The sequence below is a fragment of the Homalodisca vitripennis genome, unplaced genomic scaffold (genome assembly GCF_021130785.1).
Source record: "Homalodisca vitripennis isolate AUS2020 unplaced genomic scaffold, UT_GWSS_2.1 ScUCBcl_1787;HRSCAF=5849, whole genome shotgun sequence".
Classification (NCBI taxonomy): Eukaryota; Metazoa; Arthropoda; class Insecta; order Hemiptera; family Cicadellidae; genus Homalodisca; species Homalodisca vitripennis.
This window is the reverse complement of record NW_025777913.1, coordinates 10519-82607: the sequence shown is the minus strand read 5'-3', so window position 1 is coordinate 82607 and position 72089 is coordinate 10519. Positions and strand designations below refer to the sequence as shown.

General features: G+C 32.8%; 1 protein-coding gene across 2 annotated transcripts; it reads left to right on the top strand.

The window, feature by feature from the left end:
• The first annotated feature begins 12236 nt into the window (after window positions 1–12236).
• Window positions 12237–54858, top strand: LOC124371662. Of its 2 annotated transcripts, XM_046830000.1 has the most exons (3): window positions 12237–12535; window positions 13874–13956; window positions 48440–54858. In XM_046830000.1, exon 3 carries the CDS (start codon window positions 48452–48454, stop codon window positions 50690–50692), a length of 2241 nt encoding a protein of 746 aa, XP_046685956.1. In that variant the 5' UTR covers window positions 12237–12535; window positions 13874–13956; window positions 48440–48451; the 3' UTR covers window positions 50693–54858. The 2 variants fall into 2 exon arrangements, with proteins under 2 accessions (XP_046685956.1, XP_046685955.1); XM_046829999.1 differs by lacking the exon at window positions 13874–13956 and having other exon boundaries at window positions 12238–12535.
• The last annotated feature ends 17231 nt before the right edge of the window (window positions 54859–72089 follow it).

The window sequence follows — 72089 nt, the reverse complement described above, 5'->3', positions numbered from 1 at the left end:
AAATATGGAATCACATTTAAAATATTCATCCTGAAAATTTTTAAATTGTGATAATTTCTTTAAACGGCCTGAGATGAAAATAACAGGGAATGGATTCAATTTCAGAACCGAGATCTCAATTTTGGTACCGGCATCGGAATATCATAACTCTTTTGTTTAGTTTTTACACGGAAGAAATTGTAATTTTGCACAATTTTCTCAAATATTGGAATCAATAAATGTGCTTCAGGACAGTTTTTCGGATTGGCCCTTGGCAAGAACCATCAAGGAGTTCTTATAATTCCGAACACCATGCTAGATTTTGTTGTATTAATCTCGCACTTACTACACTTTGTATCCACTACTGGGAGGAGGGGCCGTGATAATGGTTTACTGTGGATGATTCTTACATCAAACGTCTCATATGATTGATTAAAAAATGGTTATAATCACACAAGTGCGAGTATTTAGCAGCCTTAATTTGTTAAATAAATAAAAAATTGTAAACAAGGTATACATGTAATTTTATCCAGAATCTCATAGAACAGCAGCTTTTAAAATATCAGGAAGGTAATCCAATAATAATTTCATTGAACTACCCTTTGTAATCTCTGTTACTGATCCATATAGATTTGTGATTACTGACCAATGCAAGAATTTCTGTAATCGCAAAGTTATTTTATTGGCTGAGTGTTATAAAAAAAATATTGGGGCTGAAAGTTCATTTCTGTTTGGTTTTCCAAATAATATCTCGAAAACAACCCAACCGAGACTTGAAATTTCTATACAGACAATACTGAGTTCGATGATGGTGCGTGTCACTCCATTTGGCTGAGCGGCATATCACTAAATAGGCTGATACAATTTATTTTTTGTCTGCCGAAGGGATATAAGAATTTCTACTCTACTCTATCAATCCCCAGAACATCTCGATAATGAAATGAGTTATAGATTTGAAATTTTACATGCAGCCTCAGCAACCTGTTGCATGACAAGTGGTGTGGGCGTACTTCTATCTTGTATTTACTTACTTATAATACCTTCAAACACGCTCACTTCAAGAGTCTTAACTTAATGTAAAATTAAACCTTCTAACTCAAACCCTTTATGTAAATTTAATCAAAACATTAACTTTAATGTACAAACGGAACAAGTTTTCATGATGGGACAGATTTTTTAGCTCAGCATTAGTATATGAACATAAACAATAAATTTACCGTAAGCAAAGTAAGTTTAACGTCTATATCTTGTGGGGTTCTCTATAAACTAATCAGCAACTTACAGTGTCGATTAATCCAACTTTGTCGTGAATACGGAAAAGTTTGTCGCACAGGCAAGAGAAGTTCTCTAAACTTCTCAAAAGCGTATAAAGCAAGTTTCTGCGCGAAATTAACCTTCAGCTGAACATGACTCAAAATTAAGTGATAATTATTCAGATGTGAACGAAATTAAATACAAATGTAATTGAAGAAATTAATTGCAAATTTAGTTATGGCTGAGCGTTAGCGAGGACTCGGCGGGTGGGAAAACATTGAATTTCTGTTTGTCTGTATGCCTGTGTGTTTGTCTGTCAGCACGATATCTCGGAAACTAACTGACCGTATGCTTGAAATGTTTAATGAAGCTTAACTTTTATTTAGGTAACACTGAGTTGAATGATGACGCATGTTATTCCTTGGGATTTGGCTAACCGTTAGTAAATTATTTGTACACTGATCTTAGTGCAACCATGATGGCAAAGAGAAAATATCAGAATAAGAGAGGGCACAGGAGAGTTTAAAATTTACACATTACTACAGGACTGCGTAACTCGCTGGATTCTTCATCTGCCACACAGCATGGTACTAGAGTTTCTACATCCCAAAAATATGTTGTCACAGGGTCTATAAAATGTCTGGCCACTTGACAACAATCACAATTCTGAAAACTTAGAACCACTTAGCACCTACATAAATGAACTGTTATTGAAAACACTTATGTACTAAAATCTGGTAATATGTGTTTTATAAACCTTTCATATAGATTCATGTTAAGCAAACAGGAATGTTCCGGATATTTGCCATCGTTCAGTGATAAAATAAAACAGTAATACTACTTTTCGAGATCTCCAATATGACTCTTCTTCAGGAGAATAACTATCCAAACCACAACCATCATGTATGGTTTGTTTATTTCAATCTAGATTTTAGTTATGCGTTAGGATATTTATTCTCTTAAGGAAGAGATCAGATTGCAGATCTCGAAAAGTAGTGTTAATCTTTTATTGTATCACTGAACGTTGGCAAATATCCGGAACATTCCTGTTTTCTTCACAATTTTTCCATCGTCTAAAACAAAGTTTAAATAAAGAAATCCATGTTGTTATAAATAGTAGTTATATTATCACTTATTATATTTTAGCTTTCCCACAATATTACAAGCAAAATAGTTATATCTTTTTCCCCTTAATATTTTAACACAATTTTTCCCAACTTAACCTTTTGGCCTGTTGATTTCATCTCTATATTCTGCTATTTAATATAACTGATAATTTTCAGTATTTGAGAAATAGCTCGATAACATTTATCAGTTGGTATTAGAGAAACCACTATCTTATTATTTTGTGGTAATATGGCTTTTGAAATTATATTGTATCATTTATATACTTCATTTTCAGGTGGTATCGGAATTAGGTAATTGATTTAATCTTAGTTGTATTGGTTAATTTAATTTTTTTTAATGTTTTATATTTGTACAATTGATGTTTGTAAAATCAGTATTATTAGGGATAAGGTGTGCCCCAAATTTAATACTTACAGGTTAATGAACTCTACCAATTTAATCATTAAAACATTTCCATTTTTTCCAATAACGAATATAAAACAAAGGATAAGTGAATGATAGATCCATCTTGATAAAGTGTAGGTACTGAAGTGAAGCAGTAGTCATTGAATACAAAATACAATGATGTACAGTAAGCTCGAAAATATAATTTTCTTTGATTGAGATTTTTTGCTCCTTAATAAGAACGATGTGCATTAAAATCGCCTCAAATTATGGTGTAGCTCTCATCTACATGTAAATATGATCCAAAATTTGTTTTAAATTTGGTATGTGGTTTACACTGAACAGGGTATTTACGAGCTCTTTGGTAATATTTGGGGGATTTGTTATTCGTTTACACATATTATATAAGTAGAATATGATATGGGGCTCTTAGACAAATTACTGTCCAAAAACACCAAAACAACTATACAGAACATTTCAAATGGACATTAACAATTTTACATCTCAAATACATAAAAAACAATACACTGACGGTTTTTATTATACTAATAAGCAAACTTTTTCAGAGGTAGCCAATATTTAATATAATCGATCCGTCAATGTTTTAATAATATCAGAGAGTAGAGTTTTTCGCAGATGATGTCAGAATATTGCAGAAAACGTTGATAAAATAACTGCATCCTTCCTAATTGGTATAACATAATAAAACCCTCGTACAAAATGTTAAAATGTGCTCAAAAAACTGTCAGTTGCTGTGAGAATCTTTTTCCTTTTTTTCAAAAATGCAAACTCGCAGCTATTACAAAATTCATCTAACAAAAATTGTATTAATTAACGGTGAAATTTCGTATAAAGTAATTATTTAAAATTAGTATTACAATTTTTAATTTTCTTCAATAAATAGAACAGTTTCACAACATTACATAGCGAGAAGAACTTTGAAATTCGGCAGAAAGAAGACATCAAAATTCCATCAATAATCCGTCACGTTATTATGAAGAATAATGAACATTAGAGAAATATTTATTCATATTGAAAGGATAGTTGATACAAACAACAATCCAGAGTTTTCTTCTAACATTTACGAACTCAGTAATACTAGAAAATGTAATTGGTTAGTAAAATATGACAAAACGGGTTAATTATCATTTAATACGAACATAACATAATAACATAATAATATAATAATTATTAAAAGTGGTTACCAAAAGTTGACAATATGTGTACAATGAGTCCCGATAACTATAGGCACGTCTTTGTAATGTATTTGTGACAATAAAAACTATGTTATGGAAATTTCGTAAATGAGTACTAAATAATAATTAGTTGGTATTAATTGGAGTTGGATAACATTTAGATTTTCAATGTAAAACATTAGGCACTTGTGATAAAACCATGATGTAGCTTAAGTTTAGTTTCGGTACTCAAATTACAATAAGAATATAACATTTTAAACATACCTTGTATCGCATCCCGGACGTCCCCCCCTCTCTCTCTCTCTCTCTCTCTCTCTCTCTCTCTCTCTCTCTCTCTCTCTCTCTCTCTCTCTCTCTCTCTCTCTCTCTCTCTCTCTCTCTCTCTCTCTCTCTCTCTCTCTCTCTCTCTCTCTCTCTCTCTCTCTCTCTCTCTCTCTCTCTCTCTCTCTCTCTCTCTCTCTCTCTCTCTCTCCTCTCTCTTCTCTCTCTCTCTCTCTCTCTCTCTCTCTCTCTCTCTCTCTCTCTCTCCTCTCTCTCTCTCTCTCTCTCTCTCTCTCTCTCTCTCTCTCTCTCTTCTCTCTCTCTCTCTCTCTCTCTCTCTCTCTCTCTCTTGCGAAGCCGATTGGATAGTGTTATAGATAAACCGCTCGCAAGAAAACCCGCTCAGAAACAAATATGTCATATCATCCATCATCTATATCATTAATTTTATCTATCCATTCTTCCATTCTTCTCAAACATCTTTTTACAAGCGTATCCTTTCGTTCACTCGGTCATTCCTTGGTCTTTCATTTTGTTCGGTCAACTTTACGACCGGTAAAACACGCTCTAGCGAGAAGGCTCGGCAACTCTGTACTGACCGGTTCAACTGAACGAATTGCTGAACGAGCCGGATCAGTCAGATGATCCGATGAAGCGAGTGCCGAGCAGTGGTGGGGTGACTGGGAAATGGCGGCATCACATCGGTGGAGTGGTAATTACCTCACCCTTCGTAAACTCAACTCACCTAGAGTCTTTTTTTAGGTGGTTTACCTATAATAGCTGGTAAAAGCTACATCCGTAACTCAAATGAAAATAATGTATTTAGAAGATACAACAACTTAATTGAAAAACTACCAGCAATATTATAGTCACAACCCCTTATCTGTTCGATATGCACGACTCACATAAAGTAAATGACAAAACTTTTCTTGTAAATTGGCTTCTAAAGCAACTTGAAGAGGAATTCCCTAAAATGGAAATTGTTGACACAGAGTCCATGGGTCATAAATATTTTACACGCCTAGACTTCACTTCAGAGAATAGGGAAAGGCTGCTCTGTCTCGGCTCATTACTGACTATTTCATAAGATGTCATTGCTACACGTTCGGATAAGCGGATTTTGGGTATTAAGGAAATAGCTGTCGCTATTCCATAACTAGTCCATATACACGACGTATAGAGCCTTATGTTCTTTCTCCCACTGCAGCCAATGAAGGAATTGCGTCGGAGTTGATAGAAGAGCAAAATACACCATCGTGCAGTCTCGTCAGTGCTACGTATGCTGACACCATGAAGGGCAACGCCTCTCAATCTCCAACTAAACGGTCATTTGAAGCCTACAAAGCTTCTTCAGAAACATTTGTCATCCCAATCAACTCGACAGCTGCACTCCCCCACGATATAACTAACCCTCTAGAAGCATTTCAAAAAATAGTGACAATCAATGTAAAAAGGGCTGTTTTAGTTGTAATTCATTTTTTTACATGTAAATATTAGAAATATTGTAAGTAAGTTCAAGGAAGTCCAAGCAAGATTGCAGTTTTTAAATAAGAACATAGATTTGTATGCATTTCTGAACATTGGCTTCTATCTGGAAGCAGAAATGTGATGGAACAATTAGTTGGTTTTTATACCATTTCCAGTTGAACCCACTACTGGGCACAGCAAAAACCGATGTGTCACTTAAATCTGGGCAACCTTATGGATGTCCAGGAGCAGCACATCACTAACCGCAAATGTCGAGATTCTGGGGTTCATGGGTAATTCGATAAGTCTAGTCTACTGCGGGAGATGACTGTTGGAGTTGGTGGGGTTCGTCCCCTAGGGATCAAAGTTTCTTGACAGCCTAGACATAAGGGCGTGCCACCCCCTGCCTTCTCTGACTGATGAGAAGGTTCTGACCTGGCTTCTTTTTCTGAGCGAACATGATTTGAGATTATAGTGCCCATCATTTTTCCTCGTGGATCTCGGCAGAAGGCGGCCCCTACCCCCACCCTTACCTATCCAGAATATTCTGTCACTCCAGAAGCAACGCTAAGGTTCTTATAGTACTAAGTGCAATTCTCCAAGCTTATTGTCCTAAGAGAAGAAAAAAGGTTTTGAAGTCTACAAAACTATAAAAATTTAACTTGTTTTTGCAACAGATTTATAACTTAAAATTCAATTTAGAAAAACACACTTGTTTTTGTTTTTCAATATTACATAAATTTAGAAACTTAAGGTTATCGTTTTTCATAAGTATCATAAAACACGGATGCAATATTTATTTTGAGTTTGGTCAAGTAGAAAACCACATTATAAAAGAGGCTTTAAAGATTCTTTAAATTACAGAGGATCTTTTAAATACCAAAAACTATGGGGTCAAAAATGACCTCACAATAGAAGTCAATACATAATTTACATTTCAATTAATTTGTAATTGTGCACCTACACAGGTTTCCACAGTAATCATGAACATTTCAATGATAAGAAGTGGTGTTTGGTAGAATAAAAATTAATTGTACGAGATAATTTAATTACCACTTCCAGATAACCTGCAGTTTTGATGAAGATTCACGCTTCCACCCCGACCACCGACGTGTCGCGGTTCTTGGCCAATCGCAACCCTTTCAAGTAGAAGAAACAGGATTTTACGGAAAATGCCACAACGCTCTGGTATGATTTGTTTACTATCTATTTTTTAATTATATGTTAGGTTTGTTATTTACCTGAAGAATAATTGAACCATTATATAAGAAAGGTTCGCAGGAGGACATTAATAGCTATCGTCCCATAGCTTTGGTTTCAGTTTATTATAAAGTGTATGAAAAGGTTTTCTTATCCCGTTGAAATCTCATCTAGTGACCAATAACATAATTTCTTTAAATCAACATGGCTTCCAAAAAGGAAAGGGTACACTATCAACCCTGAATCGATTCTCAAATGATGTTCTATGGTATTCATATAAATGATGATTTTTCTAGGGTATTCGACTGTGTGTCATGAAGTTCTACTAAATAAGCTGTATCATTATGGTGTCAGAGGTGTAGCACTGAGCTGGTTCAGGTCATTTCTGTATGGAAGACAACATAGTGTATCTCTGGACAGTACACATGATAAGTATTCATCGTCTTGGAGTGGGGTCAGTATCGGCTTGCCTTAGGGTTGCGTCTTATCGCTGTTATTTTTCTTACTTGATATTAATGATTTAGACTGTACAGTTCAGAAAGCTAAAATCACAATGTTTTCAGATGACGTACCCCTGCTCCTCACCGGTAGAGACGCTGTCGCTGTAAAGAGTAATATGAACATCGATTTCTCAGCTTTGATATTGATTTCAGGCAAATGGATTACTTATGAATAGATCGAAGATCAGTGCAATACGGTTTCAAATCTGTGGGCAATCGGCTGACAGGACCGAGGGGATAGATCATCTTGCTGATATCACCTTTAGTAAGTCCTCGAAGTTTCTGGGATTGACTATGGATACAAATTTAAAGTGGGAACCTCATACAGGCGAACTGTTGAAACGCTTGAGCTCTGCAACCTTTGCAATACGATTTTTAAAGCCATCTTGTAGCATAGATGTTCTCATAGACATAGACGTTTACCGAGGATACTGTGAAAGTCTATTACGCTACGGTATACCGGTTTAGGGTAATCCTTCTTCTTTAGACAGGCTGTTAAGATCCCAGAAGTCTGTTCTGAGAATAATTGTTAACAACCGTAAATCCGATTCTCGCAAAGAATATTTTTAAATTTTCAATATCTTTACAGCACATTCATTATATATATATATATATATATATATATATATATATATATATATATATATATATATATGAAGTTCTCATTCTTACTTATAAAAATCTTGATGAAATTCCTAAACAACTGACTTCCATGATTTTAATACAAGAAATAAAACTAAACTATGCTTTCCACAGCACAGAAAGGCCAAGTTTGAGAAGAGTCCGTTTTACTTTGGTATTCGGCTGTTCAATAAGTTACTGGATCGAATAAGAGCAGAAACCCTCTTTTCTGGGTTCAAGAGATCGCTAAGGAACCTCCTAAAAAATTCAGTGTTTTATTCTCTTAAGGAGTTTCTCGAGTTTAATTTTTTACTTGTAAAGTTCCTTTCAATTATTTACTTAGAAAGTTTAGATATCTTGTTCTCGCATTTCCTTGCATTGTTTATACTTCACTCTATTGTGTTACTTGACAAAACACAATATGTGTATAGTTTTGTAAAATTGTACAAATCATATGACTGTGTGAATAAAGAATTTAACTGAATTCTTATATCAATAATCGCATCGGTGCAGTCGGCTTAGCGGCAATAAATCATGTTAAAACAACTAAACAAAAGGTAAAGGTTGGGGTGGTTAAAATGGATTAAGATTAATACATTTATGTAGTAGTTATGCTTGGAAAAAGTAAGTGTGGTCGGCAGAGTGCATAAGAACTTAGTAGGTATTTAATAATACATTTTTCATTTTAAAATGATTACATGTATAGCCATGCGTTTTGAAAAGAATAAAACCTCAGCTCTGGTTCTTGTAAGGTTTAATTTTAACAGTTATGCTATCAAAATGTTTTTTTACAGCCACAGTAGTTCTTAAAATTACAGAGATTTGGAACTTTAATAACATCTTATAAGTTTTTATGATAATATTTTATCGTTAACTTTTTTCCTTAATAATATTATGTTAAAAAGCCTCTTAATATAACGGACAACTCTTTTTATATACTAAAATACTAAATATATATATAAAATAGTATTTTAGTATATACATATAATATATTCTCTGGAGGAGTAAATAACTAACACGAACCGTAATACGGAACGAAATGGTTACTTTATAAGAACCATTAGAAATGCCGAAAGCGGTCGGCTGTGTTCAGCAAAGCTTTAACTCAGTGAATCCCAGATACGATATTTTCACTAAACGATTGCACAACAAAGTGTGCCAAAGTCTGTCTAGTTGTGGAACCTTTGTTATTAACTCGTGACACTTTTGAAGCCGTTGTAACAGTCTGTTGTAACAGTGACTTATGTTCTTTTCGCAATCCAACGCTTCATCGCAAATTAATTAACCTATTTTTTATGATCCAAATGGAGGTAGAAATGTCTTTTTTAAGTATCTTTGTTACGGTCAAGGTTTTTGTTTTTTTAGCATTCCAATTCCAAACAGAACGTCCTACAAAGTACTTAATAATAACGGCACTAACGTTTTTTTTTTCTACAACCGACTAGACTAGTCGACTATTTTCAAATACCGATTAAGACTTGGCGTACAAAAGTTAGTCTAATAATTTTTATGTTTTGCTATGGAGTGTTCTTAAATAAGTCATAAGATATACCAGTCGTCGAGTCTTTATTTCTTTATTACCAACAGACATACATCCAATTTTACAGTATTTATAGCTGACTTGCAGCAATGCACAAGTACCAAATTAAAGCTAAATAATAACTATTCAATTAAACAATGATGGATAACAATAAGTCTTCAATCGGTTCTGTGTATATATTTTATCCCATTGAGGAATATGTAATTCGTACTTTAATTCGTAAACTATTTTTTATATTATAGTTCTCATTTTTTTTATAACAATTGTGTGTGTGTGTGTGTGTGTGTGTGTGTGTGTGTGTGTGTGTGTGTGATTTTTTTAAATTGATAATTGTTTATATTTTTTGTTTGACGATGGAAGGATTGTGAGGATAAAATCTTATATATATATTATGTTGTGCAGTATCTATTTAAGTATCGTACCGTATATTACAAAACAAGTAAGGAAATACTATAATAAATTATTATCCGACTATTAAAATATAGCTACTTCAAATAAGATCAAATTAGTGCATTAAAAAGCCTGAAATATAGTTGTTAGTGTATAACCTAGAAATGCCTAAAGTACGATTGACAGATGGGGGAAATAAGAACATTAATGGTAGAATGTGTAAAAAGACTAACGCATTCTTATATTTTTTTACACCATAACATTTAAACAACACAAGCAAATCGAGTATGCATCTTGCAGTATTTTATGGTCAGTGCTTACAGAGTAGAAAGTCAAAACTAAAATTATTCAATATTCTGCAACTATCGAGGTTGTACCTGCCCTCAATCTCACTCACTACTCACAGAGAATAAACAAGTTACCAATCATTACATCTTCAATTTATGATTATGTGACAATTAACATTTACAAGAAGTCTCTACTTTTGTTTTTGCGCTACTTTTGAAACTGAAAATCACTTATATTAACTACTAACTTTTTTGCTACGACTAGTCCACCAACCATCTAATCCAACATTTAGAGCAATCATAAATCGACTTTTAAGAATGGATAACCCTATGTTACTACACAATGGTAGGTGCAGACAAGTTGTTGCTTTGTTGGAATATGGAAGAGATAGTTCGATCTCAAAGGGAACTATGACAGTTAAACAGTCTACTCTCTTGCTCAAATAATTCCATGTTAGATCACTTTATTATTAAGTACATGTACGTGTACAATGGCTATAAACATACACTTTTGGCAGATTTTCTTGATAGTGTCAACAAGTAAACTCTACATCGGCGTTGACAATATAATTCACTTGAACCAGAAGTGCTCATACACGAGCAAAGCTTACAAAAAGCGTGCGAAGCCGCGGGGAACAGCTAGTACGTTATATACTGGCACCGCTCATCTCTATCATGTTATAATAGTTTAATGCGCTAAGGATGGTGATGTTGTTTTCCCGAAACAGTTTACGCTTCGCATCAGTTTAATTTAAATTAATGTGTTGCAACAGTTAAGACTAATGGTTTATAGAATACTAGATGCAACAATGCTGTTTTAAAAGTCCCTTGCTGTTTCTGTTGCATCAAAATAGATAATAAACTATCTCTGTTTTAACTAATGTGATTCAGATCACCGTTTTAGTGGAATAAAATACTCCAAAATGTTTTTTTTTTTTTTTCATTAAATAATTTATTTTTTATAAACTATTATTACCACTTTGATTTTATTCTTATATTAAATCTACTGATTGAAACGTATGTTGAAATAAATGTAAACAAATTTAAGATAGTACGAATAATAATTATATATATATATTTGTATTTATTTATTTAATATTAGGATACCGCAACATAAGACTAACTAGTACTGTGTTTAGGACACACAAAACACATTGTAGTTAACTAAACTAGTAAACTACAGTACAAGCGCCTGCAACTAATCAACTGCAACCAGCAGTGCATGGGCAACGGCACGTCTAGCTCTCATCATGTTAAGCAAAACTTAAATATTTTCCTGAGCCATTATTTGACTGGTACAAAAATAAAAATTGGTGGTACAAAATTGTACAAAAAAGTACAAAATTCTCATATAGTTTTTAAAATGATCCGTGATGGTCGGCTCACAGATCTGTACAGCTTGCAGAGCTTGATGTACTTACCACACTGTCACTTGCAGTTTAAGGTGATTCATTTTATTTTGTTTGTACGTGAACAATACTCTGCCATGCCGGGTTGTGTAATATAAAGAACTAAACGTTTCAAGAAAATTGTGAAGTACAACAGTGGCTAGCTGTCTATAAGCAGTTAAACCATTTTTGTTGGAAAGTTCTTATGATTTATTTTGCACTTAACAGAAGACTGCTTTGTAATTCACTAAAACACTCTATTTTTAATTACGCCCCAAAATATTATACAATCCTTGAACAAGATGTAGTCCGTACTAAAAGAGCATTTTTACGTCTTTTTTTCAAAATATTTTACCTTGACATATGTTTTATAACACTATAGAAACTCATTTACCTGGTAATAAACCAATATTCAATAGAAACGTGATGTAAACTAAAATCAAAAGCTAGTAAAACTTCAATGTAATAAAAAAATTAAAAACCAGATATATTTCAGAAAGTTAGTCTGTTGAAGACATATTAGTCATTAAGCTCATAATAAGTTATAACATACGTAATTGTGTATAAATAAAAAAATATTATAACAGCTCTGCAATATAAATGGTCCTTACCTGTTGCAACTGCCATCATCGCGCAACAGTTTCACTGCCGAAACTGTTTCGAATAAACAGTTACAATTTCATTTGGCCACCCCTAATTAGGAGTAATAAAATTTAAGGTGTGTTCTTGTGTTGTAAATGGTATTAGTTCACGAGCAAATATTCTGAAAAAGAGAACGATTTTATATTTTGTTTATTATTGTTTTGTCGCTATGAAGAAGACGCTGTGAGAGAGTCCAAATTATAAATAGCAAAATGAATAGTAGTATATTAATAGAAGTGGAGTCCTCGTTCTAATGGAATGCTATGAGTTTTTATAAACGTTTGCCTGCTAATGTTTGGTAAGTGTCAAAAACAACTAGTTTCATACCAAACTTAATAGGTGATATAGTATCAATTAATGTTAAGATGAAGTACATTGCGTTTTCCTTATACCAGGAATATGACTAAATGACATGATAAATAAGTTTATGGTAGATGAGGGCATTTTTAGTATGGGTCCATACTTTTATTAAATGTGAACTCAATCACACTGCTTATTGTTTGGCTGGAATGGACAGGGTACCCTAAATGATGCAGTCTAATTGGTTAACCAATTTCAGTTCCTACTTTTTATGATATAACATAAATGTTACCTTCACTAAAATTGTTAGAGATCACATAAAATGTTACTTTTACTAAAATTGTTGGATAGTGTTTATTTTTAAAAAGATCTAAATTCACTGCAAAAAATGTTAGGCAGTCAGCAGTTGGTCATATAGGCCTATTGCACAAAAATGATTGAAATTTTTAATGGGGTATGGTATAATAAGCGGACCCGGATTTTTATATCGAAAAATGTAATCATGGTTACCTAATATTCGCATCTCAAATCCTAGACTATCAATCGCTATAAAAGTATCTATAGTCCTCAATAACAATCATATGTTTTAAATGAAAATATGGATTTAATATTTACAGTGATGAAACAAACAATTATTATATAAGCAAAATTAGGAAAACTGAAGACGACCATATTTGCTCCTCTCACAGTTACAGTAAGTTGTTTCTTTCCCACAAATTTCATATAATGGATTTTTCAGTACGAGTCCAACATGATGAAGCCACGTAAAACATGTCTTATTATCTTTCAAAGCAATGTCGTGTAGTTTTCTAAAATATTGACTCCCATTTTTTATAATCAAATGTTACTTCTATGTAAATTTGAAATATTACCTTACGTATATTATTTGAAAGTGTTTACAGCTGTTGATATAGATTATTTAAGTTATTTGTTCAAGATAATTTATCATTATCTATTAATTATATTGGTGGTTATGATTAAGTAATATTGTTTGCCAATTTCGATATAAAAAACTGGGTCTGCTTATCGTACCCTACCCTTTTAATGTTATATTGTATCTTTATTTGTCTATTAATTGAGGGGACCTTGAAGACTCTAGTTTTCCGAGTAGGAGAGAATAACAAACTAAGGAAAGGTAGGTTTAAGAGGAGGACATTGTGTTGTTTACTTTTACTTTATAATGTGAATTAAAATTTATTGTGCACTTCTAACTTACCATAGTGGTTAGCTGTTATCCTCAGCTATTGCCCTGCTGTGTAGAATAACAATTAAATTTGTAATATTTTTAGTTCTCACACATTTGTGATCAGGCCTTTGGAATTTTATATTTTTACAGATAAGTACTGTCTTGAGGGATGTTTTTCATTGATCGCCATCGGTATGGAGCAGCACTTAAGTAGCCTGTGCAGATGGCCAGAGGTATTAGGCCTACTGATCAACTACTATTTCTATAAATGATTACAAGTTCTACTTTGCAAGATTTGTTGATTTTTGTAATGGAAAGTACTACAAATATTGTTAAGGATACCAAAAGTTATGAAAGTGAGAAAAAACCTAATAAGAAATATTCCCATATGAGAAAGTCAATTCCTCAGTGTAGAGAAAACTTAATTTCCCTAACTTAAAGCTAACATACTTATATTTTAACCAAAAATTGTACCAGGAATCGTTCCATGTCAAATTAACGAATATAAATAATAGTTTTCAACTTGACCATTTCATATTTAGCTGAAACTTGGTTTATTTATACTTTCTGAGATCTTGAACTAAAAAATAAATTTAAAAAAGTCTATCCCTCGTAATATTTTAGTTCCAAATTTTCAAATATTACAAAATGTAGTGTTTTTAAAGTGCAATTTAATCTAAAATCTGCTTTGGCCTAACTAGTTCTATAAATGCAGACAGCTGAGAAAGGGTTTTATGGGCTTTAATTTAGTCCTTTCCTCACTTTTATTTTATTGCTATCCAAGTCATTTATTAAACACTTTCTATTTATAATTTTACATAAAACACAAAGTGAGTCTTCAAAACTAGTACATTTTATTACAAAATATTTGGTATTTCAACAATGGAAAATTATACCAGAAAATGGTCATTTTAGGACCTCTTACAGCAGTTCATTTAGGTAATTTTCTATGACTCTTAACAAGTTTTGGGGGTCATCTGGGCTGTACTTTGGCCTGTACTTGCTTTCAGTTGCTCCTATGTTGTTTGTTACCATATAATATATAACTTAAGTGTTATTGGCATTACCGTGATATGAAATAATGCAACCTCTGAACATGGTCTCAACACATCCAAAGTTGCATGTGATAGCACTGTCTTGTTAAAAGCTCATATTTTTCACATCAATATCTTTAATTACATTCCAAAAGTACTTAGTCATCATGTGGCTGCAGTACTCACCATTGACTGATCCTACCTGGACTTCATTGTTTTCAAAAATGAGGATCTAACCATTAGTGCCCACCAGACAGTTTCTTTTTTTTAATGCAATGGTATCACATTTGAGAATTTTCATCCCTAATAATGGCAATTCTGTTTATTTATATACCCAGAGAGATTGAAAAGTGTCTCACTAGAGAAGAATTTTTTGTTAAAACTCAGCATCAACTTCCTGCTGCTCAAACTCCCCTGTGGGTCTTTAGTTAACACTATCATTCACAGGAGCAATATTATGGCTGATCGTATTCTATGATGATGCAAGAGCCTTACTCTATATTCAGTGTTTCCAGTTTCATCAAATTTATCCACTTTGTTGTGAATTGTTTGGGCAGTTAAACTGACCATAATCATCCCATAATTTTCAATTCACAGTTTGTTTCGCTATTACTGGACAACAATTAAATACTTTAACATGTTAAGTGGTGTTTAAAACAATCCATTTCATAATTGTGTTATCTTAAACTGGCACATCAGTTGACATCTGTTAATTGTCAGTGTTACCAATATAGGAAACTAAAAATGGGTCACCCTTTATTTCATTATAATTCTGGCTAACCTTTATCCTTTAAATCTATAATCCAAAAATTCACATTTATGATGAAGTGTTTGAATATAGTGGCCTCTAAGAGAGAAATGCTATAACTTCTTAAGAAGACATGTTTATGTGTCAAACCCAAAAGGATTTATTTAATATACCCAACAATCTAAGCTTTAATAATCATCAAAAACTTGTATGTGGGGTAATTAAAAGTAGTCCTACCAGGCAAGAAAATCTAATTTTGACCACAATGCCTCTGGCCATTAGTGCATCCTGTGATCTTTAATACTGCCCCATGGCATAATAATTTCAGACGCTATGTTACACATTAAGATTTGCTATTCAAAGGAAAACATTGAAAGGGTAATCTAAATCTTCTTGTATTTTGGCAATCATTTTATAATTATTATTCCTTATATTAAGATAAAAAATTAGTACTTAAATTAGCTTTCACATTAAATCTTTGATGCTAATTAAAGTTTATATCATCAGAAATGTAGTTGGTTTTAGATTGTTATCAGTAAAGTCTACAAACCCAATATTTTTAATTAGTTTCTCACAGTATTTCTAATTTTAATAAATACATAAAAGCATGCATTATATATTAAGTCTCTCCTGCATTTAACCCTTCCCACGCTGTAGACGGATATATTAGAATGGTAGACTTTGACCAAAATGCCAAATACAGTTATATCTGATATTATAGATTATGTCTCTTGGAGAGTTTTTTTAGTTCACAAAAGACCTTCAAAATGTCGGTGCACTCTTCCGGTTGCTATGGAAGTATTTATAAACGACCTTCACCCTGTGGCAGGGCAAGGGTAGTGCCCTTTGTCTAACTCTGACCAACTGCTTGTCAGTTTTGCATCTCCTACAAAGCCATAACCAAACATATCCATGGCTTTCTTGGTTGTCACGAGTGTGCATATATGTTGTTATTATTCTTTATCGTGTAGTAGGTAGTCTTGTGATTAAAAAATATACTAATAAATATATTAACTAGTAGTTTATAAAACTTTTCAGTTTAATTACATTTTACAATGAAATTTAAATTTATTTGAAATAAATAGTTTTGTAAATAGTGCTTTTTTAAAATTTTTATCAATAAATACGCTAATTTTTAGTAAAATACCCTGTTTTATTTATATTTTTTGTGCTGTTACCTTTTATAATTTCGTTATAATAAAAATTAGCTGTGAACTTAAAGAAAAAGAATTTTTTACTTGTCTTGACAATATTGGAAAATTAATGGATTGATTAGTGATGTGCGAAGGATTAAACTGAGTTGGTGAGCTATAAGAAAGTCTATAATTTTTGTGCACATGCTGTAACATAGGACTACAGTACTACAAACTCAGCATGAAAAGTTATATTCAATTTCGTATACATGCATGTATAAAAGCATGCAACGTGAGAAAAAAAATAAACTTAAAATTTAGACAATAGTTTTAGATTGTGTGAGTATTATACTAACCTATTTGATAGAAAAATAATCCTACATGCATGCAGATTAAATATATTATTGAATAATAACAATTGAAAGAAAATTTAATAAATAACAAATTTTCAAACCAATGTAATTAATTACCAAAGTTGGCTATTATATCAATATAAAGGGTGATCAACTTACCTATGAGAAACTGCCAATGGATTCCATTTGTGGATTCGATTTCAGTTTCCTCTCACTACCCCATCATACTTCATAGTCAGGACCAACCTAAGTGAGGGGAGAAAATGGTGAACGGCAGTCACTGAAACCTAACCTATAAACTTACAAATAAAATCTGATCGCTAAATAAAAACAATCTAACGGATGGAACATTACATAAACATGTATTGTTTATAATTACATTGTCAGCAGCTGAAAAGCAGATTTGAAAATCATAACAAAGATTCACGGATTTGCAAGTAGATGGTCTGAAGCTGACTTTTTCATAAAAAATACAAAAGGGTTTCAGCAAGATACGTATAACACGTAAAGTACGTAGTATACACTAAAAATACGTAAAATACATTTGGTTGGTTGTATGTGCTGAGAAAAGTTTTATCGAGCTACCAATGAGTTTGTATTCTTAGATTTGCATGTAGACAGTCCGAAATTTATGTTATTCTCCAAAATACAAAACGGTTCCAGGATGACACATATACCAAGTGAAAGTTCACAATATACACTATATTATGACATATAATACATCTAGTGTTATGCATTAAGAACCTATGTATTGGAATGAGTTCAAAATCGTAAATTTGCACTTAGTCGATCCGAAATTCATGTTATACTCCAAAATACAAAATGGCTCCAGGATGACACATATACGATGTGAAAGAAGGCAATATACTCTACATTATTACATATAATACATCTGGTTTTAAGTGCTGAGAAAGTTTGTATTAGGCTACCAATGAGTTTGAAATCTTCAAGTTTTGCAGGTGGGCGGTCCAAAATTTATGTTGTTCTAAAAAATACAAAACGGCTCCAGGTAGCCTTATTACAAAAATTTCAGCGCATAAACCATATGAATCATATGTCGTAATATAGTGTATATTGCATAAAAAATGAGGTAAAGTTCCCAGTTTTAAAGTTTACTGAAAAATTAATATTTTTCAAGAGATCCAAATGGTGGCTACCTTTACTTGATCACCCATATACAGTATCTTAAAATTATAAATATCATAAAGTACATATATGAAATATTTTAAACATTAATCATCATCAATATAAAGTCACCATCTTAAACATATAATTCTGTGCATATCCATCATGAGCACCATAACATACGTGAATCTTGATAATATGTGCATACACACATCCTTACGTACACCCACAGGCTACATCCTAATATAATATTATAAATGCGAAAGTGCCTTTGTGTGTTCGGTTTGATTTCACGCAGAAACTATTCAACCGATTGTTCTGAAATTTTACAATGACATTCTTACAGTCACTGTGATGAATATAGGCATATTCTTATTTCAAAAATTTCTCCGGGATACACCTTATTGGTCTCTAAAGTTGTGAAAAATCCCATCTAGGTCTCTGGAGTTGCTAATATTGATTAAAAGAACATGTCTAATGTAATTACTTGTTCTTGCGTAAACAGTGTTTATTATCTTCAATTTGTTTACATTTATTATGAGTACATCCTCTAAGGAATAACAAACATGGTTATCGCAATTTTAGATTTCAGTTATTAGGAAAGTACTCATCTATCTTACAAAATGCCTTAAAACATAAGATGGTCAGAATCACCAAAGTCTCCCATTGAAGCAGTCGGTAAGAACTGTGCTAGATGAAAATTTTCCAATAATGTTCCAATTCCAGCTCTAAATGTTCTAAAATATTAGTAATATTTTTTAGTTTATAAAGAAACAAATAAGTGTCATTGTTTACTAATAACAACTTTACTTATAAGAACTTTTAACTGTAAATTTGTATTAAATATTAAGTACAGTATTAGATCTAAATGGCAATGTTATTAATTGTTACAATAAATTTGGACTAATATAAAACCTATCTTAGTCCACTTTTGACAAAAGAAGGCTTCTCTGATCGGTAAACAAGGCAAAATCAAGACGTATGGAACAAAAGAAGAAGGAAAACAAACAAAATGGAAATACTAAGAACAAAGTAAATTATAATGGCCTAAATTTAACATTTTTGATTTATTTTCTTGATTCTTGACAAATAGGCAAACTCAACATTGGCGTCGGATATTTAATTCACTTGAACAGCACTAATCATACACGTGCAACGCCTACTAAATTGCATGCAAAGAATCGGGTAACAGCTAGAAGTGGAGCAATATAGTCTAACTTTACATTTAAAGACTGTTATGAAACTTAAATTAGTTGTCTTTTGATAAAAGCAGGCTTCTCAGAACTGTGTATGTATGTATATTTTCTTGATCAGGAAAGAGGCAAAATCAGCTATAGAACAACAAATATTGACATCAAAGTAAAGTACTATGACCATAAATATACACTTTTTAACACATTTTCTTGATTGTGGGAAGAAAGCAAACACAACATTGTCATTGGAAATATAATTCACTTGAACCAAAACAACTGCAGAACCTACGAAATTGCGTGTAAAGCCGCAGGTAACTGCTAGTATATATAAATCTAAAATAAATAAGCGTTTGAAACTTATTTCTATGCTAAAACCGCTCTGTTGCTCTCAGTGCCATAGCCAAAAACTAACTCCTCTGTGATCCTCTTCCAGAGGTGTAAAATATGATATCCAGGGGCTCTCAGCTTACTGGGCAAGCAGTTACAATTCATGCCATGTAGGAGGCGTGTGTGCAGCTCAATGACCGGTCAGTCTGTGGTATCTGTACATTATCAGCTATCTTACTCTTGTGCAGTTGTGGTCGCATAGGCATATCTAGATTGTGCTCCTTTCTTGTGCAATCGTGATGGAGGGTCTTAGTTGTTACAGTTTTGAATTGATTGAGATGATCACAAACCACTCATGTTAACTTCTGATGAACTAATTATATTTATTTCGTTCAGCACTAATTCTTTATATTTCACAGAAACATGCACACAGTATTACTACAGTAATACATTTATCTAGTACAGGTTGTTTTATATACTTGTCTCATTTTCATGTGATATAATATGTTATATCAGCATTTCTAAAGTTCATTCCTACCCGTGTAAATGGTGTACCATTCATTGGTGTGTCACAAGCTTCTTTGTTTATTAAGTAAAATACAGAATTCAGTAGGTAGTTACAGTTGGTCTCAACTTCATCATATTTAGTTCAAAGTAAAGTGTGACATACCGTATGCATATGATGCCAGCCAATGCCAAACATAATACAGTGTATTGAATTCTGAATTACTCTGATCCTGTTCGTAGCCGCCATAGCTGCACTACCCCAGCTATAGCATTGGCTGTATTAGGCCTAGTACATTTCACAATATCTTTGTTATCAAACGAGTTTCCTCCAGTTTCTAAAAGTGTTCTATATGACTTTTTATAAACATTTTTGTTGTATGACTGTTTCTTCATACACATGCAGGAAAACAAACTCAAGATATCATCATAGCATTTTTTAACAATTTGTTAATTCCCCAAACAGCCCCAATTTTATCACCCAGTGACTATCATTTGTTCTTTCATGAAAGGAAGCATCTTGAAGGTTAGTGTCTCAATGACAACAATAGTGTCAAAATGATTGTATTGGATCAGGCCATGAAAGTTTGTTTTTTAGATATGATAAGTACGTTTATATTGATGGCAATTCTGTAGAAAGTACATAAAAGTGTGGACTCTTATATAAAAATAAAATTGTTACAAAAAGTTTATTGATTTCTATATATTAAAACGGAATTTACTTAAAAAGACATGCTTTGTGTTTGTTATTTATTTCTAAAATACTTTTCTTGTTTTTATAATCTATTAATTTAATTAAAATATTTAGTGGTCAGCTATACTTTAGGAAGCTATGGTTGGTTGTTAGGTTTAAAAATGACAGCTGAGTTATGACTTACTTACTGTGTTACAAACTGTTGTATGTGTTGTGTGTTGTAATTGCTGTTACTACTAGTCAAGGAGGATAAAGGATAAAAGAGATAATAAAAGCATACACTCTTTGTGTTTACCAACTCACATAGTCTATTGCAAATATTTAAGATAAGAATTGACGTAATTGAAACCATAACGAGAAAGGTATGTAGGCTTCTCATTTTTGCTAAAAATTAATTATTCCATCTTTTTTTTCAATTTTTCTTTGTATACCTTCTAAAAAGGTACATAAAAAGTTAATTTGCCTTAAAAATTAAGCAATCGTGCACCCAACAGAGTACACGATAGTCTGAGGTATTTATTTAAGCACTAGATCAAATTTTAAAAACCACCAGACAGACAAACAATGAAAGCATAATAATTAAATACATAGCAACGTGTACTCCATCCGGCACATGACACACTTTACAAAAGCCTGGTATGTACCCAATGAGGTACATGACACACTTTACAAAAGCCTGGTGTGTACCCAATGAGGTACATGACAGCAGTTGTGAAAGACTGCGTATGTCCGAATGGGTACAAGTAATCCTGAATGTGTTAAATAAAATATGTTCTCATGTATGCATTTTTTATGTACCTTAAGATTGAATAAACACAAAATAAAAACTCCAAAACTTGTAACCATAAGTTTGATGTGGTTACAGATGTGGAAAGAGGAGATTCTATTAAAATAACAAATTACCTTATTTTGCTCATAAAATACCTAATTTTTATATCTGAAAAAATTTGTTCAGAAAAAATTAGTCACTGATATGTTAATACACATTAATTCTTTTGAATAAGCCTTGTATTCACTTATTCCAAGTTATAAATTTGTTTTAATTATGTAGACTGTTTTGTTATATTTGTTTTTTATTTAATTGAACGTAACACTTTATTTTTTTATATTGAATGATTGTTTTGTATTAGAATACCTTATGAAAAATATAATAAACTAAACAGAATAAACACACTTGTATAACATTTTTTTTAAACTTATGTGTTTAGAAAGTTGCTAAATTTGTAACCTAAATAATATAAACATTCAAACAGAAAGTATAATTATTTATAGTTTTAAAAATGTGTTACATTAATTAATGGTCTTCAGAGCTGTGGTAGTTTAGTCCGGCGCACATTCGCTGCAGAACACGTTTCTGTGCTCCTCACACACAGCCCTATGTCTTGGTTTTTCCGTTCTTTCCTCAGAAACAATCTTCTAACTTTCTTCTCTGGGGTTCTTATTGAACGCCTTCTAACATTTTCCTTTACATGGGAAGTTAAGCCTTGAAGAGAACACCTCGATAATAAGTGTATATTTGTTAGCTCTAATGCTAGCTGCTATAGAAATACTCTTCTCATAATAAGAGTTTCGTGTGACAGTTTTGTCCATAGATTATTAATGCATTGATAACAGCATTTGTCACATAAATTCCGTAGTCTCTCTTCTTCTCATGTAAAATTATCCATGTTGCACCTAAACAAACAGTGAGTGTTGAAAAACATTAGAACTTCATCACAAATATAAATAAAAATTAAAAATAGCAACACAAAGGATAAAATAAATTTGGGAAATATTCTAACAAAATGTGTCTGGTGGACATAACCACATACATGTGAGGTTGAACACACCCCCAGACAATGAACAAGCTTCTTCACACCAACACGAGTAGGCATAAATTGATTGACATTGACCATTTAGTAAAAGAGATGCTGACTGAAAGGTATACAAAGTTTTTAATTAGACATCATTTAATTTTGCCTTCTTCAGGTAACAAAGGAGTGCCTGGGGTGGAATCCAACCCAATGCGTATGCATGCCTGAGGGTGGAATCCAACCTAATGCATATGCCTGAGGGTTAATTTAAATTAATAACTATAGGTAAACCGCTTCTAAAAAAACCTTGGTTGATTTTAGTTCATGCAGGGTGGGGTAAATACCCCTCCAAGTATCCCCACCACTGCTCGGCGCTCACTCTATGTGATCAGCTGACTAATCCGGCTCAGTCGGTATCGTTCACTGCTGCGACCCGTTCAGTTGAACCAGTCAGTACAGAGTTACTAAGCCTTCCAGCTAGAGCGTGTTTTACCGGTCATCGTGTTCAACAAAATGAACGACTGAACTGAATGACCAAGTGAACAAAAGGATCCTCTTGCAAAAAAGTGTTTGAATAGAGGAAGAAACAACATATCTTACAGTGAATGGATAGATATATTACAGTAAATGTATTGTATTCACAACAGTATGTATTCAGGAATCTACTAAATGTAAATATACAGGGTGATTCAAAACTAAACGGCAATCTCTCGAGAGCTTATTCTATAGCTAAAAACAAGTAAAAAAGTTCATATAACCATATGCCCGGAAACGCTTCGTTAGCGAGTTACGCCTAGCGAAAGATTTCGCCCGGATTTCAGAACCCTTGGTGAAGTCAGGCCGTATAAAAATGGTAAAGGTAGTTACAAAGATACAAATACGATTGTTTTTTTATGTTTTTATATCTGACAAATTTATTAAAATTTTGTCCCAGAGGTGTAAATGCAATACTTTCAGAGATATCTTACGTAAAACACAAGAATTGGTGCAAAGAAATAACACATTTTTGTGTTTAACGTAAGATTACTTCCATAAATGTTAAATAAAGGTCATTTTTTTCTTAAACAGATTTGTAGAACATTTAATTCTGAAAAGATTCATGTGAATTACTTAGGAAAAAATTATGGTTGCCTGTAAAGTCGGTTTTACGGGCGAAGATTTTACGTGACAACGTCTTTTTCTCGGTAGAATATTTATTGATATGAATATTATTAAATTGCACAATAGGAACAAGGAATTGAATGAAAATAAGAATTGCACAAATTTTAACTATAGAAATATATTTTGTTTACTAAAACATTGTACATAATTTGAAATTAATTAAAATTTGTTATTGTAAATGGTAAAGTTGAATAAAACATTTACTAAAATTGGAATTTGAAATTCTTACTAAACACAGTTAAATTCTAACTCCGCGCGTGGTGATTGGTCGGTTTAGTTCGTTTGTTTGGTCGCACTGTTATGACAGGTTAGAGGTTATAATTTGTTATTTTAAATGTTTGACTAGCAATACGCGCTGTTTCTTCTCAATCGACTGAATTACGATTGATTGCAGAGTGATTTAAACTAATAATTTACTTAACACTATCAACATTTGTCAATAGTATGACATAACCTATAAACTCAGTTTCTCAACTTTTGTGTCAATCTAACAATTAATCAATCAGTCATAGTTTACGATAATGAAATATCAGTGTACAATTATTTACCTTTATTGTTGTAGTTGTTGTAAATGACGAATCTAAGCACTCCACATTTTCACGAATAAACATAGTTATCTGCTTTATCCCGTGCGGCGGACCCACAGTTATCTGCTTTATCCCGTGCGGCGGACCCACTGGACGGGCATCGTAACGTTACCGGGCGTTACACTTTTTCATGAGTGACTCCGAGCCGCAACCTAATTTAAGACGTTGTCACGTCAAAAAATTAATAATAGGTATTGAAATTTAGCTTTATCTATATATATAAAAATGAATGTTTGTATGTTTGTCCTTTATGGAATCGTGAACTATTGGACCGATCATGATGAAAATTTGTACGTATATGTATTTTTCCACGGAGAAGGTTTATAAGCTATGCCCATCCCTTTCCCAATTCAGGATTCCGCCCCACTGGTTACAGAAATACCCATAAGAAATGCATTGCAGCAAACATATGTTAACGTCTTTTCAAATTTTTAATCAGCTGTTTTGTAAACATATATTACACTTATAGTTTTAAAGCATAGAGTAAGCTTAAGAGAAACGACAAATTTTGTTTAAACTGTTTCTGCAATCACTGTTAAACATAGACTTTACTATCCAGATAATACAATTCAAATTTGACGTAAAAATTCACCTTTAACTGCAATATTTATTTAATATAAACCATGCTCATGCTTGATCAGAAGAGCAATGCAGATATCATAATTACTATCTTACATTGGCTACAAATATAAAGAATGTTATAAAATCAACCTTAGTTGTTTTTTTTGACAGAAGTATGGTTCTCAAAACTCCGTGTGTACATATTCTCTCGATCGAGACAACAAAGCAAGCTCAATCGTGGCATCGGAGATATAACTAATTTAATCTAAAATTTATTATAGTAAAAAAAAAAAATTTACTAAGTAATATAAGGACTTCGGTTCTTAAGATTTGCGTGCGAAGCCGTGGGTAACAGCTAGATAGAGGCAGGAATATGGTACATACCTTCATAATACGCCCAAGAGGCTCACGATGGAACGACTATCAATTATCTCAGCAATGTTTAGAATGTGATAGAAAAAGAATAAGTGAATATAGTGTACTGTTTTCAACGGGAAATTGCGTGCGAAGCCGCGGGCAACTTTTGCAAAAAATTATTGAAATGCGCAGCAAAGCGCGCCGGGCCCGCTAGTTTAAAAATAAAACAGACACACAAAAATGCATATTCTTATCTGCATAAAATATTAACTAATGTTTAGGTTGTGAGTAACAGCTGATCATTTATTCAACACTTTTTATCGTCATATTTTCTTTGCAAAGGTTGGCAATATCAGCTGATCAACAATTAAGTTCATGAAGTAATATTTGAATAACCTTTAAGGAGGTTTTTGTATTGTGGCGTGTGAAGATTGTATTTTGTGAGATCCTGTGATTATTTGGAAATATTTTATACAAGTGTATAAAATTTTTATTTTTATTAAATATTTATTTTTAAAATATTTTATTAAATATTTTTATAAAAGTGTATGTAATTATCTTAATAAATAATAGCAGATAATGTAAATGGTATGTATTCGTTTGAAGAGTATACGGACATGATACTGATTTACGGCAAAGTTAACAAGAATGGTTTAGCTGCAGTTCAGGAATATCGTGATACTTTTCCACATCGAAGAACACCTGATCGCAAAACATTTGAAGCTGTGGAGAGACGACTTAGAGAAACTGGTAGCTTTAAACCGAAGCGAATAGATACTGGTCGTCAACGTAGCGCAAGGAACTATAATAATGAACAAGCAATAATAAATGCTGTAAAATTATCACCAACCACAAGCACCAGACGATGATCACGTCAGTTAAATATTTGCCAGTCAAGCGTATGGCGGACACTTCATGAAGCACAGTTGTACCCATTCCATATAACACGTGTTCAAGACTTATTACCGCAAGATCTTAATAAACGGAAGATGTTCTGCCGCTGGTTAAGAAGAAATTGTTTACGACATCAGTATTTTCTTTGGCGTATTCTCGTTACTGATGAATCCTGTTTTACTAGAAATGGAATTGTAAATTTTCGTAATACCCATACTTGGGCGTACGACAACCCACATGAAACTGCGACGAGGCATTTTCAACATACATTTTCAGTCAATGTATGGCTTGGTGTTCTGGGTGATAATTTGATTGGTCCATTTTTCCTCCCTAATCGACTTAATGGAGTAGCGTACTTAAATTTTTTAAGAACAAACCTGCCTACCCTCTTGGAAGATATTCCTGTTCAAAACAGAATAAATGCATGGTTTATGCACGACAGAGCACCTCCACATTTTTCTAATGATGTGAAAAACTATTTAAATGATACATACGGTAGACAAGGGATTGGTCGAAATGGACCAGTAAAATGGCCACCACGTTCTCCTGACCTCACGCCAGCAGACTTTTTCTTATGGGGTTGGATGAAGTCAATTGTTTATTCAAAACGGATTATCACCATAGAAGAGTTACGTAATCGCATTACAGAGGCGGCAGAAACTATCAAGAATGCTCCAAACGTTATGAAACGCGCTAGAAAAGAGTGGATTCGTCGTGCGAAAACGTGCATTGTTAACAACGGAGGACACTTTGAGCAACTATTATAGGTGATTATTACAGTTTTATAAAGGTAAATACATTTTATGTTAATGTTCAGTCTAGAATAAATGATCAGCTGTTACTCACAACCTAAACATTAGTTAATATTTTATGCAGATAAGAATATGCATTTTTGTGCGTCTGTTTTATTTTTAAATAAAGCTACAATACCTATTATTAATTTTTTTCCTAAGTAATTCACATGAATCTTTTCAGAATTAAATGTTCTACAAATCTGTTTAAGAAAAAAATGACCTTTATTTAACATTTATGGAAGTAATCTTACGTTAAACACAAAAATGTGTTATTTCTTTGCACCAATTCTTGTGTTTTACGTAAGATATCTCTGAAAGTATTGCATTTACAGCTCTGAATTTTAATAAATTTGTCAGATATAAAAACATAAAAAACAATCGTATTTGTATCTTTGTAACTACCTTTACCATTTTTATACAGCCTGACTTCACCAAGGGTTCTGAAATCCGGGCGAAATCTTTCGCTAGGCGTAACTCGCTAACGAAGCGTTTCCGGGCATATGGTTATATGAACTTTTTTACTTGTTTTTAGCTATAGAATAAGCTCCCGAGAGATTGCCGTTTAGTTTTGAATCACCCTGTATATTATTATTACAACTGATTAAAAAATAATTAATTGTATGTTACTATATACATTACTAAATATTTTAAATGTTAATACTTATGAACATTGAACTTGGTTGATTGATATGCCTTTGATTTATCATAAGGTTATTTCATTACAAATGTTTCAGCAAATTACTAAACATCAAACAGACACATTGCTCGTTTGAAAATAATTTATTTTTATAAATTAAATATTATACTGTTTTATAAATAACACATTTTATACATTTAACCGATTAAGTTCCAACCACTTTTCATAATACCCAGGTTGACTATAAGTTTTAACGATTCATTAAAATAATATTATGCACACTACTGCACAGAATGCCTCCTCTCAGATCGACCTTGCACATCGCATCTATATCGACCATGTGTTACCACATGATAATAAATGCTAATTGGCAATCAATTTTTAACAGCACTAATGTAAATGATTTTGCACTACAACTTCAGAATATTATTACAATTTCAATAGTCAGTCGAATAAATTTAAAACTAGGTCAAAAAAGCTAAAACCATGGATTATTTCAGATTAGTCCAAGCTATAAGAGAAAGAGATAAATTAAGTAAATTGGTTAAAAAGCAATCATTTAATGTAAAGCCTAAACCCCACTACGTAAATTACAGGAACGTTTTATTTTAAGCAGAATTTTAAAACAACTAAAAAAATATTATTTTGTGTGATAAATTCGACCGAACTAATGGGGATTTAAAAATGTTTTGGGGGGTTGTAAATAAAGTGAGTGGTAGAGAGGTTAACAAAGTTTCTTTCCAGTTAAATAAATATTTGCCAAATACCAAATTATTCAATGACAAAATTAAGCTTGAAGTAACCAACGAATTTAATGAATTCTTTACTAATGAATTACTACTTGGCGAACTCTAACGGCTCAAATATAACAATGTTTTTCGAAGACCGATCTTATAGGCTTAATTCGACCTTCAACTTACGCACTGTTACAAAAGGTTATACGTTACGTATATACAGTTTGAGAGGAAATTCCGCTCCTGGACACGATTCAATACCTGTAAGTATATTTTAAAAAATTCACATCATAATGTGAATGTGTCAAAACACATTAATTTTTTGAAAAATAACATCCCCAAGTATATTTTTGCCTTCAGACAATTACGAGAAATAGTCACAGATAAGGAAATTAAAGTGGCCTATTTTGCTTTCGTTCGATCCCAACTTTAATTTGGTATTATATTCTATGGTTCTGCTTTCAAAACTATTCTTGAGCCATTAATTATTGAACAGAAAACAATACTAAAAATAATGTTCTTTAAGAGTACAACATATTCTTCAGAATTACTTTTCTTCGAGGCAAAACTAATGACTATAAGACATTTGTTTATCAAAACAATTCTTATTTAAGTTTACTTATACACTAATTTTCATACTCTTTTTGCGTTGACAACTTATACTCATAACACACGATACTCGCAACAAGTCGGCATTACAGTTTCTATATTAAAAAAAAAAAAATCAGCGTAACAAATTTGTATTATATATCTCATGTTTTGTACTGTAACGTGTGTTTGAGTTACAACTTTGCTTATTTGTTTCAATTACCTAATCTTTACTGGTTTAAAACGCATGAAGGATTGGTTACTATCGTTAGATGGCGAAGAAGTATATAGCCTTGTTGACCCTTGTTATCGCTGAACTTCTAACCCTTCCTCACTATTTATTGTTATTCGATTTGTCCTTCACTATAATTACCATAACTAATACTTCATACGACAGTGCAGCAAAACTGGATTTATACTCTGTTACGTATCATTATCAATGTGACTCATCAATTGCCTGCGTGGTCACTGTTGTCATTGCCATCCAGCCAGATTACAAATAAATTCCATAACCATTTAATAACTAACTCAGACCCAAAGTCCAACGTCTTAGACCACTCGGCCATCGGCACTCCCAAATATAATCTCAAATATTACAAAACTATACTATTACTTATTGTTTGTTCTATTATTAGTTTTGAGTTTCAATATTCACGACCAGGCCCATGTAGGCTCTTCCCAGTTATAATCTTCTTTTTTTTCAAATTTTAATTGACTTAAACAGAATTACTACAAGATTTATATAATAAGAAATAATTTTTTTTCATTTTTTTTTCATTTCTTTATTGCCAAAAAACAATCATTACATAATTGTACAGGCAGAGTCAAAAATACAATAAAATAAACATTAACTAATTATAGCATAAAATTCATCAACACTATAAAAACTATTGTCTGTTAACAATCTTTTAATACAGCATTTAAAACTTTTCGATGGTAGATTTTTAAAGTAAAATGGCAGATGATTATATAACTTAATGGCAGTATATTTAAAGCTATTTTGTGTTGTACTGTAGGATACTAAATCATTTCTTAGTTCCTGCCTATTTCTAGTTTTTCATAACTGTGGTAATCACTATTAGATTTGAAAAGATGTATGTTCTGTTTTACACAAATAAGGCACTGATAAATGTAGATACATGGAATTGTCATAATTTTGTTAACTTAATAAATAAATTCTTACAATGGGATCTAGTTGGAGCTTTACAAATCAATCGAACTGCCTGCTTTTGCAAGACAAACAGACAATGAGAGTAAGAGCATTGGCCCAAAAGATGCACCATACATTAAAAAAGAATGTATATAACTATAATAAATTAGAAGAAGAACATCATTAGAAACTGTGTAATTTAATTTTCTTAACATAAAGATACCTCTAGTGATCCTGGGTAAAATATAATTAATGTGAGAGAACCATTTTAAATCAGATTGCAACAGAACACCAAGAAAACTTAACAGACTGAATATCTTTACATCTATTTAAAGACATTGCTAAAATCTTGTGTCTTTTCTAAATTTAAAGACAGACTATTAACATTGCACCAATCCGAGAGTAAACCAATCTTAAAATTAAAAAATATCAGTGATTTTGTCCTTCACAAGTAACATTTAGGCAAATATCATCAGCATACAAGTGACACTGTGTATTATCATCATCTAAAATAGCTGGCAGATCATTAATATATATGATAAACAAAAGTGGTCCTAAAATAGATCCTTGCGGAACAACCATTAACAACATCCCTAAAACTAGATAACGACCCATTAAAAAAACACACACTGAGTTCTATTACTAAGATAGGACTCAATGAAAGACAAAGACATCTGATCAAAACCCATATGTTTAAGCTTAACCAACAGTGATTTATGCTGCACTGTGTCAAAGGCCTTTGAAAGGTCAAAGAACCTTGATTCCACACAAAGCCCCTTCTCCATGCCATCCAGACAAGCCTGAAGAAAGGCACGAAACCGCATCACAAGTGGTGCGATTCCTTCTAAAACCAAACTGCTTGGCTGAAAGCAAAACAATTTCGTTCCAAGTAATTAATAATTTGTAGGCTTTATTAACCTCTCAAAAACCTTTCGAAAAAACAGGTACAAGGGACACAGGTCGAAAACTATGATACTCATCCTTACTGCCCTTCCTTATAAACAGGAATCACCTTACTTATCTTTCAGTTTAATCAGGAAAATAACCTACATCTAAACATGAATTAATAACACTACATAAAACATCAGAAATATAATAACTGCTTATCTTTAAGATTTTAGAATTGAGATAAAAGACATCCTGACTATTACTATTACTGCTACTTAAAGAATTTATAGCTGAGAAAACATCTTCAACACTTACATGAGTAAACGAAAAAACAGAAGTCACATTATTATAAACATTTGACAGATAAAAACTAACATTAAAATTACTATTTGGTATATTACTGACTAGATCATTAATACTGTTGATAAAATAATTGTTGAAACCTGTAGCAGTTAAATTAATACTATTTTTGGTATCGGCTTTAGCCTTACTATTGACAGAGAGGTTATCTTTGACAATGTTTCCAAAGTTGTTTAGGTTTGTTGGAAGAGTTTAGCCACCAATGAATTATTATAACTGAGTTTTAGCTAATCTGATCTCCTTGCGGTAAATGTTTTTCAAACCTTTTATATGCATCCAGGAAATATTGAGAATTTGTATCCTTACTTAAATAATAGTAATGTAGACAGGATTTCCTTAAGAGCTATTAAATCAGGAGAGTACCATTTATTAATATTAGAATTTACACTAGATCTTTTTTTGACAGTTTTAATTGGAAAAGTTAAATTAAATACATATAAGTACTGTATTGTTACACTCTAACACATGGTTCCAGACATTGTTGCAATACGTGTATATGTATAATATGTGTTTTATTGCAGTATTTTTGGGAAAATAAACCATTTCCGTTTCATTTCATATACCTGATTTGGGAAAAAGTATCAAATTTATTCAGTTGCCAGGCAAAATTGAACAACACTTTCAAAGTGAACAGGTCTTTTGAAACACTCTGATCCGGATCAGTTGTTCACTTAACTGACCAGTTCGAATTGAACGACACATTTCTAATGGCCACTGCCACTGCACGGCTAACCTCAAAACAAAATGCAAGCTTCTTGCATACATCTGTAACTACATTAATCTGTTCAATTAATATTTTACGCTTAGACTTCGACACTTGTATATGCCTACACAAAAAAAATATATAGTTATAGAACAGGTAAAGTAGCTGCAGTGCAAACAAAACTGTGAGAGCGAGACACGATCCACACAGCTGATAAACAGATACAAGAAGGTGCTGGTCCCACTCCCCACCCCAACTCCCCGCTGGAGGGGGGCCCCTCCTGCGCAGTACTGCTCAGAAATTTGCTTTTGCGCAGGTTTCTTTAATAGCGGTTGACCTATAAAAACAAATCCATGTCTTTAAAATTCAAATAATTAAAAAATTATGTATAAAATTAACCGTGGCTAAACCTAATTATCAGTAATAAATTTAAGTTTTCACTTATTTCTACTGTTAGTATGAGACATTTTCAATTTCATTCAATTGATTTACAATACCCAAGGTATCACACCCTGTTGACCTGTACTCTGAATTGAGTGCACTTATTGATAGTCTGATGTTTACTGGAAGAGCATTCCATAACTGACAAGCAGAAACTACTATTTATTTATAGTAGTTGTTGTATAAATTGTAATAGATAATAAGGACCTGTCCCTCCTTGTACTTTGTTTACTCATTTCAGACATGAATTGAAAAAAAATTCTCGATAAATAATTGGACCAATTTGTATTTAAATATTAAGCAACAATGTGAGTGAGTGATAGTCTAAAAGATCTTTAAAAAGATAATTGTTTGAAGTAGGACATTATGTGATAGTTATGTCTGAGATAGAAAATTAATCAAATGCAAAAGTTCTGAGCACACTGAAGTTTATTAAACAGTTCTACAGTTATGTCATTAATGGTTATGGCATAGTAGTTACAACAGTCTTTTAACAGCTTTATTTTAACACCCAGAGATAGATATAAAGTCAGCCGCTGAGGCTGTGAACTCTGACAGGAGACCCTTTTACACAGCGAAGAAGATCTTTTTACTTCCTCAGAGTATTCCATTTCCTGATCATTTATTTTTAATTTGGGAGCTGTAGTAAAGTCAGTAGAAATCAATGTTTTGTGCTCCAATCAGCAATGCTCCAGTCAGAGTAAAATAAAGAAAACAAAGACAAATATTTTCTTGAAGTTTTACTAGTATATAATGTTAAAATAATGTGATATTTGTTAGGTTGGTTTCAAAAACAATGACGTAGTATCATCACCTATACCAACAACAAAAAATAATTTCATAAATACATTTTTGTTTTTTGACCTTTATCTTTAATCCATACAACCAATATAAATTTATATAATAATATGCCCATACATTACTATGGAGCCAATAACTCTTCACTTTTAGACTTATTTACTGAGCAATCATCGTGTAAAAAATATTAGCCAATTAGATACTCTTATACTAAATGCATTGATGGCAGCAATAAAGAGTTCTCATTCCTGTCCAAAAGAAAGTGACATCAAGCCATGTAAATTTCTCATTTAGGTTGATCCCACTTGTAATTATGTTATTTTTCAGTTTTTAAATATTGCTATTATTACAATTTAATAATAAACACAATAAAAAACAAACTTCCATGTAATACCCAATAAATTTTTATAAGTTTTAAGGAAGATTTCTTTTATGAATATTTTCTCTATTCATAAACTGAGGTATGTGTACTATTCTAAGGAAACCAATTTAAGCATAACCGAATGATTTTGACATTTTTATGTAAATATAACAGGAGAGAAAATAACAAGATGTAATTAGAAAGTAAATACACTTGAAATACACACACATAAAGGATTGTCTATGTGTGCATGAGTAGATATATGACAGCTGCTGCATGTAGAAGAGGTGGGCTGGTTAGAATCAAAGAACTTAATCCAGCCGCATTATATTCACCATGTGATGGTATGGTCAATTTTGGTACTCAAATTTGGTCAATGTTTATACAGTTAGCAAATACCCTTCATTTCGATTGTAGCTCTTTTCAAATGTGTCAACCAACTTTAAAATATTTTAGCTGCAACCCAGAGGGATAGGGTGTACTTTTAAATCATATTACAAGATGACTACACATAGCTTCTGATACCAGATGGAGTTCAAGTGTAGAATCAGTAGCTTCCATTGCATAAAACTTAGCCTAAATTATTACAGTTTACAAGCAGTTATAAATAAACTTTAACTTGTGAAAGAAGTATAAAGAAAACTAGTGCAAAAGGCTTCATGAATAATTCTTTAAAATTTAACTTTATTTTGACTGGTATTTGGGCAGATCTGTAGATTAAATTAAAATAAGAAATATAATTCTGCAGTCTCAGGACATTACACTTGAAAAACAAAAGGGCAACATCCAAAATGTTACAGTGGAACATAGAAGAGATATATGGTCTGTTTATTTAGAAAATGTGAAATCCGTCTAGACAGCTTTAGTGGTACCTGCATTGTTGAAGCATTAAAGAAGAGGAATAGAATATTCCTCAACAAAAATGTTGAAGCAATAGACAAAACATTCTATTGAAGAAACATGTTTTGTGATTATTTTAAAGTTATATTGCCACAGAACTAATAGACAATAAATATGATACAAATTTGTAACACTTTTAAACTTGTTTTACATTTTAATTAAATCTCAAATAACAAAGACAAAAAATTAAGAGAAAGAAGACATGGTAAAAGCAGTTCAAAACCTAATATTAAAATATCCTGGTAATTTGACAGGGAATCTAAAGTTTGAAATAAATAACTTATATATTGTTTTCAAATCCAAAGATTTACTAATGTGAAATTGAAGAGGTCTATGGTAAAAGGGCTGATAACCAGATACCATACTTTTGGGGGGAAACAGGCAAACAATAATTGACTTGATTGTACTTTTTTACACATAAGAGTTGTGGCTTCAAAACCTTTAAACAAAATAAAGTTTAGAATCTCAACTTTTATATTACAAAAAGAGATATTTTGTTAAGTTAGCATTTGAAATATAAATTATTATGAAAAAAATGCATACACCCTTTTTCTAAGATGGCAGTAACCCATATTTTTATATGCCCTTTTTTAAAAGAAGCCCTTATTCTAAAGATTTACAGCTCCAAGTATAACTAAATTGTTATTAACATTATCATTAATGATCTTTAACCCAATGGGGACTGCATAATAAAAGGCTAGGCTATAATGTTTGGTCCAAATTATTTGTAGAATGTTTTTATCTTATTTTTATGCCTGTTTTGTAACTTAGGTCTATTTAGCTGCATGCACTAAGGAAATGTTTATGGTTAACAATTAATTTAAACACAATTTTATAATAACTATTATATTTATTACAATTAAAATTCTTACATTAGGAGGTAAATTTCTTAGCTTTAGTTTATTTGCTCACCAGCATGATTGTCCACAAAAGCAGCTGTCTCTTCTTCTTCTGCGAGAGAAACAGTTCTATTATGTGAGACTCTTAGAAAACATTCTCAAACAATTTAACGTCAGTCTCATTAAGAAATCTAAATAAATTTTGAATGTCCTTTTCCTTAGCAGCATTAATTTTAACTTTATCAGCTGGTAGAAGAGTTTCGTAATCAATATAAACCTCATGTTTCTTGCAGTACTGAATAGGGCAATAATCCCCAAAATATGAAGTTGACACCAGAACTCCTCCCAAAGGTGGGTATCGAAGACGACAATATGACTTAACTTTAAAAGCCGTTCTCTTGGATGTTATTGGCTTCTGAAAAACATTCTGAAATCCTGTAGCCCAATACAAGTATTTTTTAACAAAGAGGCACCATTTTTCAAGATCAATAGGCTGGGGCTGTTCCTTGCAGCTTGTAAGACTTCTATATACTTTTGAAGATTGTGGATCTCCTCCTCAGTTTTAACCTTGGCCCCATAGACTCCGAAGTTCCTATCATTCTGTCCAAAACTGTGACCAACAACTGGAAAAATGTGGGTTACTGGAATCCCAAGCGAAGTTGCTAACCAGCTGCAGAATGTTACCATCATTTTATTCCTATTTTGTCCACTTGTGCTATTTGACAAAAGATAGATCTCATCACATCTGATAATTTCAATCTTTTTCTTAATAAAATCATACAGGAATGAGCATACACTTTCTGGATTTTTCCTTGCTTCAGTCTCTAAAGAATAATACAAAGCACTGCTGCTATCATTATGACAGTGCACATTAAATAAATATACCCGAAGAAGACGTCTGTAAAACTGTGCCGTTCCATTTGTTTTTGGTAAAGGTAAATTTTGAGCATAATCAAACTCCAAAAACAAAATCTTTTGGTCAATATCTACACATTTTTTTAACAAATCATCTTTCATTGTCCTAAAGGCTTTAAATTTTCTGCAATGTAATTCATACGGTACTTTGCATTTATTGTTAGGATTGCTCTTAAGTTTCACTACACATTCCGAACAGTAGTTACAAAACATCTCTTTGAGGGACTTGAAACCCATAGTTCATTTTGTGGAGAAAGAAGTGATGATAAGTTTCATAATTTTAAGAGCTTTACCAGTTTTTTCTTTGTAGGAATCAGTGAAATTGTTGTACAAAACTTTTGTATTTAGGTTAGAGTTTTTAAACTAACGTTTCTTTGTTTTGTTCCGGGAGTAATGAGACTCACGGCTAGGGAACATCGACAGATGTGTTTTTGCAAGATCCCAGATTTTATAATCAATTTTGTGAGGTCAATTACTATGAGTCCCACGCTTTTCAACAAAAGTATCACCAGATAATACTTTTTTTTTAATAATTCTAAGTCTTTTTTCAGAAATTTGAAATAACTCAAAAGAAACTGTCTGCAAACACTTGTTTCAGTCCCATTAACTCTAACACAGTATTTCCATACAATATCTCTTTTTAGTAGTACCTACCAAGTGAGGACTTGCGCTTTGTGATTTCACCAGTTCAGAGAGAAGGGCATCTTGATTTTTTTTCGAAGCGCAGTTAAAAAACTGATGAAATAAATCCTCTTGGTCACTTCCTTTCACTTTAGTCCTACAGCCTTGCTTACAACAGTTTAATACAACACAAAATGTCTTACTAGGCTTGCACTCTTCAGATCGTAATTTCAAATAACTTTCTCCAGAATACTTACATTTTTTATTGCTTTCACGGTCTTCAACAGATTGCCTCTTTTTTCCTTTCTTACATTTTACTGAGATGTTTTCAATATTAGGATTAACACTCATGTTCAACAAAACTAACCTCACTTTACGTCAGGTCTACACAACATAACCTAGTCAAATCACCTTCACTTAAGAGAATAACAGCAGAACTGGCAGCTGCATCGTTGTGCATCATCATAGAAAAAAATTCATAAAATGAAAATGAACAGAGATACAATGATAAAATTTTGCATGGTTGCCAATAGATACATGATAAATCGAAATAGACCATCTTCGGTAAAGGGCGTATGCCCAGTTCGCCCGTTTACCATAGACCTCCTCAATTTAAAAGCTTCTCTGTGTAACAGCTATGCTCATTTCCATGCTTACTGCTTTTAGATAATGATATTTGATCATATATAATACAATATATTCATAGTTTCAATATTATGTCATAACAACTATTTAAGGAAATAAAACATGTATAATCTAAAAAAATAATAACTTTATGTACATATGTATGGATGAATTTTATATTAGAACACTGTACCAAATAATTTTGAATTCAAAGAACAATTTCTGCTGTGGACAGATTCTGTCGCATTGAATAAGCGACATTCAATATTCCCACCGCCATACAGTGCAGTGATCGTATGAGGAAACGGAACAAAAATAATAACTACTTAAAACTAATAAACATAAGAAATAGTAAAATACACTTCATTTTTAAAATGGGTATATATTTGTGTATTGTATATCTACTTTAAATACAAAAAAATTCAAATAAAACAAAATAACATTATACTCAGGCATAAGTTGTATTGTACTTTTTTTAAAACATTACATAATGATATATTTAATTAATATTTCTTGATAATAAAAATAATACTTTAAACTAACTTGGCTGAATTCTGAAGATATACTCTTAGCTTAAACATTGGAGTACAACTTTTAATGTTTATGTTCAAATTCACTAAAAATATAAAACTAAGTTACGCACTATAGCAATAAGTTTTATCAGATTCTGTAAAAGATCCTTCTTCACTTGAACAAGTTGTAGCTAAATCGAACTTGAGGTTAAAAGAAGTATTCTCATCAGATCTCTGTTAGAGCACTCTCTAGAACATTTATATGTGTGATATAATCGATTCTGACATCCTTATGCCTAGCTTCCAGTGTGTCCACAAACAACTGGCCAGTAGGAAGAAAAATTAATCGATTATTTCACACCTGTGTACAAGCACTACTGTACACTACTGAGCATGTAGTACCAACTACACAAACTAAGATAGAGTTACCTGATTTCATCCAAAAGAGTTCTAAACCTATCAGTACAAATTGGAACTCCACTGGCAAGAACTCTTAAAATAAGCGAAAACTTGTCAATCAACCTCTTATCCATCCTTATTATCAGAATTGAGATCAGAGTTGGAGAAGAAGCGTCTTGTCATGTTACCATCGTTCGTAGAACTATAACTGGGTTCGTAGACTGAATTTTTTTGTTGTGTCTACAATATTATTTCCTCGGATTTGCCAAGTTTTGATAGTTATTCTACATCTAATAGATGAAGTATTAAAAAAACTTGATTCAACAAAGCAAACCATGAGTAGGTAAACCGAATTTGAAGTTTACAATACTGATAGAGGATGTTTGAGTACCTTTTCACTATTCATTAGTATGGGAGTAGCTCCACAAAGTGTAGATTATGGCTTTGGATTAATACACACGATCCTACCTGTCTTAATATTACCAAGTTTCAAAGGTACCATGGCTAATACGAACAAAACTTGATCACTACTGTACTATTATTTCCTGCATCCTGATATCTTTGTATTGGCTGTACCATTGCTGCCATCACACACACACTTGCAAATAGTTTCAATGAATCCAGGTTCCCTCCTAAATTTAAAATTTTTATTAAACACAGGTGTCATTTGCAGTTTACTTGAAGGTTTACCTTGTAAGTTTACCTCGGATGATCCGCCATTATTAACTTCAATTGGAATTGTAGATTGTTTAGCTTTATTCAATTTATACAAACTATGAAAACAATCTGAATTTACAGAATTATCAATAGGGGTTAACGCATTATATTTATGCTCTGATAAATAAAGTGGCAACATTTGATGAGGAATAATAGATGATTGAAGTTGAATTAATAGTAATAGAAGTTGAAGTAGTTCCCGCTGCAACACTAGCAGGGAACTTAACTTCTGGTGTACTGCTGCCTAAAAGTTCTGCTACTCATCTTCTCATAGTTTTTGTGGATATTTCCTTACAGCGTTTTTTTCCTTCCACGAGCTTGGCTTGGTCCTGAAATACTCTTTTGAAGGGCTTCTATCAGACTGCATGTAAAGTTACATCTGTGTCTGTGTGTCACCTATTACTCAATTTTAGACAAAAGTCAGCAGATTTAGTCCAACCTATTCAAATTTAATTTAGTACTGCTTTATTTTTTATTTTGTAAGAAACAAATTGATTTATTATATATCCTACTGGCTGACCCGGCAATCATTTTATCTATAAATTCTTATTAGTATGTGCGAATGTGGTGTATGAATGGAAGAACATAGAGTGCTGTAAACAATGATGAAATATAAAAATTAAAAAAACATTAAACATTCATATTTTCTCATTTAATATAATTTATTCTGTATAAATAATGATTATATATGATACATATGATAATATTACTAATTACAACATCAATCCTTTAATGCAATGGATTCTACAATATTTTTTGCTAGCCAATCTGTAGCTAACACAAACAAACTGAATGGTTTGCCCACTCGAGAGCATGCCACATATAATTGCCCGTATGAAAAGCAATACTTCTACACAGATGCTTTACTACAACTTACGATACAAACCTGTATAAGACTTGGTTTGTGTGATTTATATTTGCGACACTAATGTTGAGTTTCCCTTCTTTCCAAGATCAAGAAAAAAAATTAAATCTGATTTTTTTTATGGTCATTGTAATTTACTTTGATATTAATGTTGCTTTTTTCATTTCTGATTTTGCCTCTATTCTGTTCAAAAAATACAGGGTGTCCCATGAAGAAACGGAGAAGAAACTGTCAGGACTTGTTCTTACGGTGAAAATAATGAAAAAAGTTTATATACACATAGGTCCAGAAACGCTTAGTTAGCGAGCTATACAGGGTGAAAGATTTCGCCCAGATTTCAGTGCCACCATTAAAAGGGAGCCCTATTAAATTATTTTGGGCGTTACCCAGGACGTAATTTAATGTATATTATGCAAATTGAACTGAAAAATTGAATAAAATTGGTACCAGACCTCTAGCTGCAGTAATTTTTAAGATATCTGAAGAAATACGCAAAATTCGGTTTCATTTAGGTTTCAAGTAGATTAACTTTGTTAAATGTGTAACAAACACGTAAAATTCTTTAACAAAACTTGTAAAGAATTAATTTCTCAAGATAATGATGTAAAATAAGCCAATAAAACTTATATGTAAACTTTAAGAAAATCAATTTTTAATTTAAAAAAATAACGTACGAAGAATAGACAAAATCGGTTACACTTTTTTTCTTGCTGAACGTACATGTTTATAAACTTTTATTTTCACTTACTATTGCAAAAAAAAAATAAATGCTAACAAAATAACTAATCTTAGTTTAGTAACTGTTCGAAATTCCTTCCTTCACAATGCACACAGCACTCTGCTCGATGTAAAATATTTGTGGTGGCTCTGCGAATTATGTCTGGATTGTTTCTTATACTGTCAAATGCGTTGCGAATTCTAACGAGTAATTCTTCCTTGGTATCAACTTTACGTTTATACACCATAGCTTTGATATGTCCCCATAAGAAGTAGTCAAGAGGCGATAAGTCAGGCGATCGTGGTGGCCAGTTGATTGGTCCACCACGCCCAATCCAGTTCAAGAAATTAACTTTCAAATGATTACTAGCTACTAAAGAAAAATGAGGAGTTGCACCATCGTGTTGGAAAATCATTTTTAATCTTTTTTGTAAAGGGATATCTTCCAAAAGAGCCGGTAAATCATTTTTCAGAAATTGTTCGTACATATTACCTGTAAAAAACCAATGGTCCTAGAATTTTGTCATCAATAACGGCACACCAAACATTAATGTGAAATCTGTGTTGGAAAAAGGTTTCTACGGTACCATGTGGATTTTCTTCGCTCCATAAATGACTATTTCTATAATTGAAGGACCCGTTTATCGTGAAAGTTGCTTCATCAGTAAATAAAATTGAATTCACCCTATCAGCATTGTCTAAAAGCCAATAAGAAAAGTTTAACCGTAAAGGGTAATCTGTCGGCAGCAAATGTTGTACCTTTTGCAGGTGATAAGGATGAAGTCTCTCTTTACGCAAGATGCGCCACACTTTGTTTCTCGGTAAACCAGTGCGATACGCAATTCGCCTCGTACTAGTACCCGGGCTACGATGAATATGTTGAATCACTTGAAGTTCATCGTTAACGCGATGATGTGCCTGCCGTTCAACCGAAAACGAAATTGTTGGAAATGATCCATTCGTTCTTAAAACTGAAACACTGAAGAAAAGGTTTTCGCATTCGGAATCTGCATTGCAGGAAATCTTTCCTGATATTCACGTCGAGCAGCTTCCGCATTTCCATTAGCATCCGTAACAGAACATTATGTCGGCATATTCTTCATTAGAAAATTGAAACGGCATATTCACTTTTATACTGTATCAATATTTACACTTAACTTATCTGTATGACACTTCAATATAAAATATTCAAAAAAAGTTCGTAATTGTGATTGTTGAACAGCTGTTAGTACTGCCAACCTATGAAAATAATATTTTTGTTACAAAAGTTGTAGAATAACGTAAATTAATTCGCAATTATTGTTAAGTTTCAGATTTTATGACACTAAAGTTTTTTTACTAGTATGTAATTCATTAGAAAAAATAGAAGAATGTTTCTATAAATAAAATCTATACATAATTATTTTCAATAATTAACATGTTTTCTCCAAATATTAGGATGTACATGCAGTAAGAAAAAAAGTGTAACCGATTTTGTCTATTCTTCGTATTTAATTATTATTTAATTTAATTAAAAATTGATTTTCTTAAAGTTTACGTATAATTTTTACTGTCTTATTTTACATCATTATCTTAAGAAATTAATTCTTTACAAGTTTTGTTAAAGAATTTTACGTGTTTGTTACACATTTAACAAAGTTAATCTACTTGACACCTAAATGAAACTTGTTTTTGGACACCGAATTTTGCGTATTTCTTCAGATATCTTAAAAATTACTGCAGCTAGAGGTCTGGTACCAATTTTATTCAATTTTTCAGTTCAATTTGCATAATATACATTAAATTTTACATCCTGGGTAACGCCCAAAATAATTTAATAGGGCTCCCTTTTAACGGTAGCACTGAAATCTGGGCGAAATCTTTCACCCTGTATAGCTCGCTAACTAAGTGTTTCTGGACCTATGTGTATATGAACTTTTTTCATTATTTTCACCGTAAGAACAAGTCCTGACAGTTTCTCCGTTTCTTCATGGGACACCCTGTATATATACATACACAGCTCTAAAAACCCCACTTTTGTAAAAAAGACAAATAATTTAGGTTTAATAACAGTGTTTAAATGTAAAGTAAATGACAGACTAAATTGTCTCTTATATCTGCATTTCTAGCAGTTACCCGCTCCTTTGCACACAGTTTAGTAGGTGTTGCACGTGTTGACCAACACTGGTTTGAGTGAATTTTTATTTCCGGCGCCAATGTTCAGTTTGCCTTGTTACCACGATCAAGAAAATACGTTAAAAGTTCATATTTATGGCTATTCTAATTTACTTTGTCAGATAGTAACAATATCTTTTAGATCTGTTACTTAGTATTTGATTAAAATGCACAGCTAAAGTATATTAACAATGACACTACGCGTTTGTTTCCTTTTTAACTGAAAAACGTTGTTAATATTTTAGAATGTTTAGAGCTGGAATTAGTACATTAATTCAAATGCACAGTCCAGCAAATTTTCATTTAGCATAGTTCTTGCCGACTGCTTCAAAAGGTGTCTTCGATGTCAAATTCTGACCATCTTATGTTTTGTGGTATTTTGTAAAATAGATAAGTACTTACCTAATTGCTGAAATCTAAAACAACGTTAGAAAAATATTTTCACTCGCTATAATGTAATCAAATTTAAAATAATAAACAATGTTTACATAGAAGTTGATAACATTAAAAATGCTTTTTTACTTAATATTTCAGAACTTTAAAGGGATTGAGTTGCTACTTTAAAGACCAGTGGGGCGAAGCCCGGAGGGATTTTAGAAATAAGAATATGCATATATTCATCCAAGGGACCTTAAGAATCTCCATGTCAAATTTCAGCGCAGTCGTCGTTTGAATAGTTTACGGTTGAATAATACAGTGGTAATACTGCTCATATTTAAAAATTGAATGATAGAAGATATAAATATTTTTGTAGGCTGAAGTGTCATTCGAAAAACAACAAAATTACAAAAGACGCAAGGTACACGTACATGTACTCTATTATAAAGTGGTCTAAAATTGAAGCTTAAAGTTCAACCGAAAGTAATTTATTTTAATTACAAATATACATCTTAACTTAGCGCCTTCGAATAGTGTTTGGCTATATAATAAACATAATTATCTCGTATTTGCAGTTTCCAATATGCAGGCGCTTTGAAAACTGATTTTCTAAATTTCATTGGTGGTCCACCCTGAACACTTCAGGATATGAAAAATAGATAGTAGCCAATTCTCAGACCTACTGAATATGCATATAAAATTTGGTAAAAATCTGTAAAGCCGTTTCGGAGGAGTAACGTAACTAACATTCTGACACGAGAATTTTATATAGCCTATAAGATATAAATAATAAAGTTGTTTATTTTGTAGATTATAATTTTTTTAATTTGTTTTACTCAAAAGTAACCGAAATTCTGCAATAGGTAAGGATATTATCACCACAGTTCAACAATGTAATATTATAGTCAACTTTAATAAAATGTATAAAATACTAGCAGTTGCCCGCGGCGTCGCACGCAATTTCCCGTTGAAAAACAGTACACTATATTCACGTTCTTTTTCTATCACATTCTAAACATTGCTGAGATAATTGATAGTCGCTCCTTCGTGAGCCTCTTGAGCGCATTATGAAGGTATGTACCATATTTCCTGCCTCTATCTTTCGTGGTTTCTGCTAGGTGTTGATAAGTTATTCAAAACAATTAATTTATATGGATGAATCTCGGTAAAATAATTAGGTTATAAAGAATCAAATTCGGTCTGTTAAAATTAATTTTCTGTCTAAGATATTTCCAGTATTATTGAGGAGTGTGCCTTCAAGGAAATGTATCAACGAAAACCAATTTTGATCATAAAGCGTCTTCTTTCGGCTCTTTTCATTTACCTTCGATCTAACCAAATTCGATTACCTTATGTGCAAACATTCACGGATTTGTACAATGAGGTTGTTTTCATAATAGTATTTTCATTGCATAGATAGTTTATTGATCATTGGTGCAATCTAAATTTAAAATTAGACAATGACGTCTTCTATGCAACCTGCATTACACTACTGATCAAGCAATTTACAATAACATTTTGCAATTCAGAAAAAAATATAGCATTTACGTTTCATAATCAAAATTTAACTGACTTTAAACAGCTGTTGACACTCAGTTGAATTTCGACAAATTGGCTTAAACGTTGTTTACATTTTAAATTTATAAAATACTAGTTGTAATTGATTGATCAGTATTGTAATGCAGGCAATAAATACAAAGTTAATAATTAACTTTTATTTTAGATTGCACCAGTGATTAATTTAAAACATCTAATGCATCATAAATATTAATTTAACATTATTATAAAACCAATCTTAATGAACAAAGTTGTCATTGTTTTCACATATGGTATTTGAAACTGGTGGGCTTTCTGGTATGGCATTATAACCATGTCTTAAGGAAAAACAGAGAACAAATTCTTTCGCAGACTACAGTCTGAAAAACAAAAGGATTTCCCCCTTATACCTCAAATAGAGGGGAAGTTGGTAGGATTCCCCCCTAGATTGTAATAGGCTTCTCAGTCATACGTATGTATGTACATTTTCTTTATCAGGAATCAAAGCAAACTCAAGTGTGGCACTGGAAATACCTTAGACCGAAGGTGGATTACAAAAGCCAGGTTGCGGGTAACAAAAATATGAAAGTTCAGATATGTTTAGAATGTGAATATGAAAGAAATATAGTAAATAATAAAAGATTATTCGCAAACAAAATAACCAACCAAATGCAAGATTTAGCTGGGCTTCAAGAAGTGTCCAAACTACATTAAGATTAAACAAACATAATTTTTAATACTGGATTATATATCAATCTATTAAAATAAAAACACTAATGTAAATTTTCAAAACAAAGATGATTACTGTTTTATTTATGCAATTAGCCTGTGATATAGATAGACCAAAAGCTCATTCAGAGAGTTAAACAGCATAACATTTATTTAAGAGATGATACTCTTGACAAATTTCGATTATCCTCTTTCACCAAATGATATAAAAGTATTTGAATAAAGAAGTGTTAGTTCTAAATATAGATATCTGAAAATGTCACCAAATATTTATTAAGGTTATGTACTTTTCCGTCGATAGTAAAATTTGTTTTTGTCAATGAAGGTTAGTTTTGGGAGTGCTGCCCCATTATCAAATCATGCTAAGAATCGATCACGTCGTAATGTTATACGTAATAATAAATAAAACTATAACGCAAATGAATAAGTAGACATACACGCACACACGGAAACACAACACAGCTAAGAAATTTAATTATAATTTAGTTTACAGTATGGCTGGCCAAGGACAGGAACCATGACCTGTACAAGATTGTCGGAAGGCCAGATAACAATAAGTTGTTACATCTATTCAAGTTCAAGGTCAGCGTTATCAAACCGATATTGGTTAGTGTGATGGTTTATTATGCAACGTGCCTACCGCGGACAATGTACTATCTTGCACAAGTTGTACAGTTATTCCTGTCCATGACCAATCATATGTGTAAACTACATTATAATTTAACTTCTTTGTTGTGTTGAGTGTTTCAATGTGTGTGTTTGTTTACTTATTTGTTGTTATTTGTGTCATGTAATTTTATTTATTTTCACAACATTTTCGATTTTTAATCACTTGATAATGGAGCAGCATTCCTAAAACTAGACATCATTGACTAAACAAGTTGGGTTAACGACTGAAAGGTATAAAAAAATGCTACGGTCTGTTTTGCTATCGCTACCATTCACAAGGTGGCCACCCGACCGGGAATAAGCCAGGAATTTGCTGAGAACCTGGAATATTTCAAAAATAATTTTTCCGTCTTCAAGAACGTATAAAATCATAACATAATTTAAAAGCTTCTTGAATCAAGAACTGATTAATATCGAAACATTGTATTTTACACAACGGGGATCGTGAATGAAGATCGACATATGTTCGCTACTTCTGACGGCGGTTGATCTAAGGTTACCTCCACTAGTGTAGTGGGTTTATCTTGATTAGTTCTAATCCTGTGCCACGGCAAGCCTCCGCCCTCCCCCCCCCCAAAAAAAAACAACAATGCATTGGACAATTAAAATCGGCCGACCGATCGTTTCGGACTTCAGTACTAAACGAGTGGTACGCTTTAAGCGGCAGAGCGGTAGTAACTGCAATACAAACGGGTTTTTTGTACTTAAATATTATTCAGTCATTGAAGTGACATCTCCGGACAAAGTTGTCCAACTCTTATTCTTGAGTGAAATAGTGTTTTGAAAAGACGTGTGTTAGATAGATAGCATAGGCCTAAAATGTACAGTGATATAAACAGGCTTAAGAGTTCGGTGCGTTGAATAATATAATGTTTGACGGTTTGATAAGAGGTGCAGCGCGGTTTTTTGAGTACACCATAATGTCAGTTGGATTTTTACAAAGCTTGATAAGATACCTGTTGGAGAAGAAAGTTGTAGGTCAGTTACAACAACTAGCGTCCTGTTACACATTAATGACAGAATGAGCTGAGGGGTGAGCAGCAGTAGAAACATTTAATGTCTAGAATTTGCGGCGGATAAGCACCTGTCGTAACCAGTGTCGGACAGTTTGTTACATGAACTGGAGAACAATGTCGGCTATTAAAATTTCAATTATAAACATTGCCGAGACTTCACTGCCATGTATAAAACAGACTTCGTCTTGACTCCCGGAACAAACAGCGATACAACTGTAACAAGTACTTGCGAGAGTTCTCGCAACTAAAATTGCTTACCTTGTTCACATTATGCTACAATACTTGTTCAAATTCTCTCGCAACTGTACTTGCCAGTGTAAACGCAACTTAATGTTGTTGCCAGTCTACAAACGGCAGACGGCCAGCCAATCGAATCAACCACGCTCATCAGTTTTCATGGTCAGAGATGCTTTGGTTGAACGACGGCTGGAAATCCCGTCAGTTCTCCGGTCAACTATTTATCAGAACGACTTCTACGCACATGTTACGATCGTTCGGACCATTCGAACTGTTCAAACCAAACAGTCCAACGTGCGTGAGAATCTTTGTCATGTTGTTTTGTAATCCTTTACTGTAACGTAACAATACTGATACATTCTTCATGTATTGGCCGCTATTATTGGGATATATTCGGAGCCACGACACTTTCGCGGGACTCTACCCAGGACTACCACCAACGATGAGCATCTGGAAAAGCGTGCATTAGGCATGAATTTCGGACTCCGTGGATATGCGTGAATAATATTTATAATGTCCGTGGAAATTTTACTAGGGGTGGATCGTTTCTGATACTCGATACTGTGTGTAATTGGACATTTTCGACTGGGAAAACTAGGGAATAACCGAGAGTTTGAAAAGAGATTTTGAGTAGTCACCCTCAGTTTTCTTTTAATAGAAAATGTGGAACAGACACTTTGTCTAATACTTGTATAAGACTAATCTGTCAGTTTTAACTTCACAAATTTATATTACTTTATCACTTCAAGAAAACCGCCTCTAACAATATCATGAGTCTGTGTTCTTACACTAAAGTTCTCCTAGGCTTGGTCAAAGTTTGTAACTGCTTGCTTCATTTGTGAGTGTTGACATGCCTGTGTTTGTAAGCTTGCTTTAATTAAAGTGCTTGTAGTTTGTGGTTTTGAGTATTTAAGACTGATGTTTTGAATTGAAATTTAGGTCCAGAGAACTAAAATAATTTGTTTTGTAGGTTTGCTAAATAATGGAAGAAGTAAACTGGAAGAGTCTTGCACTGGAGAGCCAGTTACAATTTTATGAAACTCTTGGGTCAAGGCCATATGATGAGATTGAAAAATCCGATTTGTTCTTATTGAAAAAGAAAGTTGGCTTTGCTACATGTGGAAGTCCGAGTGAACTTCCCAACTGTTCCAATTATAACACAGGCTATAATGAAGACCAATTATATCATATAAAGTCTGTGTGTGACCAGATAATTAAAAAAAGCGATCATGACCCTATCCGTTTTGCTTGTACAAAGTTGATTCTTTATCACAAAAGACAAGTGTGTGATTCATCTGTCTTTAGAATTATTCAAAAATCTGGTAACATTTTCATAGATGCACATGCTAGAGTGTACGAAAATTGGGATCATTTTATGGAAAAAAATGTTCTTCCAGATTGTGAATACTGCTATCCTGTTAATGGAGAGTACAATTGCGAAAATGAATGTTTAATAGGCTTTGCATATTCACCAGCAAAGAAAATAGTTAGCAAAACTGCAAGTTGTTTAGACACAGTTGGATCTGTTGCATCTGTGGCTGCAGCTTCTGTATTTGCAGCAAGTTTATGTGTTTCTATAGCACCAGTTGTTATTACTGCAGCAGGAACCACAGCAGTGTGTACTGGTGTGTACAGTGTATCAAGAAATGTCTGCAATCTTTATGACCGCAAAAAACATGATCAATCGATTGCGTTGAGTGATAAAGAATCACGATCGTCCTGGATATCTATTGCATCTTCTGCAGTTGGTGTTGCAACATTTGGAGCTATTACAAAGGCGAAAAGTGTTGTTGAGAGTGGGAAATCTCTAACAAAATTAAGCTTTTTTGGACTTGAAGCTTTAAATGCAACCTCTGTGGTTTTCAGTGGATACGGTTTTGTAGAAAATTTCATTATTTGTTCAAAAAAATATAGAAAGGGAACTCTTACTAAAAAGGATGTTTTCGATCTATCGTGTGAATTACTGTTTCTCTTCAATGCAATTGCTTCTGCTAAATCTACAAGACAATTATTAAATAATATGTCTGCTGTGGCTACTGAAACTCCAGTGAATCAGAAAAAACTGACAAAAACTCAAAAAAGAAATCTGCTAAAAAGAGCTGCAAAGAGGAGAGCAAAAGGTCTAGTAAGTGTTAAACCTAACGAGTCTTCTTCAACAGGAATTAAAACAACCTTGCAGTTGTTACTTTTTGAAGCTGTAAAATCATATAGCCCAAGAATAGAAGATATTCTTTATTTCTTCCAGTCTATTGGACACGACATTGCCTGTTGGAAAAGAAATGAAATGTCCAATTTTGCATTGTTTCGAAATCTATCCAGAAAATTAGTACACTTATACAATGAATATAAGCATGAAATCGCTGAAGTGTTCAAGAAAGTGGTTAAATATACATCTGTAACATTGGACAAAGTTAAAAGGGACATTCACATTTGGTGTGAAAAAGCCTCTGAAGAAATAAGAGCAACATTCTGTACCAAAGTAATTAATATAGAAGATCAGCTTGAAGTTTTAATTAATGATGCAGAAAGTGACATTATTGCACTTCAGGACAGTTTGAAAATAGAGTGCTCTAGCAGTTCACCCGAAACGAATAGAGAGGAATATGATGATATGGATGACACGAACTTGAGTCAAGAAGCTCAAAATCTGCTATCTCGGTGTGGTGATGTTTTAGAATCTTCATCTTTGTCATGCAAAGATCTTGAAGAATTTGGAAATTTATTTGATGCAGTGAAATTCACGGTTGTTAATGAATTCAAGAACAAAGTTGCAACCTATAAGGAAGCGTTAGAAGCGGCAAAATTTGTTTCAGGAGATGGTTTTGATTTAAACAAATATCACTGTAAGCTAAACATCAGTGAATCTGTTGGACAGCACATGTTTAATGAGACTTTGAGAAATTTAACAGATGACAGCCTTATATACAAGTGCAAGGATTTTCTGAGAAAAATAGAAGCAAGGCCTACTCCAGTATGGGAAGGAGTGAGTGAAGGAATGTTCCTTTATTTTGGGCCTCATGGATCTGGAGATCTTTCAGAATTTGAATTATTGCCAATTGTGAGCAAAGTTGTTAAGATCCCTCTTTGTAACAAAACTTGTAATCTATTGAAAAATGAAAATGTTGCATTGATTGAAATTAATGATAATCCAGACATGAAGATAGTTTGTTGTAGAATAACTGAAGAAAATACTGCTTCTGTTGTGATTATGGTCATAAAGTGAAAAAGTAAACTCTAGAACCTCCATACATTTTAAGTATATTTATATTATCTAATTTAATATTATCTGTTTTCTGTATTTTTGTGTGCCTTGTTGGCCCTTATTTGGTTTAAGATAACTCCATATCTAATCTAATCACCCCCAACATTTTAATGAAATGTCACGCACCATCTCTGATTTGCATGAAACTTTGCACATTTGCTTATAGTTATACCCTAAGAAACCTGTAAAATGTGTTTTACTAGGATTTATATTTTTTTAGTAGAATTTTTAAAATTTCAATATGATGATGAGTAGGTTCCACAGACTTGTTTGTGGAAATGAGTAATAAGATCTTTTCCGTTATACGTATATCACTATTAAAATAGAATTTTTTGGTCGTTTACTTGAGGATTAAGTAAAAATACGACTGCAATGGTTGTAATAAGTTATTTTAAAGCAGGGTTCTGTAGAAGCGGATTTCTTATCTAGTATATCCTTATCTCTGTCTGCGCGATAAGCAAGCCTCTGCCGGCGCGCGCTACCAGTGCGTGTCCATTCCTTGCAGTAACCAGTTTATTGTAGCCTACTCTGAACTTTCTTCACCTAGCGTATGCTCATAGAAGTGAAGTAGACGCAATTAAGTTTTTCTAGCAAAAATCGATTTTTCATAATCCCCGAAAAAATGCCCGTGGCCACGATATGGCTTTAAATGTAAACTCGATAAAGTGGGCTTGTTCTAAACGCGAGTGTCGTGAGTACAAATATATTCGTGTCGACACATATTTAACCAGTTCAAGACTCAAATATTGTTTTTCATTTACTGTTGGTCAAAGAAATTAAGAACAATAGAATTTTGTGGACATGAATTAGAAATCAACGATAACACTACAGTTGATTGGTGTAATTATATGTTGTGCCGACAATATTCTACGCAACCCTAAAGTTGGAGGAACGAACGCTACCGTAGAAATTAATGAAAGTTTATTTTCTCGTAAAAACAATGTTGGACGTGTACTACCACAACAGTGGATGTTTGGAGGAATGTGTCGGAAAGTCGTGAGTGTTTTTTGGTAGCCTTTGCTGACTGTTCCGTGGCTCAGCTGTTGCCCATAATTAATAATATATCCGACCAAGAACAACTATTATTTCAGACGAGCGGCAAGCATATAACGGGATCTACAAAATATGTTATAAACACTACAGTGAACCAATACATACAATTTCTTTGATCTTAACAGTGGTGCACACACACACAAACAGTTGAAAGTACTTGGCATTTGGCAAAACAGCGTAATAGATCAGTGCGGGATCAGTCGTGCAATGTTAGACTCATACTTGTGCGAGTTTATGTGGCGGCGGAGACAATTGATTTATTCAGGCGATCTAAAAATTGTAATAGGCTACGTCTAGTGAAAACAACATTCGACTACAAAACTTAGCTGCGTGCAATAATCAGAGTCCGTGCACCAATAAATTTCCACCAGGTCGTACAAAAAATATAAATAAACTAAGCATTCGCGCAGATATTAAGACAACATTAAAAAAATGACTACATGTAAAACAATAAAGAGTTGACTAGGCCTAATAGTTACAAATAGTGTGCATTACAGTTCATGTCCCTGAACTAATTAATTAATTAATATATATAAGACCCTGCACTAATACAAATATAAATATAACTAGGCATGAATGTGAATATTAAAAATAAAACTATACATGCATTTTGTGAAAGACTACATCTATGAATACAAAACAGTCATGATATGACTTTCTAATCAGTGCTCATTAATCAGTCCATATATCAATCGAAAGACTATTGGCAATCTAAAGGCCATGCAATATACAGATAATAACACTAAACACATGCAGAAATTAAAAACAAATTAACTTAAATAGCCAAGCAGAAGGGAATAGTCAGATTCAAAATATTCAGTTAGGCTGTAGAAAGGGGTATCCGATATCTGACAACCAGGATTTTAGGACAGGCCCAAACTTCTGTACCGGGAGCTGTCTAACTGTAAGGGGTATGGAGTTTAACATTTTAGTGCCTATAATAGGGAAGCAATATGAAATCTTGTGTAACCTAGATCTATTTACATGGACCAAGGCATTTCCTGGTTTCATACCTATGTACACCTGCATTAGTGATGTAGTCATGTTCTTTATGGTTAATTGATAAAAGACCATAATTGGTATATATATATACATTGTACACTGTCATCTGATGTTAAGAAAACAGTGGTCTACAGTGTTCAAGCAACTGTGCCCCACTTAGTACCCTAAGGGCTTTTTTCTGTAACCGAATAACTCTCTAATTACACTGGCAGAGTGCCCACCCCCCAAGGAAAGGGCAGGTCCTTTCCTTTAGACACAAAGGAAAGGACCTGTTCGAGGAAATACTACACAGTATCGCCGAGTATTGGCCTTCTTTGTCGAGTTGAACAGGTAACTAACTTGAATATTACGTATAAAAATAACGGGAATGCATTTGACAGGATTTTAAATAGTGGTATACGTATAACGGAAAAGATCCGAGTAATATATTCAAAAGTTATCATTGTTCAGGTATTAATTAATATTTTGATTTGAAAATTTCTCCTCAGTTTAATAGAAGTATTAAGTTTACAAAAATTCATTCATTTAAGTAGCCAAACTTTTTAAGTTGTGGAATTTATTTTGCATAACGTTATTATAATTCTACAAACCGCTGGGAAGCTGGTAAAGGTATCAAATAAAACCTAAGAGTATATATATTTTTATTGATATGAAAAAACAAAGTAGCTTTTTTGGGTGTTCAATCTTAAATAATATATTTAATACCACTAAATAAAAGTTAAATATTAAGGTGTATGGTACTTGTGTTACTTATATGTATATTTTTAAGCATATTTTCAAGAACAGTCTCTTTAAGATGCAATATTCCATCTAATATGTAGCTTCTATCTTAGAGAAATGTAATTCTGACAATTTTACATCATTTCAGGAAAGTTTCCATAACTGGTTGTCTCTGGTACACTGACAAAACATAAAATATTATCTAAAGGCACAAAGCAACAGTCTTTTCTGAGTTATTCCATGTCAAAAGTACCAATAAAAAATAGTTTTCAAATTGACCATCAGGTTTGGCTAAAACTTTTATATAAAATATTTATACTCTCTGAAATCTTGAAAAATTCGACTCTGACTATGAAAAATATCCATCATTGTTTACAAAAATTGGTTTCCATTCATTATATATTTGTTTTGTAACAAAGAAAGGAGTTGATATCAATTAACTCACATGTAATTATATCTTCAAAGCAGACTCTACTGAATGCTATACGAATAATGTTGAAATGTTTTGGCACCTATGATGTATTTTTAACATCTCCTGATCCATTATGATGTCTCTCTTGTTGTGATGTTCTCACAAAATTATGCATTAAAACATATAAATATTTAAGAAATGTAAAAAGAATTTTTTTTTAAACTATTTTGGTAGTTTTACTAGAAAATTATTTTCCCCCCAAAGGGTATCAAATTAAAGCCCATAATACCCTCTTTAAAATTAGTTATCTCTTAGCTCTCTCCATATTTCTGTAAGTGGATTAAGATATGAGCTGTAAAACTGTACTGTTATGGCATAAGTATAAGCAAATGTGTAGTTTCATGTAAATATAAAATAGTGGGTGACATGACTTGAGTGATGTGTTCTTTTTTGTGTTGAGTAATGAGTGTTAAATATAATTCTGACATCTTCTGTGTAGTTAACATTGAAACCTAAAAGTTGTTTGAAAATAAATAATTAGCTTAACATAGTAATTGTTATTGTCTTAAGTCTTATGAACTAAATTACATTTGTTTATATGATAGAACTTGGTTGATGTACTCTCTGTTTACATTGGTTTGAAACCAATTAAAAACCTACTGTATTTTGTTGTCTCAACAAATAATCTCATAAAGAAGTATTGTGCTTGATAATCACTAACATAAGGTCAGGATAACACTCATGTGTGGAGGGAGGATCTTTTCTCATCCAAGTTGATTCAATACATATCAAAGAAGTGCCTTCAAATTCAGATATAGATGTACAAGAAACATGAATCACTATATTAGGCCTAATGTTTACAATAGTAGTTATTTAGTTTATTTATGCTAATAACATTCTGGAATGTATTTTGCTTTAAATATAATTTGTTCAAATAAAAGGCAGCATTATTTTATTTCCTTTTAACTTGTTATTATGTATCATTTTACTTCTCATTTAATGTTAATATTACAAATTGATATTACAGTTTATTTGCTCTTGTACCAATCTTTGTACACAACATCTTGTTTTATTAGACAGTTATTGGCTTCTGAGTGGTGATATCACTTGGGTTTATTTTTTGATCTCATACTGTGGGTGTCCCAGTCAGGTATCACTTAATTCTGTTAGTGAGGCAGTACATTGCCGCATTTTTTAGCTTCTTTATTTTTTATTTATTAGGACTTTTTGAACCTGAAGAAGAGGGTAGATTTTAATTCTCAAATGTGTAATATCATACTATCCTTTTGAACCATATTGTGGTGTGATAACAGCGTTGTTTGTCTTCTTAATGCGAGACATATGATTTTAGATGTATTGAAAACCAAATCGCTGTTTTGACATAACTGCTGAACTCCGTGATTTATGTGTAAGTATCATATACTCAACTGTACTCGCGTACAACACTGGCTAGCCACACTCTCCAAGGTAATCTTCAATAAAAGGTACAAAGTACTTAGCTCCAATAAAATTCCTTGATAAACACCTCTTTTAATTCATTGGCCCAGGCCCCTCAAATTCATGTTCTCTTCCAGTAACTTGCTTAATCTTCAATATAATCCTTCTTTTCTGTAAATAAATTTCAAACCGCTCTGGCATTGTACCATTGATGCCTAATAAGCTAAGGTGTTATGATATTAACCTAATCAAACCAGTTATAGGCTTTATTCCAATCCTGGAAAATACATCAAACCATTATTCCCTCCTCAAAGATACCAACTTTGTATTCAACTACATGTACGAGACCACCCATGAACCCATATTGTCCTCTTGGTAGGATGTAAATAATATCTAAATATTCAACATCAATTTTAGGGGACAATCGGCCACAGCGAACGTTTTAAACATTTCTGGCTCGTCTATAAGGGGCAGATAACTCTACGTAAAAACAAGAAAAATAAAACTATAAATAATATGTATGGTACAAACTAATTATTCAAAGGGTCTTTAAGAATCAATTTAACACCAACAAAATTTCAGTAGCAAAGCATTTGAAGTCAGCACTTCCATCGCAGTCTTCAGGGACACTGTCAGGCTTTGGTGGTAAGTGAAATAGAAAAGCTTTCGACCAATGATGGTGAGGCAACCAAGTAACTGTATATAGATCATGGCAGACTACAGTGATTTATATAGACAGTGAATGCAACTAGTGAGTAATAAGACGTATACACCACACACTGTTGACAGCATAGGAGTATCTTGGGGGGGAGGGTTTGGGGGTTGTAAAAAATACAAATTGGTACAAATATTAAATGTAAGTTAGTACATTTTAACTTGTGGTAAACTAGAGGTATACTTGTAGTCGAACAAAGTAACATATATCAGTTTTGTTTTAATTTGTGTAATTTTTTACTATAACAGCTGACATATAGTAAACCACAAGACTAATGCTTCGTAAGTTTTCGGGATGACTAGTCTCTCTGCGACCCGTGGGGGTTAACTATCATAATACAGATCTCTCTTCTTGCATTCGGGCGAGAGAGACAGCGAGCAATAACCATGTAGGGCTAATTTGTAATAGTCTTAACGTAGTTCTCGTCGCTTTCGTTGTTGGCGCTAGTCGTGTATTATGACTTGGGTTATTAATGAATACATATAGTTGTAGTACTAACAAAAATAAAATATAAGTACAAAACCTATATTGCTAGATTATACCATTTAGAAATATTATAATTCTTAAAAGTGGTTAAATTGTGTTTGCTGTTACTGTTATACACTTCTGTATTGTTTCAACCAAAAGATGCATACAGAATTAGATGCTTATCACGTGTTTTATAGTTGACCTAACTATAAAAATAAAATAATGAACTTTCAACTTTTTGGTGGTGAACTTTTGAGGCCATGAAATAACCCATTTAATTTATTTTATAACGTATTTTAATCAAATGTTTTCAAAAATTCTAAGTCCATAATCTAAGCAAAAAAATATTGTGGCCATTTAAAAAATATCTGGCTTGAAGTTTGTTATTATTTAATGTTTTATTTTACACAATAGAACACGTTTTGCTTACATCGATATCAGGTGTAAAATATAAATCAATAATAGTAATGATAAAATAGAATTCGCGATAGGTTTCTAGGTTGCCAACAGTAACAAGTAAGTTTTATCTTCAAACTTCTTTAATTTATAATAACTATTAATTCCGGTGGGCCATTGATATGTAAAATGTAAGCATTTTGAAGTTCTCATCTGTTAATTTCTAATTTCCTGATTAAGAAACTTTGGCTGTACAGTAACACGATTTGTTTTTCTACATCTCTATCATTGAATATTTTATTCCAATTTATGTATTTACTAATATTTTTCAGTTTTATTTTTTCAGTTTCAATGTACTTGCTTCTAAGAAACTGCTAAATAACAACCAAATTTTGTATGTGAAAGATTTAAAAAAAATTTCTATACTGTGCCCCCCCCCCCTGTCAGATATCAGGTTGATGTAATAGTTTGTCTGAAACTGTAACCCAAAAGAATGTCTAGTATGGCAATGGAGCCCTTGTTATTACTAGTATGATGACATTAAAATCGCTAAGAAACAAAATAGATTTATCTTTCGTCGATTTATATTCGTGTACGTTCATTAATTATAACGATAGTAACTAACCAATCGTTATAATGTGTTTCTGTCACACTGTGTGTATGAAAACCCAAAATGCAAGTAGTGGATGTCAACTGCTCAGCCGCGATAAAAAAAACAAACAATAATTTCATATTTCGAAATGTGTGTAGTTGTATACGTAGCAAGTATATAATCTATAAAAATACATATAAATTTATATCCCAATATTTTATATTAGGGATTGAAATTTAAAAACATTTAAATGTCAAATACATATTAGTAATACAAATATATGCCCATATTTTCAAGTCAAATATATGTATATTGAAAGCCCATATTAGAGAACGCACAAATTTTAGGTAAAAGGTGGAGGATGTGTCTTTAGTTTTTAAGATATAGCCATTTTCCAAGTCTTTATTATTCTAATTAATACATCATTTTCTTGAAATTTTTATTATCGATCAGTCTCCAAAAGGGTACATTTTCGCTTATGTTATAGCCGTTCTTGTAGAGCATAAAATAATAATATTAATAATAATGCTCTCAGATGGCTGTCAACGGGGGGGGGGGGGACCGTGCCCCAGCTTGCCTGGGAGATACGGAAAATTTCTAGTGGTAACCCCCCCCCCCTTTAGGTCATCCTAATGTAGATACGCCTATAGATGATTGTGATCTATAGTAAAATTTATGTAGGTTACAAGCAGTATCATTAATAAAGGCAAGGCCGTTTATGCTTACTCAGATTATTAAGCTGTGCCGGGCTAATAATGTATTAGAAATATTATTTAAAGTTGTCAAGCAATTTTGGAAAAATAACTAGTTGGGTCACACAATGTCTTAAATGTATTTATCATATAAAACATTGGTTTGAATTAAATAAATAGTAAATAATAGTTTGGCAAGTAAGGATCCATAAACAAATATGGTATTCTTAAAAGTAATAAACAAGATCTTACACATACAGTCAATGAGCAAAATATGGCAATGTTTACACATAACAGCTTTTTAGTAAAATAAATTCATATTCAATATACATAGTTGATATAATACTAAATACCCTGTAAATAACTTTTAATCGCTAATTAAAGAAATTCGTTATTTGCAGGCTCCTAATTGTTGTAACCTCTAGGTGAGGAGTCCCTTCACACTTTTGAGCTGGCATTGGCGTCGACATTATCATCTTTACACAAAAAATAGGCAATTACAGTAAATAATCCAAATATTTTGTGTGGGAGTTTTTTACAAATTCACTACATTCATGTATTACCAGAAAGCTTACTTCTTTGTCCAATTGCCCATTTCAATAATATTTAATTCTGATGTCATAACATTTACACTTGAAAAATTTTAAGCATTTTTTTGGATTGCAGCCACTCCTTGGACAAGTAATCCTAGTTGTAAAATTTAAACTATTTTGGTACTTAAAGTTTTACTGTTATTAGTAAGAGAAAAATCTGAGCTGGCAGAATCAATATTTTTATAATTATCATTGTTCTTACATATTTTTGCACTGTTAATTAACATGTTCCTGTTACCCTCCTCATATTTGAAGCTATAGGTAATTTAGAAAAAATATAAGAAGACGAACACATTGATCAGCTATTTGCTAACATTTGCAGGGAAACCTTTCTTAGCTGTACTTTTCAGTGACACTAGTTATGATCAAGTTGATGATCAGAAACTTGGAAGTTTACCTTGTAAAGGCTCCCCGGAACTCCGTAACAGGAAATGTAAGATAGTTTTTTTTTAGAAATATTAAATTAAACATTTAAAACGTTTTACTGCACCCAATATTTTGTGCAGGCCTACTAGGCCTATCTCTAACAGAGAAAAATCTGTACAAATGTTATTATATTTCTATATATTTTTATTTTGGTATGTTTAAAACAACACTTAATTCCAAAGGTTCCATTTACATTTCTATTAATTCTCCAATACAGTTGTATTAAATTTGAAATATACTATAGATATGATAGTGAAAATCTCCTGTAAATGCGTTTTTTTTTTACTAAAAACATATAGATGCAAAATCACATTACAATTATTTTAAATGTATAAAATAATACGTATTTTAAAGTAAAAATGTGTTCTTTTTGTAATAGCACCTGATATTTTAAAATATAATACTGTCCAGAACAAAGAGGTCGCTCAGATTCAGATTACTGCCATCTTGAAAGAAGTCACGGGCGTGTGGGAAAGTTGTCTCTAGTTTGTAGCACTATAATACGATTTCACACTGGAAGTACACTCAAATCCTAAACACACATCTTACACACTTATAAATTCAAACCATGTTTAATCTGGGGTAATTACATTACCCAGAATATACAATCATTTCACTTCATCCATACCTAAGTCACAACACCCGTAGAGTCTACATAATAATATGTAGTTGAAAGAGAAAATGTATTCTTTGTATAATATAAGCTTATAAAATGGTTAGATCAAAATATGTTTTATTTAAATATTCTGAAAACTAAAATTATATTACTCTCGCTGCCTAAAAACCAGATAATTTTCTTTAAGATCTTGTCATCCACAGTTGTGACAATTACCTCGACACTACATTTGGATCTGTAGATAATATGAGTAATAACAAATACTTAGGTATCATATTTGATCGCCGATTACAATTGACAGAGCACATAGAATTTCTAAAACATAACCTCGGTAAATATATATTTGCATTTCGTTAGCTGACTCATGTTCTAATCAGGCAAGAGGTCAGATTGGCGTACTACGCGTTTGTCCAATCGCTGTTCTCTTTTGGAATAATTGATTGAGGGGGGTAGATTTGCATACAAACAAATATTCGAACCGCTCATTATTGTTCTAAAAACTAAATATAAAATCAGATTTAAAAAGCTCCGGCGCTTCCCAACTGACATTCTATACAGATAAACTCAAATATAAACCATTATACAACTTTATATCAATAATCTCCTACTTTTTATTTTTTTTTAATTGCAATAACCTCTTTTCTTTAGTTTCTCATTCACATAATACCCACCCACTACTCCAATAGTACTGGAATTCGATTTATCATAGTGAATAAATCAATCTCATCTACTAATTATTGTTACTACATGTCATAAATTTTGTATCAAATTTATACACTACTAATATTGTTTTGCACCTTCAATTTTTATTTTTTTTAGCGCATTAACATAACTTTAATTTTACTTCATCAGATGTCGAGTCACTGATAGGGATTAACTATTGACGGATTTGACCTCTGTCTCTCCCTCAACCCATTCCTTCAATGTTGGCTGCCTATAGTTTAGGGTTGTGTCTTTTATAAATTACATCAAATAATAATATAATAGTTAAATATCTATTTCTCTTTGGAATAATTGTTGCAGTTATTGTTTTTAATATTTTTTAGCAAGTCGGGTCTACGTACAGGTACTATTGCCCATGTAGACCCATTTTTAGATCAACCTTTCACTCAGATAAGGCAATAATGTAGGTACTATAAGAAACGTGTTTTATTATTATTTTTATTTGTTCCTTTAGTATAATAATAATTATAAAATGTATATTTTCTGTGTGTTTCTATATATTATACATTGTTGGAAATAAACTAATTAATTCGTTTTTAAAATGTGCTATACTAAAGCCAATTCTCTTTTATTTAATAAATAATCTATATATATATATATATATATATATATATATATATATATATATATATGCGAATGTTTGTTTGTATGTTCCGTTATAACTCTGGAACCAATGCACGAAACATCGTGAAATTTTGTACAGTGATTCTACACGTTTCTGGAAGTAACATAGGCATACTTTTAGAGAGGTGGCTGTTTCGCTGTTGCTGCTAGTCCCATTCCCTCCACACACACACACACACACACACACACACACACACACACACACACACTTTATACACTGTTGCACACTTTATACACTGTTATATACTTTAAACAATGTTTTGGTGCCAAGTGCGAATTTTAATTTTTTTTACGATCGGTGAATTAACATATTAGTTTTAATCTAGAAGAGATTGTATATGCACTATCCGACCAAATATTATTGATTTAGAAGAAATCACTTAGAAAATTTGAAAGAGAAAATTTAATTAATTAATTTATTTATTTATTGGACTGGCAGAGTCCCATTTCCTTCACGCATGCCCTCACGTACACACATTTATTTTAAAAATTATCTTTAATGTAGGCCCTCTATAATTATACATATTGTAAATTCACAATTAATTCCTTGAGAAAACAATGGGACTCTTCCAATGTTATACATAGTTCCACGACTTGATTCATTGTAAAGATGAAAGGTATAGAATACATAATTATAATTATGAAATTGATAAAAATCTATTTTTAAATTATCAAGCAGTAAATATATTAATTTTACAAATAATTATTGAAATGCGCAGCGAAGCGCGCCGGGTCCGCTAGTATATTTCATATACATGTGTTAATGGTAGTTAAACTGGTAAGGATTTTCTTAAACAAAGCACTCCTGTATTGATAACTATTGTCAAGGAAATGATTTTTATCATATTTCAAATATTTTAATTTAAGAACAAGTGCTGATTAACTACAAAGTATTGACCCAAAATACGTATGGTCAGTTTTCATTTTGTTGTAATTGGTCATAATATTATATTGTAATAGTATTTATTATACATCTGAAATCAGCATAAACAACGAACTACTTGTTATACGACCTAAAGTCCAATCATCTACTTGTTTCCTATATCAGGCGATAACATCAAGCGTAGCTAAACTTACAAGTTTTCATCAATTAGTTACTGTACACTAATTTAGTCTATATACTTTAATTTTTAATTTAAACATTTTTCACTGATACTAATAATTCTACTGCATTTATATTGTTCATTGTATTGTGCAAATAATTAATATTGACTGAGCATTATACTCGTAGAAGCCTATCACTTAAAGGGGCTGGAACAATATAATTTATGTCTGTCCGCACGATATTTCAACATGAACCATCCTATAGACTTAAAGTTGTGCGTGAAGTTTCATTTCTGTACACAGTATACGGTAAGTGTGATAATAGTGCATGTCACTCCGTGAGATTTGGCTGATATTTCTTGAATATTTTTACATTGCTTTTATGGGTAACCATGATGGTAGAATAAATAAACTTGTAAACAACTCTGCACACTTAAAAAAGATTTTAACACCTGACATATTTACGCTTGGTGTAGCGTAACTATACCAAGAGGCAACATCATTTTATTGTAATTTTGTGTGTAGAATTTTAATATCTAAACACTGATATGAAACCCAATTCAAAAAACAAAAATGTGAATGAATTATGTGGCAAGATATATCAGAAAGAGTTTATCCGTAGATTTTAAAATGTAAATACAGTTCATTTATATATAGACAAGAATTAGTTCTATGATGGAACATATCCAACCATGGACTTTGTTAAAGCACTTTGTTAACTCAGTACTATGACACAACTTCCCTTTTGTTTGCCAGGGGATGTCAAAATTTCTTTTCTGTATGATTGTCTGTCTATCTATTGATAATAAAATGAGGTATTGACTTGAAATGTTGCATTCAAACTTAGCGAAGCATGCTATGTGACGTGTGGTATTGCATACTCCAATCTTGTATGTTAAAAGTTAAAAGTATAATGATTTATCTTGATTTCTTACTTAAGCGTATGTGTACTTTTTGTATGCGTTCAATTGAAAAGAAAAATTTATCCACAAACTACTACTCTACAAATTTATTAATCTACCCTATCCAATTTTAACCTACCAAACCCAAATCTTAAATCAGATAAAGAAATGGTAAATGTTTCGTTGTATATTAATTTGGCATAAAATTATTTATGTCAATAACGACACATTATTTTACAAACATTTGTAAACTAGAACTTGATCAATCTACATACGGTGTTCAATAAAGACTGGGCCCGGGATTTCCCCATACTGCTCTGATAAGACATGATGCCAGGTTTTTCCAATACCTTTGGACCCTATTGTTTACCAACAGACATTGAATTGCTTTATCTCTATCACAAAGCCATCAGTGCTCATTTCAACATCAGCTTGGTAAGTGCCGCCTCCAACGTTTTATCATGTCCAGTTTGCGTGAACAACGATATGCGATTAAGTTTTGTGTTAGACTCAACAAAACTGCGACTAACACTTATGAAGACATAAAGCAAGCTTTTGGGGATGACGCAATGTCTCGTGCTTCCTGTTTTCGCTGGTTCAAAGATTTTAAGGAGGGAAGAGAGGACCCAGAGTTGCAGGGAGGAGATGGTGCCCCAGTTACTGCTCTCACTGAGGAAATCATCAATACAGCAGCGGCAATGATCAAAACCGACCGACGTCTGACCGTCAGACAGACTGCTGAACTCCTTGACATATCGGTAGGTAGTGCTCACACAATTTTAAAAGACAATCTTAACATGTCTAGAATGTGTGCTCGTTAGATTCCTCGTTTACTCACACCTGAACCAAAACAAAACCGTGTCGATGTTTGCCTTGAGTGGAAGCGGTTCGTTGAAGAAGATAGGGATTGGTGGAAGAGTGAAATCACTGCTGATGAGTCCTGGGTTTATCAGTATGACCCTGCAATGAAAATGAGTGGGTAGAAAAAAATGAAGGTCGCCCGAAGAAAGCTAGGGCAACTAAATCTGCAAACAAAGCAATGGTCATTACTTTTTTTGACTATAAAGGAATGGTGTACTCATTCAGTTCCACGTGGACAGACAATCAATGGAGACTATTACAAACAAGTTTTGGCTACATTAATGAATGATCACATTTCTCGAAAGCGTCCAGAACTTCGAGGAAACTGGAAACTTCATCACGACAATGCGCGGCCTCACATTGCACAAGTTGTGACAGAATATTTGGCCAAACGAAACATTAAGGTCGTGGCCCACCCACCTTATAGTCCTGACCTTGCGCCCTGTGACTTTTTTTGTTTCCTACTGCAAAAAAGGAATTAAAGGGACGTCGTTTTGATTCGGAACAGGATGCAGTAAAGGCTTTGGAGGCGATCCTGAAGAACATGTCAAAGAATGGCTTCTCTAACGTTTTCCAGGCATGGCAAAGGCGCTGGAACAAGTGCTTTTCACTTAATGGGGAATACTTTGAAGGTGAAAAATTTGATGTAGATCAGAATTAAATAATAAATGTTTTATAGACACAGTCTCAGTCTTTATTGAACAACCCTCGTATTTCTTTATTCAATAATAATATGAATTACTATACGATTCAAATGATAACCTCTCTGTTACTTTAAACTGTGCATAGAATTTTGACCGCAATGTCGGTAATCGCCGGCCGGTGGAGGGTCAATCATCCCCTCTCTAATCCCTCCCTCCACCCCACTAACAACCCCACTGTTGTCGCCGGGCTGCTTGTTGCTCGTCCAGCGTTCGTGCAATGCGGTGACGTGTCTCTGTGTCGACATTGACAACTATTCAACGGTTTATATTATGGAATCTTGCAAGATAAATCAAAACCACTTCTGTAATTGTTCACTAAACAAAATAAAGACAAAGTTATAAAAGTGAAGGATCTGCCTCAGGGAGGAGTTCAGATGATGAAAGTGGTTTGCCGGTAGCAACTGTAAGTTCAAATAATTAATCATTTTTAACAATACCCGATACAGAAAATGTATCGAAATGGAATATACATCGTCTTATGACATATAAGAGAGAAAAAAAGAAGCGTTTCCATGCAAGAATTGTTTATTAGGTTGCACGTTTCTCATCTTGGTGCTATCAAAAAGGAACGTACTTCCATTTCTGAGGAATAGTGTGCCTTTACAGTTATATGTAATGGGTTCAATAAGTCTGCCCAACTAACTCCTGTAACAAAAGAGATTTTTCTTCACAAACAATGAGTAGGCCACTTGACAACTGAGACCGTATCTGCTAAAGCAGAGATCGAAAATGTATGTGATAAAATGAATGTATCCAATCTCGTATCTACTATTAAAATATTTATATCAGTTGTATAAATAGAGTTAGCTGTAAATGATTCAATAAATTATGTAGGAGCTGTTCACCACTTTCACATTTTTATGGATAAACTATACACTCTTTATAGCAAATCACATAAGAACTAAAGATAACTAGCAGATTGTGCTAGTGAACATGATTTGCAGATAAACAAAATTGGTCTATTTTGGGCATGAGGTGGGTATCCAGTTCCTACGAAACAGTACCGGCCGTTTGGTATGTCTATCAAGCATTGCACTCCCATTTTAATAATGCCCAAGAAGACAAGAACAAAACCACTAAAGAAAGTAAGAAAATACATTTATTTCCAGCCATAAAAAACACATTAAACATCCATAATAAACTAAGTATAGAAAAGGATCTTCGCATAGGTCCTGTGTACGAGAATCGAGTACGATCAGTCCACTTTAAGTTAACTAATTGATATATTTTAAATAATTAACAACAAGTTCACACATTCTTTGTTTTTAAAGTGGAAATAACAGAAGCAATACGTCTGGCCGTACAGACTGTGTCTCTAACTATAGCAAGATACAAATATGTAGTAAGATTATAATCCATTAAGGGCATAAATAGTTTTGCCCTGCGTAACTCATTTCCAAATAGCAAACATTCTGCGCATTTTGATTTCAGAACAGACATAATCACAAGGTGTACTTACTACCACCTAATTTATGGTACATCCATCCTTCCTATCCCACACATGCCTACACACACCACACGAGCGCAGACACGGCTCACAGACACACACACAAACAGGCTCACTCAAACAAACACCCACGCACAAACTACCGAGATACGTAAGTACCCCGGCATTTAGGTTGGCCTGTAAGTGGACTTAAAGACATTATCAATCCCTGGTTTACCTTCTACCTAAATCTATTAGTCAATTATTAACTATTTTCTCATGTGAATAGTAACTGCATGTATCGGGAATTTTCATTTGGTGGGGTAATTTTGAGAAAACAATACTAGCTATATAAAAAGTGTCTAAAATTTATAGATTTATTGATTCTTGGTGTTATGATACCCGAGTTAATCTGTGTTCTTCTAACGTATGGGTGGTGGTTTTTTAACGTATTTGTCTTGATTTCAAAAATATATAAGATTATTGTTCTTGCATATAACTGAGTTATATTAAAAACCTTGAACTCATTAAATAATTTTTCAGATGGGTAACTAGTTGGGTTTTGTAACGCCGCTTTCATAATGGCTTTCTGTGAATTATGTAATGGTAGAAGAATAGTTTTATATGCTCCGCCCCAAGCAATAAATCCAAATTGCAATAATGATTGTACATATGCGTGATAAACTGTTTTCATTAAAACTGGTGTTAATATTTTATAAAGAACAGAAAAAATATATATATATAAACTTTCTCAATCTATTCTTTAACAATTAATTGCACATGAGCTGTCTACTTAAGTCTACTATAAAATATTACACCGAGATACTTATAATCTGACACTCTTTCAACAGTTTCGCAGCCACATTCATTCTGGCCTGCACAAGTATGGAGTTTCAAGGTAAGGTTCACAGGATCTCCGTCAGCTCCCAGTGATATTGCCATACACTTGGTTTTATGTAAGTTAATTGTGAGCTGATTTTGGTCAAACCATCGCTTGACAGTGAGCAGCCGCCGCTCCATATGCTTCCCTCCAGCTGGATCCCTCGAACAACAAGGCTGTGTCATCTGCATATAGAAAGATCTTGCTACCTAGTAGGTTAATTTTACCAATATTGTTTATATAGATTAGAAACAAAAGTGGTCCTAATATACTACCTTGAATAACACCATATTCAACCTCTATGATATCCTAAAATTGAAACAACCTGATATCTCTCGCTTAGATAATTTTTAAACCATTCCAAAGTCGTACCTTTAACACCTATGCAATCAATTTTTTTACTAATACATCTCTTTTGACTAAGCTTTGGCTAGATCTATGAAAACTATCAGTACCTTCTTATTACGCCCAACTGCATCATGAATTTCTTTTGTAAATGAAAATAAGTTATCATTTAGGTTTTTATCATTCCGAAAGCCAAATTGGTTTCCATACAAAAATCCATGATTAATAACGTAATTTTGAAATTGGTTTCTAACACACTTTTCTAAAATCTTGGCGAGGACACTTGCAAGGGTGATAGGCCTGAAACTAATTCACTGATTGTTTGGACCTCCTTTGTATATGGGTATGACTTTACCCGTTTTAAATGCTACCGGATAAATACCTTGCCTAAAACTATTATTAATTACGTGCAATAGTGGAAATTTAAGAACTTGAATATTTTCTTTTATGGACCAAACTGGTAGGTTGTCCAGCCCGGGGGCGGACCCACCTCGCATGTCTTGTACAACTTTTGCAATATCCTGTTAGTGACGGGTTCCAGCTGAAAGACAAAGTCCACCCTGTGCATGTCGTCGTCCACTACACACTCGGTCACAGGAGGGACAGCGCCTGCCGGATCAGTTCCTACTCCACTCACCGCCAACCGACATATATGCACTCTGATACTTGTGGCCCCATGCATACACAACGAACTATACAAATGGAACGCGCTCTGGGCCGGAGAAACCGAGCCGAAATCCTGGGCTGCGTTCCGAGTCTGCAGGCGCTGGAAATGAGCAAGAACTCACTCCGCCCAGATGGCAGGCATTATAGTAATGATCTAACATCACTTTGAAACGCCTTCTAGACTTAATAATATTGTTAGATACCACCATTTATGTATTATTACAAATGTTAATAACTGCTTTTCACCGTGGATTTTTATTTTTAGTTAAAAAAAACAGATTTTTGTACAATATCAAAATAACTGAGATTTTGACTTGGTATTTTACTTATAAAGTTGGAAACGAAGATGTCTGTAAGATTAAAATATTTCCCAGGTGAAAAAAACATCATTTTTAGTGACAGTATTTTATTTCAAAGTAAACTACATAAAATTTACAAACATGACATACTTAATCTACGTGTTAGAAAATAAAATTATTTTTACAAATTTTGCCTTATTCCTAAGTTGGATGTTTTTGTAATGTCAAATGTTTTTTGTTTTGCGATGTGAAGAGATATTATTTAAACAATATTTTAATCACAGTTTTAATTCAAAATAACCCGTGGCTTCCAGTGAATTCGTCATAAGTTAAATGCTTCTTGAAAACACTACCAGTAAACTGGTTCCAAACTCTCAATGTCAATTCAGAAGTGGTCGCATTTGTTTGAGATAACTTGAGCAAATGACAATCTTTTAAAATTTTCAATACATCATTGCTTGATGTAATTAATTTACCCTTAGATTTAAAATCAATAAAAAGTTAATGTGTTCTAAGATCAGAATCATTGGCATGGAGTACAGAACTACAATCGTTATATTTAATACATTTTTCGATACGTCTTATAATGACGCCACAAATATAGTATAAAATTTCATCCTTAAAACTAGAACTATCATAATTTTCCACAATATACATGGCACTCTCAATTTCGTCTTGTATATGAGATGGAAAATAAAAAATTGTTGGAAAATTTTGAGACATTTTCTTAGTGTGTTAGGCAAATTTAAATGGTAATCAAATGTTTACTGCATAAAACAGTATGTTTTGTTGGCTTAAAATTGTTTCTCTTTGTCGCAGTAATCCACTTTTTTAGTAAATTGTCATCATTCAATGGAAAGCCAAAACAAACAAATAATAAAATACAGGTCGCTGAAAATCACAAAGATCCCATAAATATAAAGTAGAGAAGGTCAGTAGATACTGTTTTTAGCGATGATTTATAAGTTTATACATTTATAAGTGCTATAACGACCAACATTGATATCTTGGATCAATGCGAATAAAATAATTGAGTGATAAGCATGTTTTATTCAACTATATAATTGTTCATGATTAAAAAACGATAGTTTATTAATGTACTCATTAACAGTCGTACCGCACTTTTAATTATTTGGATAACCCAGTTAATAATTTGGCATTACAGAACATAATATTGGTTAAAATTACTATTTTGGAAGTTGCATTGACATGGTTGATATAGTAAGAAGTTACTTGTGACAAGAAATGTGGCTGCCTTTAGTCCATCTGGACGTGCAGTTGTACGCAGAGCAATTCTTCACCATGTCACGATATAACAAACATTACTAACATTGACGAATAAAAGGAAAACAAACTAGTTGAATTGCTCAGATCAGCCGTCTAGACGGAATAAACAGGAAGAGTTGTCAACAATGAAAATAACAACAATGATTTGGGTTTCGGCGTGAAAAGACGTGATGCCGCATCGTCCCTCAACTCGGTGAGTTCTTGCCCACTTTAAGCGCCTGCAAATCCATGGATACACCAGTAACGCACAGCTGTGTGCGACCGGAAAACACAACATGTGGCTTATGGGCAGTGCGCATTCCAGTAGTATAGTTCGTTGTGCATACATACCTCCTCATACTCTACTCGGAAACATTTGTTGACTTGACACGCACAATTACACCATCAATCTGGTTCCTCTTTCGTTTGTTCATTATCATATCATATCCATCCATACAAACAGCCATACTACAACTTTCATCTAACCAGGTTTCTGTTAAAACAATAATGTCAAACTTATTATCAAGACTGTTTAAGATAATTAAGAGTTCTTCTATGTGTCTGTTATATCTCCTAATATTTGCATGTAACATGTTTATGCTGCAGCTGTGTGAACCATCAACGTCTCTCGCCCAATAGGTAAAATTCCCAACATCCTATAGGTGAACCGCTAATAAAGAAACCTGCGCAGAAGCAAATATTTGAGCAGCACAGCGCAGGAGGGGCCCCCCTCCGGCGGGGGGGAGTGGTGAGTGGGCGGAGCATCTTCTTGTCAGCTGTTTAAATCTTGTCTTGCTCGCGCCATATTGTTTATACTGCAGTTACTTACTTGGACCGTTCAATTCGAACGAGTCAGTCAGGTGAACGAGTGATCCGGATCGGAGTGTTTCAAAAGTCCCGTTCACTTTGAAAGTTTTGTTCAATTTGGCCTGGCAACTGAATAAATTTGATACTTTTTCCAAATCAGGTGAAATGAAAAATGAAATGAAAATGGTTTATTTCTTAAAAATAGTAGAATAAAACGCATACACACGTTTTGCAACAAACAAGCAAATATATACAGTGTCTGAAATCATGTATCAGAGTGTAACAATACGGTACTTATACGTAGTTAATTATTTCTTATTATAATAAACCTAGCATTAATTCCATTTAATTCAATTAAAATTTGAAATAAGAAGAGTAGTATAACCGGGATGAGCCTACGTGGGCTTAGGACCTGTGCGTAGGCTCTGGTCGTGAATATTTGAACTCAAAACTAATAATAGAACAAATTATTTTATAAGTAAAAAAATCGTAACGTTACCGGGCGTTACACTTTTTCATGAGTGACTCCGAGCCGCAACCTAATTTAAGACGTTGTCACGTCAAAAATAGTAGTTTAGTAATTTTGATATTATTAATGGTTTTAGAATTTATTTTTAATCAGGCTGGATGGCAATGACAACAGTGACCACGCAGGCAATTGATGAGTCACATTGATAATGATACGTAACCGAGTATAAATCTAGTTTTGCTGCACTGTCGTATGGAGTATTAGTTATGGTAATTATAGTGAAGGACAGACCGAATAACGATAAATAGCGAGGAAGGGTTAGAAGTTCAGCGATAACAAGGGACTATAAGTCTATATACTTCTTCACCATCTAACGATAGTAACCCATCCTTCACGCGTTTTTAAACCAGTGAAGATTAGGTAATTGCAACACAGAAGCGAAGTTGTAACTCAAACACATGTTACGGTACAAAACTTGAGAAATATAATACAAATTTGTTACGCTGAAGTTTTTTGAAGTGAAAACTTCTTTAGGCGCGTTGAGCGTTTTGGTAGAGGGTAAAATCCTCGGTTCGCGTCACCGACATGCTAATGATACTAACCTGCATGAAAAAGTCAGTCTCGCTGTGTTTTTTAACCGTAGACTTGGCCGCGGACTACTAACCTACATGAAAAAGTCAGTCTCGCTGTGTTAAAACTGTCCCGGCGGAGTATGAAAACAGACTGCGAAAATCAGTGACCTTTACGGCTTCCTCTCGCGATTTAAAAGTGAAGCCAATGTCGTACAATTCTGTAAGATGCGTCAAATTAAAGCTCTTAATATTGGCAATCTATTGGTTACATTTTTAAATATTAAATAAATTTCGAAATAATTTTGATTATTGTTTACATTTTACATAGCGTTTACAATGATAAGAAAAAAGTAGTAAGCGAGGATTTTTTTTATTTTTTGGTCAGACAAAATTTGTCAGCGAGAAAGTTGTGTGAAAATAGAGGAATATTTTTTTTGTAATTTAGCATTTTTTTATTGGAAGTTTAGTTTAGCCTGTAGTAGCGTATGAAGTGATGAGTGAACGTTTCTGCCGGAACTGTAGTTGGCGCATTGGCTCACTGATACCGTATTAACTCAATAAATTAGTTTATTGTGCAATAAAAATACCTTTACGAAAGAACCAAGTTAAACTAATTTATTAGTTTTAAAAATATTGTGGGTTTAATTG

What these genes read in the sequence shown, in the direction of transcription:
- LOC124371662 (XM_046830000.1), top strand. Translation starts at nt 48,452, where the DNA reads ATGGAAGAAGTAAACTGGAAGAGTCTTGCACTGGAGAGCCAGTTACAA.